The sequence below is a fragment of the Mus caroli genome, unplaced genomic scaffold (genome assembly GCF_978045245.1).
Source record: "Mus caroli unplaced genomic scaffold, Mus_caroli_1 scaffold_2, whole genome shotgun sequence".
Lineage (NCBI taxonomy): Eukaryota > Metazoa > Chordata > Mammalia > Rodentia > Muridae > Mus > Mus caroli.
In genome coordinates, this window is record NW_028227257.1 from 11,305,155 (window position 1) to 11,374,969 (window position 69,815).

Consider the following 69,815-nt stretch of genomic DNA (forward strand, 5'->3'; position numbering starts at 1 on the left):
GTCCCAAGTAGTGCTGGCCCCAGTGAATCAAGCTTTCTGCCCTCAGAGAAAAGTCTGCTGAGTGATCAATGAAACACTTGGCCCTCCTCAGTTTACCCTGTAGTGTTGAGGCTGCCTTCAACATTTCAAACAAACAAACAAACAAACAAACAAACAAACCAGGTTCTCCCTACATAGCCCTGACTGTCCTGGAACTCACTCTGTAGACCAGACTGGCCTTGATTTCAAAGATCCATCTGCCTCTGCCTTTTGCTTGCCGGGATTAAAGGTGTGCACCTCATGCCCGGGAAGACCTTCATATTTTAAAGCTTTGCCCCAAATCAAAACTTCTAAGCCACTGCTTTCTGCGGAAGGAATACATGAAAGTACAGATTTTTATTTTCTCCTGGAACAAAAATGAATGTCCAAGGCAGACTGCTGGTGGGGACTGTTAGCACACTGCACTCCATCTTTGATTAGCTGTGGCCCTTGGCTAGGGGTTTCCTATAACCACTGTCACCCAGCAAGGGCAAAAGATCAAAGGCTTGGCTCTGTCCCTACTGGACTTAGATTTTCCATGCGTCCCGTGTGCATGGATACTGGACATGGGCTGCCTGCTTCCTGGCAAAGCTGGGGACAGGACAGTGTTCTTTTCCTTCATTACCATTTTGTGTATTCTCATGTTCATGAGTATGTGTGCATCAGCTTGTGCACGTACAAGCCAGAGGACAACTCCAAGTGTCGTTCCTCAAGAGCCACCCACGTTTTATTGTTTAAGATTTATATCTTTTATGCATATGTGTACACTGTCACTCTCTTCAAACACACCAGAAGAGGACATCGCGGGTCCCATTACAGATGATTGTGAACCACCATATGGTTGCTGGGTATTGAACTCAGGACTTCTGATGCTCTTAACTGCTGAACCATCTATCTCTTCCACCCCATTTTTACTTTCTATGACACAGAGGCTTTGACTGGCCTGGGTTTTACCCAGTAGACTAGGCCAGTTGGTCCAGTCGGTCAGTGACTCTGAGGGACTCACCTCCTGACGCCTGGATTCCAAACACACACCTTCACATCTGCCTGTTTTCTTTACCTTCGTTCTGGGAACTAACTCAGGTCCTTGTACCAGAAGAGCACTTCACCAACCGAGCCATCTCCACAACTCCATGTTTTGGGGTTTTGAGACAGTTTGACAATTTATCCCAGGCTAGCCTGGGACTTGCAGTTATCCCCCTGCCTTTGTGGGTCATAGGTGTGAGCTCCATACCTGTCTTTCTGCTGTTTTCTTCACCAAGCTGACCGCAGGTCTAGGCTCTACAAAGAGCATGGTTTTGCTTGAGCTTCCACTCAAATCTGGAGGAGGCTCCCTTGGATAGTGTCATGGGGAGGGAGCTGGCACGGCCCATCCTTCTGTTTCCATCCATTCACCCTTTAGAGGCCCCAGGGGCTCTAAGATGCTGATGCTGGAGTTCAGGAGAGCCAGCCTGGGCTGCTTTGAGATTTCGTCCTCTGCCTGGCACCATGACCCCCATAGCTGGGACCAAACAGGATAATCAATTAGGGAAGATAAATCTGGAGTCTGGTTGCTTTTACCTTAGAACTCTCAGGGACAAGGGCATTTGGGCTCAGCCTTTTATCCTTTTGGACTTCAACACACACTTTCAGTCACAGGCAGCTTTTGGACATGACCTAGACCCGGGGACTATGATAAAGACTTCCTAGTGAAACCTGAATCTACTGTTGGCTTTTCCTACCCAAATTTAATCTCATCCCCAGACCTCAAACAAGTAAAAACAAAGCTCAAGTAGGCTGAGGTGGGAAACATAACAGGCAACAGTTAATTTTCAAGGCAGAAAACTGGACAGCCTTTGTCTCAATCTGATGAGCACACGCCTCTCCAGCCAGGGCTGAGGGGGCCACGGGGGTCACTTCAAGAGCTACAGCAGCAGCAGCCAGGTCAAGCCTGGTGGGCACACCTGTTAATCCTAGTGCTGCAGAGCCTGAGACAGCAGGGATTTGGCAAATTTGAGGCCAGTCTGGGTTACATTGTGAGTTCCAGACCAGCCTGAGCTACATAGTGTGACATTGTTTCAAAAAACCAAAAAACAAGTGTCTAGGAAAGTGGCTGAGTGGATAAAGTGCCTGCTGCACAAGCCAGAGGGCACCAGTTCAGATGCCCAGCTTCCTTGTAAAAAGTTGGCATTGCAGCATTTCTCTATAAATCCAGAGCTGAGAAGGCAGATACAGGCAAGTCCCTAGAGCTCACTGACCAGTCAATGCAGCTGAGCGAGGTAGGAAGAGAAATTCTGTCTCAACAAGATGGAGGGTGCTGGAGGACTCCTGGCACAGCGTCTGCATGCACACTTGAAGAAAACACGCATGCACACAATATGCACAGGCAGCCATGCACTACACGAGTAAGCCCAGAGTGATGGCACTGGCCTTTAATCCCAGCACTTGGAAAGCAAAGCCGGGGGGCGTGGGGGGCTCTCTAAGTGAGTTCGAGGCCAGCCTAGTCTATATAGTGAGACATTAACTTAAAACAAATAGCCAAAGCAAAATGATGACAGAGAGGGAACACTGGCAGATAATTGGTTTCAAGGAGCCAGGACCAGGGCTAGTCTGAGTCACTTTTACGCTCAGAGTGTCCACAGGTTTGACAGCTCTGCCTAATGGTTGCAAAGAAAAAGATTAAAACCAGAAATTCCCATCTCAGTGCGGTCAACCTGTGTAGGTCGATCACAGTAAATATTGCGGAGCAGAGTGTGGGGTGTCACCAACGGAACCCTCCCCCTCTCCCCACTCAATGCCAGTAGACACAGACACACCCCCAATTGTGATCATCTTGTCTACAGTGTGCAGTTTGCATTGTACACTTTTGTGAAGTCACGGGTACTATACACACAAGGGCCTTGGCTGGGTTGAGCACATGGCCACAACATCACGAGGTACCTCACATCTTTGGTGCAAATTTGAGGTTATTGGACCCCACACTTAACTCAGGTCGTCATGCTTAGTAACAAGGAGCTAAGGTGGACATCTTTTATGTCATTTATTAGCTGGAAGTTCTTAAGTGTTTGAGCAAGGACTTAGCAGTTGTATTGCTGGTTACTGTAGGCAGAAATTTTTGGCCACCTACTTTTTTTTTTTTTTTGGCTTTTTTCGAGACAGGGTTTCTCTGTGTAGCTTTGGCTGTCCTGGAACTCACTCTGTAGACCAGGCTGGCCTTGAACTCAGAAATCCACCTGCCTCTGCCTCCCAAGTGCTGGGATCAAAGGTGTGCGCCACCACTGTCTGGCTTGGCCACCTACTTTGAATAAGAGCTCAGCCTCTCCTCTAGCCCATCACCCAGAGGTGGTGGAAGAGAACAGTTATTAGGATCTGAGGAAAATGGATCTGTTCAGCAATCGTTCCTAGGGAGGGGCAAGCTGCTACAGGAACCCCAGGAGCAGTTCTTTGGCAAGTGTCTCTCAATGACTGCTTTACCATAAGCTGAGCTCAACAACCCAATGTACTGTGTGTCGTTAGCGAAAAATAACATAGTGGAGTAAATCAAGCAGATGCTCACTGCTCTCACCCACTGTCTGTGGGGTCACGTTTATACTCCATCATGGGTCCTTTCTGCTATATCCAAACATCTTTTCACAGCTTCAGTAAGACATCCTTTCCCCTGTGTGCCCCAGCAAAACATTATTTCACATATTTAACTTTCCAAAGAAACTAAGTTTCCACTTCAGGTTTCAGTCCTGCACCTGAGTTTCAAGGACTCTCTCTTCTGCAGTGCTTGGGGCTCTGGGAGGGCATGAAGTGTGTCCACCTTAATCGCTTCTGTGTCCTGTTACTAGGGAACAGAAGGTGGTGGAAACTTCAGAGAAGGCCTCATCAAGGCCATGAGCTATGTCTGCTGAGGAAGAATAGCCAGAGTCCAAAGACAAATGCAACTATACCCGTTGGTTCAGTGTGCCCAGGCTTTAAGAACATTCTACCAAAGCCCTCTTGCATGTGGATGACCAGGTCTGTGGGCCTCCCGTGTGGACTGCCTTATGCCATGACAACTCGATTGAGTGGCAGTCCCCAGATGTCCTGGCTGGCAGAGTGAGCTCATTTCTGTCCAGTTTGCTGCACATTAAGCCTGACCCATTGGGCTATTCATCCATCTGTAAACCCCAGGGGTGAGGTGGTAATCTCAGGGTGTCATGAGCTATGGACAGCACAGGGCACCAGAAAAAGGCCACTGACATAGGGCACGTAAAGTGGGGACCCAACAAAGTTTTAAGGGCCTGATGCACCTTGGTGAAGTGTGGCTTCATCTTGGGAAATGAGGTCCACAGAGTCTATTAGCCGCGCATGGTGACACACAGAGTCTATTAGCCGGGCATGGCGACATATTCCTTTCATACCAGTACTGGGAGGCAAAGGCCGGCAGATCTCTTTGAGCTCACAGCCAGCCTGGTCTACATAATACGTTCCATGCTAGCCAAAGCTACACAGCGAGACCCTGTCTGGACTCCCTGCCAGGCCACACCTATGCTACCTCCTTGGGGAAGGGAGAGGTTTGGGAGTGGGGACTCCTGAATGGATCTCTGGCAGTATTTTTGTCTGAGAGAGCTGGTTACAAGTGTTTGCAACTTGTGAAAAGCTTGGGCAACTCAAAATGACTTTCTGTCTTTCCGCTTTTCAAGACAAGGTTTCTCTGTGTAACCCTGGCTTTCCTGTAACTGTCTGTAGACCAGGCTGGCTTCCAACTCACAGAGATCCACCTGCCTCTGCCTCCCTAGTGCTAGGATTAAAGGTATACTCCACCACCAACTCAAAATGACACAATTTTAAAAGGGGGCTCGGTGGGAGAGTGCTTGCCTTGATGCATAAGGCCCTGGGTTCAAAACCCAGTGTCTGTGTGTGTGCCTTCACAGAGCATTTGCGACTGGTGTGCTTTTCTGTACACTCTTCAGTATGATGTTGGCTGGATTGTCTCTAGAATAGAAGCACATACTAAAGGAGCCACCTGTCACCTGTGTCCACACCAGCACTTGCCCATCCTTAAAAATATCTCTTACGGACTGTCAACATTCAGGTTCCAACTACAGTGAAAAGCCACCTTCTTCCTGTTATTTTTTAAAGTTTTTAAAAAATTTTTATTTTGTATGTATGTGTATGCATGAAAAAATATATATAATATGTCCATACAACACATTTGTGCAATGGTCATGAAAGCCAGAAGAAAGTTGTTGGGTCCTCTGGAACTGGAGTTTCAGAGAGTTGTAAGCCACCATGTGGGTGCTGGGAACTGAACCTAGGTCCTCTGCCTTCTGAGCCATCTCTCCAGACCCCGATGTCCAGCAGGCTTTAACCCTAGCCCATGTGGTGCTTCTCTCCTGCCGCTACCAGAAAATTAACTGTGAATCCAACCTGAAGTAGCACAAGTGCAAACTGCCAGACACCTTTGTGACCCTCCTGTCCCGTTCTTTCACCTTCATTCTGCTTGGTCTACCAGGTAGTTTCTGACACTGCTCTTAAAAAAAGAAATTACTTGCAATCACCAGTTCATCTAAATAGCAGGGAGGTCTGTTATGGGGGGAAATGACTGTCACTGAATTTCAAAGCCGGCCTGGACTGCACAGAAGACCCTGCCTCAAAAGTAAATATAGGTCTGGGACACAAGGCCATGCAGGTGTGGTATTCCTGGGTATAGTCACAGCACCCCTGCTCCGGAGCCCTGCTCATCAGCCCTCTGTGCTGGTCAGTGCACCTGTTCAGTGAGTTAAAGTGTCTCACAGCTGAAAGTAATGTCTGGCCTAGCTTTACTTACACACACACACCTCTCAATGCTTGCAAACTGGTGACTCTGGCCTGCAGAGGGCTTTGTCTAGCTGTTTTTATCCTTTTTCTAAAAAATTGCCAGACACTGCTACTTGAGTTGCTTCCATGGTCTCTGATTCTCTTAAGAAACAGAGACCTGTGTCCAGAGAGGTGGCTTAGCACTGGCTGTTCTTCCAGGGGAATGCATCAGCCTCTATTCCCAACACCCTTTTGGCAACGGCGAGCTTTGCTGTCTTCAGGAAGCAGGGTGGGTTGCCCACCTGCTCACCAAACTGTTTTCTGGTACTGGAGATGAATCTCAAGCCTTTCTGCTGCTAAGCAACTGCTCTACCACTGACCAACACACCCAGCTCCCTTTTAATACAGGTCTCCATTAGTTGGCCAGGCTGACCTTGGACTTACTCTGTAGTTCACACAGGCCTAAACTTGTGATCCTCCTGCCTCAGTCAAATAGCTGGGAAGACCGACCTTCACCAGTAGGGTTGGTCAAACTGTTTACTATGCAAATAAACATAAAAATACCTACATAAAAAATGCTGGCTGGGTGTGGTGGCCTTTAAACCCAGCGGAGGCAGGTGGATTTCAAGAACACCTTTAATCCCAGCAGAGGCAGGCGGATTTCTGAGTTCGAGGCCAGCCTGGTCTACAGAGTGAGTTCCAGGACAGCCAGAGCTATACAGAGAAACCCTGTCTCGAAAAACCAAAAAATAAATAAATAAATAAAATGCCGCAATAGAGTACACTGAGTCAAAGAGAAAGACAAAGGGATGAAGCAAAAGGCTGAAACTTAGGACTGGAAGATTCCAAAGCAGGCCCACAACGTAGTTAAACCAATGCCACATGTTATCAACCAGAGCACAAGCCAGTGGCTCTCAACCTTCCTAAAGCTGCAGCCCTTTAATAGTTCCTCAAGTTATGGTGACACCCCCCCCCCCCAGCCACAAGTTATTTTCATAGCTATTTCATTACTGTGATTTTACTGTTGTTATGAATCATAATTTAAATATCTGTTCTCCAATTATCTTAGGCAACCTTGTGAAGGGGCCATCTGACCCCCATGGGGTCTCGACCAAGAGGTTGAGGACCACTGGTATAGCCGAAGGCAGAGACGGCAGCTAAGTACAAGGAGAATGCTAACAACTTCTGAGGGAAGCTGACGGACACAATGTTGCTAAACTCTCAAGACTGCACTCTGAACTCACAATCGCTTCTACAACGCTCAACTTCCAGATAATGAAAACGCTACCCATGTTCAGTATTTTTAAGGGGTATATATAGCCTATCATTTGAAGTAGAATTAAGACTCAATATCTTTTTTAAAACGTTTTTTCTTAGATTTTAAAACTTTATGTTTTGACTGCATGTATGTCTGTACACCAAGACCCTGCCCGGAGCTGGAGGAGTCGAGGAGACAGCATATGATGTCTGTGGAACTGGAGTAGTAGAGCCAACTCATGAATTCTGGGAGTCAAACCAGGATGCCCCGCCCCCAGGGGGTGGGGCTGGGGGGTAGCCTGTGTTAAGCCATCTCTGCAACTTCACAAAGAAGATCTTAATTTAAAAATAGGATGAATGTAAGTGATTAATTCAGTTGTAAAAGCTGCATCTGAACTCCAAGTATAAGATGTTTGGCCCAGAGAGCGCTTTGATCTGACCCGATGGGAAACAAAAAATCCTGTCGTACCAAGTCACACGTTGAAGGTGCTGCACAAGTGCCCAAAACACAAAGTAGCTCTCTGAGGCAATGTTATCCTCTTTTCTCAAAAAAGCTCCTTGGGGAAAAAGAAAAAAAGAAAAAAAAAAAAAGTCTCCGTTTATTTATTCGGAGACCGTGAATCCAGGCTCTTCCCTACATTATTTTATAAAGCTCGAATAAATTCTTCAGTTATCACAACCGTCATCCACACGAATCACATGCTGTCCTCTCAGTACTGTGGAAATGTCCCATCAATTTTGGCAGCCCAGGCCATGAGTCCCCCCACGATGTCCTGAACAGTTAAAGAGTCTAACTCCGGCACTGCCATTAAGGACTGCAGGACCTTCACAGCTTTCTGGGAGTCGTTCCCCAATTTGCAAATCACATACACCGGGAGAGCAACCCCTTCCTGCGACTCCTGCTTCCCTTTCCGGAGGGCAGCCCCTAAGAGTTTCAGGCTGTCCGCATCCCTGCGTTCCAACTGATTCAAAGGGATGTGGAGAGAGTGCGGCAGGCGACAGATGTCCACCTCTACTTGAGGCCGGACGTCCAGCAACACGTGGGGCGTCCCGGAATCCAGAAGCCGCTTGTAGTCGGTCACAGAAATCCGCTCCTCCGGGCTCAGCAGCTTCAGGGCGCGGCACTTGTCGGTGGCCGAGGAGCCGCAGAAGGCCTCGTAGTCCTGCAGGCGGGTCACGGTGGGCTGCTGACCGCACACGACGCAGTCGGGCCGGCGGCGCCGCAGCCGGATCCGACGGAAGTGGCCCCCGAGGCCGTCGAAGAGCAGCATGCTGCCGCTGTAGGAGGCACCGAGGCCGGCGGCGATCTTGAGCACCTCGAGGGCCTGCGCGCAGCCCAGCACGCCGGGCACCGCTCCGAGCACGCCGCCATCGGCACAGTTGGTCACCGTCTCGGGCGGGGGCGGCCGCGGGAACACGCAGCGGTAGCACGGCCCGCCATCGTGGTGGTAGACGGTCATCTGGCCCTCGAAGCGCAGCGCGCTGGCCGACACCAGCGGCCGGCCGGCCAGCACGCACGCGTCGTTCACCAGGTAGCGCGTGGGCACGTTGTCGCAGCAGTCGGCCACCACGTCGTAGCCACGGACCAGGTCGAGCGCCCAGTCCTCCGCGAGCGCGCGCGGGTACACCACGCACTCCACCGCCGAGTTGAGACGGCGCAGCGCCGCGGCCGCCGAACGAGCCTTGCTCTCGCCGGTCTGCGCCTCCCCGTGCAGGACCTGGCGGGCCAGGTTGCTCGTCTCCACCACGTCGTGGTCCACCAGCCCCAGCCTGCCCACGCCGGCCGCCGCCAGGTACTGCGCCAGCGGGCAGCCCAGTCCGCCGCAGCCCACCACGAGCACCGACGCCGCCGCCAGGCGCAGCTGCCCGCGCACGCCCAGCTCCGGCAGCAGCAGCTGGCGGCTGTAGCGGAGGATCTCGTCCCGCGACAGCGCGGCCCGGGGCGACAGCGGCGGCGGCGGGTCCCGGAGCGGACGCTCGGGCTCCGGCTCGGCTGCCAGGGCCGCGGCCAGCCTCCGCTTGAGCGAAGCTAGCTCTTCCTCCCGCCGGGTGATTTCAGCCTGTAAGGCAGCTACGTCCTCCGGGGCAGCCATGACAGCCTCTTCCGGAAAGAGCCGGGGAGGGACTTCCGTTTCCGGTTGCCCGTTTCTTAGCGACTGAAAGACGAAGTCGCTTCCTGGCGCTTGAAAGTGAAACGAATGGGTTTTTATCTGGGGAAGCCGTCACGATCGGCTTGAAACGGTCACCATATCTAGATGTTTTCCGGGGACCACACTGGGACGTCGGAGCGCCGAGCCTCCCCCATGCTCCGGGATTTGGTACGGCCCGTGTCGGATGACGTAAGTCCGCTTCCGGCGCCTCTCGCAGAGCCGTCATGGCTTCCACGGGGGCGAGTCGCAGTCTTGCTGCGTCTCCGCGGCCGCCGCAGGGCCGCTCCTCGGGACAGGACAAGTACTCGGTGCTGTTGCCCACCTACAACGAACGGGAGAACCTGCCGCTCATCGTGTGGCTGCTGGTGAAGAGCTTCTCCGAGAGGTAGAAGGGGCTTCTCGCGCGGGGGCCGGGAGCCGGCCGCGGGCTGCACGTCGGCGGTTGGCTGCGCGAGGAGACCCCCGGAGGCCCGGCCTCCGCTCCCTCCCGAGCCTGCTCGCGGCTTTCCCCAGCGGGGAGAACCGAGGAGCCCAGCCCCGCGTCTTTCTCCTTCCTGCTCAGGTCTCTGGCGAGTCCGGTGTTTATCTGATGACAGATCGCGCTGGTCTGCGCCCCCGGCCTTTTCTCTCTAAAGGGCTAACTTCTTTTTGACTTCGGGGCGAGGAGGTATGACCTCATACCTCCGGGCGGTCAGGATCCGCCGCCGGAGCCGGGAGTCCCGAGCCAGCGTTCTCCCCATCGCCTTGGGGCCGAGCGCTTACGTAAGCTTGTTGTTTGCGCTGTCAGAGAACTGCTGATGAGCTGGCAGGGAGCGAGCATCTTCGCCGAGTTTGATTAGGAACCCGGGCTTGTTTGTGTGTTGTTTTGAAAAACACGGGGCCTTTCGCTTTGTTAGGCAGAGCCCTAGCTCTTAGGAACAGGAATTTTGATAGTGAAAGTGTTACGCATTTAAAAAAAAAAAAAGAGGTCTCCGAACTAAACAGTAAATAAAATGCCTTCTGATGGCAGTGGCAGGACTGAGTCAGTACTTTACGGCCAGATGAGTGTCATGCTGTGATAATCTTGGGCGATCTTTTCCTGTCAACCTACAGAACGGGATTTTGCTAGAGTAGGATGGCGTAGCAGTGCGCTGCTTTAGACCGTGCGTCAGAAGAACACAGATTGTTTCCAGAGCTTTTTGTTTGTTGGTTGGCTTTTGCTTCTCAAACGACAATGAGGACGCTGTGCCAATATTTTCTAATAGCAAGAAAAAGTACTTGAATCCCAAGCTATGTACTGCAAGGGATGCGTTTGCAGACGAGTTGTACCAAGTTCGAGGCCAGCTAGGGCTATATTAGCAGCCTCTGTCTCAGAAAAACAAAATACTTGGTACATAGTTCCTCTTTCTAGAAAGCACAACCTTACAGTACTGATTTGTAAAAGCCTTAGACTGCATGGTTTGATTGGTTGAGGCAAGGTCAAAACTATGTAGCCCTGACTGGCCTGGAATTCAGATGCTGGTCTCTGCCTTCCAGGTGCTGAGATTAAAGGCGTGCACCACCACCACCACCACCCAGTTTAGGATTGCTGTTTTGGTTGCATCTGAATAAAAATCAGTTTCTATATGGTGGCTCTGTGATGTGTGGTGCGTGCATCCTTTTTCTTTATGTTTTATTTTTATTTTTTAAGATTTATTTATTTTGTGTGAGTACACTGCAGTTCTCTTCAGACACACCAGAAGAGGACACCAGATCCCATTACAGATGGTTGTGAGCCACCATGTGGTTGCTAGGAATTGAACACAGGGCCTCTGGAAGAGTAGTCAGTGCTCTTAACCACTGAGCCATCTCTCCCGCCCAGGTTTTATCTTTAAATTGGCTCTGCCAGATTTTTCCAGATGTTTTAATGAGCTCCAGTTTTATATGCTGGTGTCTCTGCTCTGTTTAATTTATGAGTCCAAGGCCCCCATCCCTGACCTCGCCACTCTACTTCCCTGCTCACTCTCACCTTTTGTAACCAGGCTGGTCTGGAACACCCCAGCCTCCATCCTCAGCCTCTAAAGTTCTGGGCTATCTTTTTATTGAGTGATTTGGGGATACTGGAGGGTGGAACCCTGCCAGTGAGCTGCATCCTGCAGTGGATGTTCTCCAATCAAATTGGAATTACCTTTTTCAAAATCAACATAATTTGTGTTTGACCAAATTAAGTACCTATCCCATAGTTAGAGGGACAGAGGGAAGCTGGTCACTGTCCCTGCTACTCTTATGTTTTGGGGATAAGGTGCATGCAGGAACAAAGGCTGGCTGAGAACATCTGGTGCTTTGCTCGTTCACTCCCCACTTTGAATTGTTTGAAACTGCTCTCAGCCTAGAGCGTCCCCTTAGGCTGGTGGATTCTTGAGTTTCTGTGATTTTAGGGGTTTCAAACCCCCCACCCCAGTACTGAGGGAATTCCAGGAGTGCCTAGTCATGCCTATTCTATGGTTCCTGGAGATCCAAATGCACTTTCTTGCTTGCACATCAGGCGCTGTTCCACCGAACCAACTCCATAGTCCCTCTTGTAGCTATTCTTGAAGAATAGGCTGGGTTTTGTTTCCTTCCTGCCAAGTTTTCTGGGGCTAACTTATACCACTTTCAGTAGTCTAACCTTTAGCACTAGTTTCCTGGGTGATTTCCTGGGTTCCCCATTAATGTCAGGAGGACGGTGTTGCTTCTTTTTCCTTCCCCTGTGTGCCGTATAAGGAGGTGGGGCATTGTGGTGGGAGCGGGTGGGATTTTTTTCACCAGACAGTTACTTTGAATGGTGTTTAGAGTGGGAACTGGTGTGTGAATATAATGGGGAGCAAGTTTAAGAATGAAACTCCGTCAGATAAATGCCAGCTTATTTAAATTTGTTGGTGTCACTTAAAGTTTTCCTTTGCTCTCTTCATTTTGCGATAAGATCTCTAGGATGGAAGACTGTCTATGAAGTCACTATAGCTGTATAGAGGAACTTTGAACATCCTAATACTCCCGGCTTGTAACTTTAAAGTTCCTTTAAAATTTAGATACTCTTACCCACTATTAATATAAACTCAAATTTTATTTTAGTGCAATCAACTATGAAATTATAATCATAGATGATGGAAGCCCAGATGGGACAAGAGAAGTTGCTGAACAACTGGCAAAGATCTATGGGCCAGACAAAATTGTAAGTAACAGACCCTTTCCTGTTCTGTGAGGGAGGGAGGGAGTGTGGTAAGGAGCAAAGTCTGGGAAGATCCGAGGCAGCAAACCTTGAGATTGAAATCACATATCTGTGGGCCAGTGGTAATTTTACAACCAAAGAGTAGACCTTGGTTGACCTCTGGCTTTGTGATGGAGTCTACAGATAAATTCTTTTTTTATTCCCCCCTCCCCAGGCTTTTCTGTGTAGCCTTTTTTGTTGTTGTTGTTGTTAAGTTTTTATTTTTTTTTAAGATTTATTTATTTATTTATTATATGTAAGTACACTGTAGCTGTCTTCAGACATTCCAGAAGAGGACATCAGATCTCTTTATGGATGGTTGTGAGCCGCCATGTGGTTGCTGGAATTTGAACTCAAGACCTTCAGAAGACTAGTCAGTGCTCTTAACTGATGAGTCGTCTCTCCAGGCCCTAAATTTTCTTAAAATACCAAAGTGTGACACTCTGTTAGCCAGCGTATTATAGAGCTAATCAGAGAGGTTTTGGGTCTGTTTCTGCCTTGCTCCCTTCTCTGGGCCCCCATGTACTTTGTGTACCATGCTGCCTGCTGCTCTAAGCTTAGGCAGGAAAGGTCTTGCTCCCTTCTCTGGGCCCCCATGTACTTTGTGTACAATGCTGCCTGCTGCTCTAAGCTTAGGCAGGAAAGGCCTTGCTCCCTTCTCTGGGCCCCGTGTACTTTGTGTACAATGCTGCCTGCTGCTCTAAGCTTAGGCAGGAAAGGCCTTACTCCCTTCTCTGGGCCCCCGTGTACTTTGTGTACCATGCTGCCTGCTGCTCTAAGCTTAGGCAGGAAAGGCCTTGCTCCCTTCTCTGGGCCCCCGTGTACTTTGTGTACCATGATGCCTGCTGCTCTAAGCTTAGGCAGGAAAGGCCTTTCTCCCTTCTCTGGGCCTCGTGTACTCTGTGTACAGTGCTGCCTGCTGCTCTAAGCTTAGGCAGGAAAGGCCTTGCTCCCTTCTCTGGGCCCCCGTGTACTTTGTGTACCATGATGCCTGCTGCTCTAAGCTTAGGCAGGAAAGGCCTTTCTCCCTTCTCTGGGCCTCGTGTACTCTGTGTACAGTGCTGCCTGCTGCTCTAAGCTTAGGCAGGAAAGGCCTTGCTCCCTTCTCTGGGCCCCGTGTACTTTGTGTACAATGCTGCCTGCTGCTCTAAGCTTAGGCAGGAAAGGCCTTGCTCCCTTCTCTGGGCCCCGTGTACTTTGTGTACAGTGCTGCCTGCTGCTCTAAGCTTAGGCAGGAAAGGCCTTTCTCCCTTCTCTGGGCCTCGTGTACTCTGTGTACAGTGCTGCCTGCTGCTCTAAGCTTAGGCAGGAAAGGCCTTGCTCCCTTCTCTGGGCCCCGTGTACTTTGTGTACAATGCTGCCTGCTGCTCTAAGCTTAGGCAGGAAAGGCCTTGCTCCCTTCTCTGGGCCCCGTGTACTTTGTGTACAGTGCTGCCTGCTGCTCTAAGCTTAGGCAGGAAGGTTGCCTGCTGGATCCCAGACTCGGCCTTCTCCCTGCGCCAAGCAATCTATTGTCCTAGAGCGACTGGGGCAGCTACAGAAGCAATGTTATAGTGGCTTCATGAACTTGGTATTATTTTTGAAGCAGAGTTGGAGCTTATTAGAGAATATTCTCAATATAGATTTTAAGCATGAGGGCAGGAGAGAGGCACCTGGACAGGAAAGAGCTCTTGATGCTCTGTAAAGGACCCAAACTCAGATCCCAGTACCCGCATCAGGTAACTGATGGGTGCCAATAACCCCCAGCACACAAACACATGAACACATGCAAAGAAAAAGATGTTGCCAATAGCTGTGAGCTTCTATAATAGTTGCTATGAGTTGTTTTTGTTTTTTTTTTTTTATTACCAGTTTGGGTTTATAAATAAATCTTTGAAAATGTTTTGTGATTATTGCTTTGATAATTTTTTGGAACCGAAAGCACTCAGTTGGATACAGATTTAACTAGAAAACACACTGGTGCTAGCCATGCATGTCGTTTGTTTGCTGTCCGTCCATGCAGTAATTCCGGGTTTGTCGGCTTGCACACAATGCCGGATGATTAGCTGTAGGAACCTGGCCTGTTCAAGCATCTCTGTCCTCTGTCTACAAGATTCCAGTAGCAGCTTCCCTCCTTTGGCAACCTGAAATTTACCTGATATCCCCTTACCTGATAGATAACATTGTCCCTTCTTGGGCTGGAGAGATGGCTCAGAGGTTAAAGCCCTGCACACTCTAACAGAGGTCCTGAGTTCAATTCCCAGCAACCACATGGTGGCTCATAACCATTAGGTGCCCTCTTTTGGCCTCCAGGCATACATGCAGACAGAACACTGTAGATATAATAAATAAATCTTAAATAAGCAAGCAAAAAGCCATTGTCCCTTCTTTAGATAGAGAACTATTGTCAGAGAAACAGAAGTCTCTGGAGACTCTTGGGATACTTGCCTTTCAAGAAACGATAATTCACCACTATAAGAAAACAAGATATAGTATTTTTGCAGTCCCACTGTGGGAATGATTTTTCCCTGTAGAAAGGGGAGTTGAGCCAAAGACTGTGCACATGCCAGGCAGTGCTTCCCGCTGAGCCGCATCTCTAGCAGGGCCTTAACCACTGCGCTGTCCAGATGGCCTGGGTGTTCCTTTGTAGCCTAGGCAGGCCTAGACATTTCCGTCTTCACACTGTATCTGCTTCTGAGAAACTGAGATTATAAATCTGCCCTTAAGCCAGGCTTAGGACTGTTTGGTGACTGACTGGATGGTGTTTCTAAGAGTTTCAAGTAGCAGACATTGGCAAATGGGATTGGCGTAGGGAAGTTATACCACTCATATGCATGGCAGATCCACCCATATCAGAATTCTGCCTGCCTCACACAGCGAAGTCCCAAGCCTGGCAGATCTCACAGCTTCACGTTTCAGCGTAAGGCAGGTTTTGATGCTGGGTTCATTGCTTTGGCCTATCGTTTTTAAAGTTTTCTTAGAAGCCCCAGGCCTAGGCTACTGGTTCACATTGATTATTGTCTTAGAGTTTTATTGCTACGAAAAGATGCCATGACCAGGGCAACTCTTAGAAAGGCAAACATTTAATTGGGGCTGGCTTACAGTGTCAGAGGTATAGTCCATTACCACCATGGCGGGAAGCATGGCAGCATGCAGGCAGGCAGACAAGGAGCTGGAGAAGGAGCTGAGAGCTGTACATCTTGATCTGGAGGTAGCCAGAAGACTGTTCCACACAGGGCAGAACTTGAGCACTAGGAGACTTCAAAGTCCCCCTTCAGGGTGACAGACATACTTCCTGCAACAAGGCCACACCTCCTAATAGTGCCCCTTTAAAAGTTCAACATCTCTTCTGAGATTTATGCGATTACTTAACTATAGCCCCTATAAAATCAAAAAGCAAATCACATACTTCTAACCTGTGGTACAGAATATTACACTACAGTTCTAGAACATAGGGGAAAGAGCACAGTGAGGGGACACTGGATCAAAGCAGACCAAACCCAGCTGAGCCAACTCCCGACTCTGCATCTCCATGTCTGACGTCAAAGCGCCTTCAGATCTCCAACTCCTCTCAGCTCTGTTTACTGCAACAAACTTCTTTTTCTTAAGCTGCTTCCACTCCCTGTTAGCAGCTTTCCTCAGCAGATGTCCCATGGCTCTGGCATCTCAAAACATCTTGCAGTATCAACTTCAAGTTCACAGCTTCTTGTTCCAGTGTCTGGAATCCATATAGCTTCTGGGCTTGGGTCACATTTCAAGCTCTGTCTGCTAGCACTCTAGGCTCTGACTGACTCTACTCCACTGCTGCTGCTGTTCTTGGTGGTCATCCCATGGTACTGGCATCTCAAAATATGCTGGGTCTTCCACTGCAACTAGGTTCTCATAGTTTCTCTTCATGGTGCCAAGCTTCAGCCTCAGCTGCCACTGAGGTTGCCCCTTCACCAATGTCTTCCCTGGCGTCTCACAGTGCCAAGCCTCAGCTGCACTCCATGGCCCCTTTTCTGACCCATGGAGAAAAGCAGGAAGAGCCGCCCTCATGCGGCAGGCAGATGAACAAACGAGACCCTTGTAACAGGAATTGGAATGTGTTACTGAGCAATAAAGAACAGGGTTGGGCTCCAAGGCGGTGTCAACCATGTGTGGAGTTTGGGAAGGTGGAGAATGATACCCACTACTTAGAAAAGCCCTAGAATTGTTGGTTAAAGGCTCTGTTTATCATAAAAGGAAACAACAAGAACTCTTAAAACTGGAAGATGTGGCCGAGTGAGGTGGTGCATACTCTTAATCCCAGCATTTATACTAAGTTTCAGGCCAGCTAGGGATACACAGTAAGACCCTGAGTCCAAAGAACACACACAACAAAAGCTTCATACCAGAATCCTACCTGTAGGATTAGGATTAAAGAAAATTGCTTTTCCTCTTTCAGAGGCCTTGGGTTCAATTCCTAGCACCCACATGATGGCTCACAACCATCTTCTTTCCAGGGTATCCAACGTTTTTTTTGGCGTCCATAAGCATCAGGCATGCACATGGTACACAGACACATGCAGGAAAACACTCCCACACATACAAATTTTAAATCTATAAAAAATTTTTGTGTCAGGTAATGGTAGCACACTCTTTTAATCCCAGCACTCCGGAGGCAGAGATAAGCAGATCGCAGGCAACTTCAAGGCCAGCCTGGTCCACAAATGGAGTTCTGGAACAGCCACAGCTACATGGAGAAATCTGTCTTAAAAACAAAAAACAAAACAAAACAAAACAGGTTTTGTCGAGCTGGCTGCCGTCTTTGCTGTTGGTGTATGTAGGCATCTTGAGGCTTAGGCCTGGACTGGATGAGCTTGAGGTCCTAGCTCCTGGCCCTGCCTCCCAAATCCTGGCATTGCTGGCTTTGGGCCGGGGTTTGTATAGCGCTGAGCAGGAGCGCTGGGTCTTCATGCATGCTAGGCTACATTCCAACCCCAAACACCATTTTAACTTTGGACAAAAATATTGAACACACTGTGCTTCAAGGTCTAATAAATTCAACTAATGGTTTAAAATGAGTATGCACTTATAGGAGTAAAGTAAAATTTGAAGTAATTTTGTCTTTTTGTGTTGACATGTTGTTTCTTTTTCTTAAAGCTCCTAAGACCACGAGAGAGAAAGCTGGGTCTCGGTAAGTAGGGTCTCCTGTTGCCTGCCCTAGTCATATATGCCACTACTCTGTTTTTGGAAAAATGCCCAAGGACAGTCAGCTGTGATGACCTTTAATGGTCTGCATGACATCCTAATAGTTAACTTGGGTTGCATGTATATCGGTCTGAACCCACTCAGCAAAACAGAAACTGCCGTAGTTCTATCCAGATGGGAAAGTGAATACAGGGATTCCCGCTGACAGGGAAATGATTTGTTGAGAAGCCTGATGGACAGCTGAGCTACGAGGAGAGGAGCGACTGCAGAGAGCTGGAGTAGGGTCAGGAGGGAATCTGTGGTGTTGAGGGTGAGGTGGCTCCCGGGGAGCTGCTCCGTTGATGCTGCTGTGTGCCGTGCTGAGAGGGGTACCTGGATGTTGTTGGCTTCCCATGGCAGTCATCACTTGTGCTCCTAACAGCTGCCGGGACACAAGCAGCAAAAGAGCCTGAGAAATGGGCTTTCTTAGAGTATAGCCTAGAGAAAGGAAGCGCAGGGAGGGGGTCTGGAGGAGGACAGCTTGCAAAGCCTTTAAACGGAGAGTCTAAAATGTGATTGTTTCTAGGAATGAAAAATTTCCCACCTTAAACAGAACGTTCCCGAGCGAGCAGCAGTTTTCAGCTTTGTTAGTGTTGTCATTTAGACACTTCCTGGCACTGTGGAGACCCTAACTATAAAATTGTTTTCATTGCTACTTCATAACTGTCATTTTGTTAGCTATAAATCATTCTGTTAATATCTAAAATGCAGGATATCTGATAATATGGCCACTGTGAAAGGGTCGCTTGACTTCCAAAAGGATCAAGAGTCAGGCTGAGAACCTGACTGAATGTAGAGCATTTCGAATGAGTCCAGTGAGTCTAGCCATCAGCGCAGGATTCTTAACAAATGAAAGTTGCTGCCCTGAGCGGGGATGGCGCAGTAGTTAAATCTCTTGTTCTTATGCACGAGGACCAGGGTCAGATCTCCAAAACAGCCTTGTGTGTGTGGTAGCTCACCCGGGACCCCGTCCAGCCCCAGAGCAAGAGTGAGGTCGCTGTCTCAGTAAGCTCTAAGCTTGGTTCAGAGACCCTGCTGTAATAAACGAGGAGAAGATTCAGTCTCAACTGCACATGCCTCATACCCACGCAGGGAAAACACGCGTGTGTGTGTGTGTGTGTGCGCGTGTGCGCGCTTTGAACACACGGAAAAAGAAAAGGTTGCTATCTGGAAGAATGAACTTGCTAGCAGCATCAAATGCTTGAACTTGTAAAGCCATAGGATCGGTGTCCCAGAGAGGATGTGGAAAATACCACCCAGAACCCACAGTGTTTGAGTAGTCATTGAAAACATTAGAGCCACTCAGTGGAAGGTGTCAGGAAAGCGCTGTGCTCCAGATGAAGTGCTAGTGACGGTTTGTTTTTAAAACTTGGCTCTGCTTTAACTGACCCATAGTAAGTGTCCACACTGGGATGGCAGCTTCTGTGTACAATGTGCAAGGATGCAGGGACTTGCCCTGCATGGGAGACTTCATGCACACAGACACCAGAATACTTGGTTGGCCACATCATTCTAGTAGGGCCTAATGTACCAGGCATTTTGCAGTTGAGCTTCTGACAGCTTCTGGGGAACCTAACTTGACGTGCAAGGAAGAGCAGGAGAGGAAGTGATTGAGAAATGGAACTGGGGTCAGAAGGTAATGCCGGGGGCACCATGAAGGTGGAGACAGAGTAGGGGTTAAATTAAAAGATGGTTGGCATAGAAAGCTAGTGTGCCTTGTAATCACAGTGAAGACTCCCAGACAGGGGCAGGACTCAAAGCCTTCCCTGAGCTAGCCTGATAGAGAGCCAGGAACTGGAGGAGTTGGGTAAATTTGAGATGTCTGAGATAGGTAAGTGAGGATGGCAATGGCTAGGAAGCTAATGTGTAAATATGGAGCTCCTGAAAAACCTGGCCTTCTCTGTCTCAGGAAAACACTAAAGCACCAACGAGCATAAGCATAGAGTGATATTTATATAAGTTAATACCTTTTTTTAAAAGATTTATTGTATATATGTGAGTACACTGTTGCTATCTTCAGACACACCATAAGAGGGCATCAGATCTCATTACCGGTGGTTGTGAGTCACCATGTGGTTGCTGGGACTTGAACTCGGGTCCTCTGGAAGAGCAGTTAGTGCTCTTAACCACTGAGCCATCTCTCCAGCCCAATCTAATACTTTTGAAGCTTAGCATGGCCCTTAGCAGCTGGAGGCTTAGGCAGAAGGATCTTTATGGATTTGAGGTCAGCCTAGACTACAGAGTGAAACTTTGTCTTAATCCCCACTCTCCCCCCCCACACACACACACCAATTAAAAGAATACAGAGACTTTGGTATTAGACATCTCTTTGGTAATTTTGTATATAAAGGTAGATTTGTCTGCTTTTTTTTTTTTAATTGGCAAACTTTGTACTTTTGAATGTTGTGTATGTCTGTGAAATGTGTATATGAAGCCTGCAGAATCCAGAACAAGGCAACTGGAGTTACAATGGTTGTGAACTACCATGTTAGTGCTGAGAATAGAACCTGGGTCTCTGGAAGAGCAGCCAGTGCTCTTAAACGCTGAGCCATCTCTCCAGCCCCTGCTGATATGATTAATGAGTCTAAATACTTTTGGTCTTTAGGAACTGCCTACATTCATGGAATCAAACACGCCACGGGGAACTATGTGATCATCATGGATGCTGACCTCTCCCACCATGTAAGTGGCCACCCGCTCTGTTGCGTTGTGTTGTGTTGTATGTGAAGATGGTTTTACTATGTAACCTAGCTTTTTGAATGTTTTGGTTAATTGACAGGCACCGCCACACCTAGCCCTCCCTCCCTTCTTGATTAGGTGTTTATGATAAACTTGTCATACGCTTCTGACTTACTGTTTATTCTTTCCAAATTTCAGCCCAAATTTATTCCTGAATTTATCAGGTAGGTACAGTTTGTGGTATTTATAGTATTCGAAACTTTAAATTCAGATAATTAGTGTGAAATATGTATACTACTTTAACTTTTCTGTCAAAACTTAACTAATTTAGAGACTTGAGACTTATAAATATAGGTCTTCGAATAAGTGGCTTATTTTAGGAATCAGCAATAGATGGTTCTATTCTGTTTTCTTTCAGAACACGAAAAAAATGAAGCCCTTGTTGTCTAGAATTGTGCTTGTTAGCATCAAGGACCATAACAGTAGGGTTTGGTCCAGAGAGCAAGTTTAGGCATCATAAAACTCCACAGTGTAGTCCCTCACTACCTTGTCAGGCAGCAGCGGCTGCTTTTAAGAAAGAATGAGCTGGGCGGTGGTGGCACATGCCTTTAATCCCAGCACTCAGGAGGCAGAGGCAGGCGGATTTCTGAGTTTGAGGCCAGCCTGGTCTACAGAGTCAGTTCTAGTACAGCCAGGCTACACAGAAAAAACTCTTGTCTCGAAAAATAAACAATAACAAAAAATGGGCTTTTTAAGGGTGGTGGCACGCTCCTTTAAGTAGAGGCAAACTGATGTTTGAGTTCAAGGCCAGCCTAGTCTATGTAGAATGTTCCAGGATACCCAGGGCTACATAGATCCTGTCTCCAAAAAAGGGAGTGAGGACTGGCACAGGCAGCATGTGTAATCTCAACACGCTGAAGCGGAGGCAGTAAGAGTGTTAGAAGTGCAAGGCCAGCCTGGAGCATTAGTAAAACCGCGCTTTTTGTTATTATGGCTGTTGGTGTTGTTTGCCCCAGTTTAAGAATGGAGAAGGTTTCTATTGACTTAGGGGATTCTAAGTTTATAAATCCAACAAAACTCTTAGTAGGATAGTTAGTTGTTTTCTGTAAGAAACAGCAGTCTGGAGGTGCCTCGCCTTTTCTGCAGAAGGGGCCTGGACAATAGAGAAGGTTTTGGGGTTAGCATGTGGTACAGTCAGCAGATAGAATCTCTGGGTTCATGCTTCAGTTTAAGAAAAGTAAATTAAAGGACTGGAAAGATGGCTCAGTGGTTACGAACACTGGCTGTTCTTCCTGAAGACCCGTGGTCAGTTCCCAGCACCCATGTGGTGTATCTCACTACAGTTGATAGCTCCAGTTCCAGCAGACTCAGCACCTTCTACTGGCCTTTGAGGCTACTGCCTACACATGATATGCTAACATGCATGTAAGCAGAACTCACAGACACATCAAATGTTTACAATTGTAACTAAAACACAAGATCCATGTCAGACCCATTTGGACAGTCAGATCATCTGGCCTCGTGCTTTAACTCTGCTTCTCTTAGACTTGATTGTGAGGTTGATGAAGATGCCTGTTGAACGCCCAAGGACTTTTTCTAATTGAGCTTGTTTAGGTTGGTTTTCCTCTTTCTTTTTCTCTTTACAGGAAACAAAAGGAGGGTAATTTTGATATTGTCTCTGGAACTCGATACAAGGGCAATGGGGGTGTTTATGGATGGGATTTGAAAAGAAAGATAATCAGGTATGTGTGCATGTTTATATAACTCAGTTTGGGAAGAATCATTTGAAATAGACAGAGCTTGGTTAAAATTGAGCTTTTCATTATTGTGTTACCTTATATGTTTACCTGTTCAAAGCTTTACTCTGCTCCTCTTAAAGCCAGCAATCTTGATTTCTGATACTGTCCAGCACGTTGGGTAGGGTTCCATGGACTGGCTAGTACCTGGCCTTCTGCCTTCACCTGGAGCTAGCCTTGCTTCTGCAGCCAGCAGCTTTCAGCACAGGTTGGCCATGCTAGCAGGTCACACCAGGCCGTTATTTCTGGTAGTTAGCCGGGCATCTCAGTTCTGATGGCTTCTCACACAGATACAGTAGTCGGGGTGTGTGTGTGTGTGTGTGTGTGTGTGTGTGTGTTAGATAGACAGAGGCAGAAAGAATGAGTGAGTATACACCTCAGTGTTGTTTAGGTGCTAATTCTCAGGCACTGTCCACTATATTTTGAGATAGGGTTTCTCATTGGCTTGGACGTTGTTGGTTAAGCTAGTCTGGCTGGCCATCCCAGCACACCTCCAGTCTTATCTTCATGCATTCAAATAAGCACTTTACTGTCTGAGTTGTTTTCCCAACCTCTAGAACAAATAGTGAGGGAATAGTCTGGCACTTTGTGAAAGACCCTTAAGGAACTGGGACCCAGTCTACCCCATTCAGTGTCACAGTGATGGGAAGGAGGGATCAGCACCTACCAGGGATGTCTCTGTGCTCTCCTCATCCAGTCACAGATTAAGATCACCTCAATTGGGGGCTGAAGAAATGACTCAGTGGTTAAGAGCACCGACTGCTCTTCCGAAGGTGGCTCACAACCATCCGTAATGAAATCTGACGCCCTCTTTGGTGCATCTGAAGACAGCTACAGTGTACTTAGATATAATAATAAATAAATCTTTAAAAAAAAAAGATCACCTCAATTATGAAATCTTGGGATAGTCATTTAAAACATCTCATTTTCTGTGAAACAAAGAGATTGGATGAATAGTGGTTTTTAGTCTCTCCTGAGGAGAGAACACACAGCAACTCCTGCCCTTCTCATACCTGTTGCCTGCCATGAGGCTGGAGGCAGACGCAGCTGGAGCTGAAAACAAATTATTAACCTCCAAAGACATTTTGAACTTGGCCATTCACTCACCTATGAATTCTGACTCGGAAGTCCAAACAGGCGCCCATTCTACCTTTTAGTTGTGGCATTTAGTTGTGGCGTTTAGTTGTGGCGTTTAGTTGTATTTCGTTTTGACTGGTGATAGTAGTTCCTGTCTGTATTTTGTCGGCCTCAGGTCTCATTAGTGTAGCCCACAACTAGAAATCAGACTCACAGCTGGGGACTCTTAACACACTTTCATCAAAATACTCTAAAGATGTATGTATGTATGTATGTATGTATAAATAAGAGTATGCTGTAGCTATACAGATAGTTGTGAGCCTTCATGTGATTGTTGGGAATTGAATTTTTTTAGGACCTCTGGTCCCTCTGGTCAACCCCGCTCATTCAGGTTGCTCCCCCTTGCTCAGTCCCTACTTGCACCAGCCCAAAGATTTATTTATTATTATAAGTAATTATATTGTAGCTGACTTCTGACACACCAGAAGAGGGCATCAGATTTCATTACAGATGGTTGTGAGACACCATGTTGTTGCTGGAATTTGAACTCAGAACCTTTGGAAGAGCAGTCAGTGCTCTTACCTGCTGAGCTACCTCCCCAGCCCATTGAAAATTCTCCAGTTCGAGGTCAGGTTGAACCACATAAGGAGTCCACACCATCCATCCAATTAAAAATCCATCATCGGGCTGGCGAGATGGCTCAGTGGTTAAGAGCGCCGACTGCTCTTCCGAAGGTCCCAAGTTCAAGTCCCAGCAACCACATGGTGGCTCACAACCATCCCTAACAAAATCTGATGCCCTCTTCTGGAGTGTCTGAAGACAGCTACAGTGTACTAACATATAATAAATAAATTAAAAAAAAAAAAATCCATCATCACCAGGCAATCTAGTGCATGCCTATTGGCCCCCATATTCAAGAGGCTAAAGCAAGGGAATTACTTAAATATAGGCTTTAGGACCAATTTGGGCAACATAACAAGATTCCATCTTAAATAAATAAAATAATGTGAAACAAAATGTAATAGTAATGTGAGGAGAGGGATTGTTAAAGGAGCCATGAGCACCAGGCCTGCTTGAGAAACTGCTGTTGTTAAGGAAACATTGCTCCACCTTCCATGCTGCAGCTCAGACTCAGCTATCTGGTCTGGCTCCTATGTCCAAAACTTTTCTCAGGCTCCATGCTTGCATTTCTGCCTAGCATGTTGGACACCAAATGTAGAAGTATTGGGGTGGGGGTGGCCTGCTGTGCCCCTTTACTCCCAGATAACTGCAAGGCGCCTCTACACCCACTCCAGCCTGCTGTAGCTCCTAAATGAACAGCGCAGAGACCTGGTGTTTTTATTAACAAGCGCTGTGCTGGGCAAGGTTCTGAGCTACTGTAACCCTCTAAGGCTGCCCACTTCCCAACCACGTGGTCCTTTACCTTCAATCTGAGTCTTGCTCTGGCTCGCTCTGCTCCATGTATGTTCTCATGGCGACCTCATGGTCTCTCCCTCTCTGATTTCTTTGAGACTCCCTCACTGAGCTTGGATGTCCCACCTCCTCTGAGATCTCATGCTCATCCATAGGCTGATCAGCTCTTTTTTAACCAATCAGAGATGATGGAAAACAATTAGATAACAGATGCTTGACATGCCAGGGTCTGGGCTGCAAACATCATAGAGAATACACAGTGCACAGGACCATCCCCAAGAACAGAATATAAACATATTGTTGGGGGCTGGGGATGATCACCTAATATGTAGGAAGCCTGGGTTCTGTTCTTAGCACTTCCGCACCAACTAGATGTAGTAAGCAGCCCGCTGCTGTGATGCAGCGCTGTGGAAGCAGGGTCAGGGCCTGGGGTGACTAAGACCTTGTCTCAAAACAAAGCTCAAGCCAAAGATGATCTTCCGCATTTCCTACGTACTTGTGTCTTCATTACTATCCTATGGTTCTATGACACGCCATGACCACAGCAAATCATAAAAGCAGGCATTGAACTGGGGAGCAGCTGACCTCCTCAGAGGGCTAATCCCTGACTGGCAGGAAGCATAGCAGTAGGAACACAGTTAGGCATAGTGCTGAGGCACTAGCTACAGGCCTCCATCTTGATGAAGAGCAAGCCTAAGACTGGACCTGGCCTAAGCAAATGTCTGCATTAAGGAAGCCGTAGTTTTGGATTCTGGAAAGAGACTCTCCACCTTAAACCTTTGGGAACCTGTTTACACAAGTCTTTTGCTTTAGGCTTTTGACCCCCTTTGAAATGCTAATACAGCAGTCTCTTAATAGCTTGTGACTGGGAATTGTTCATCTGGAGCCATTGTTATGGGCTGAATGTTTGTGTTTCACTGAGGCGGATGTTAAAAGAGAACCTGGGTGTTGTGGAGTCTTAGGTCTTTGGGGGTAAGAGATGAACCCTTCGCCTCTTTGCTGGGATTAGCATTTGTTTAAGAGATTAGAGAGTCACCACCCCACCCCCACCCTCTCTTGTCCTGCACCTTCTTTAAGACTCCTTTGCGGTTTACACCAGTGTGCTGGTGTTTCCTTACAGTAGCTGAGCAGACTCAGGCTCCAGCCACCGGAGGCGCCCTTCTGCTTCCCTCCTGGTTTTCTTCAGCCTTCTGCTTCCCTGGCTCAGGTGTGAGCCTCCAGCTTCTGAGAGCTGCCTACCCTAGTAGGCTTGTACCAACGTGCTAGGTGTGAAGTCCATCTCTGTTTGCTGGAATCAGAAAAAGAAACTTATAGAATTCCTGATCTTTCTGCCAAAGCACATATAAGTTTTAATGACTGGTTTCTCTCCTTAGCAAAAGTTCAGTTTGAGTGTGGGAATGTGTGTGACTGTCTCATGCAGCCCAGGCAATCATAGTCAACACCCAATCCACACAGTGCTGGGGATAGAGCCCAGGCCTTTACATGCTGGGGATAGAGCCCAGGCCTTTACATGCTGGGTCAACAAATATTCTCCTAACTGTGCCCCTTTCTCTCATGTAGGACGGTTACTTTCAGGTCTCTTCTCTATTTCATTTGCAAAGGGGGAAAAAATGCCTGTCAGGCAGTGGTAGCACAAACCTTTAATCCCAGCACTTGGGAGGCAGAGGCAGGCAGATTTCTGAGTTCGAGGACAGCCAGGGCTACACAGAGAAATCCTGTCTCAAAAAAAAAAAAAAAGGCTGGAGAGGTGGCTCAGTGGTTAAGAGCACTGACTGTTCTTCTGAAGGTCCTGAGTTCAAATCCCAGCAACCACATGGTAGCTCACAACCATCTGTAATGACATCTGACGCCCTCTACTGGTGTGTCTGAAGACAGCTACAGTGTACTTACATATAAATAATAAATCTTAAAAAAATAATAATAATGCCAATTTTCTAAAAAGCATGAGATTTAATTTCATTGTCTCTTTGTTCTTAGAGAATTATTTTGTGTGTATGAATTGGTATCTATTAATGACTAATATTTTTAATATTCTGCTCTTGGGTGTTTCTCTTGTTTTTCAACATATATTTAATGAGGAAATCTGATTAATTTGGCAGCCGTGGGGCCAATTTTATAACTCAAATTCTGCTGAGACCTGGAGCATCAGACTTAACGGGAAGCTTCAGGTACAGTGCTTCTACCGCTGCAACTTTTCCTGCATGCTTGGCATTAAGAGGCTGTTGAGCTGCTTTCTCAGCAGGGCATGTTAATCCCAGCATATAGGAGGCTGAAACAAGAGGATATCAAGTGTGAGGCCAGCCTGATCTGCACAGTACACAGCAGTACAGCCAGGCCTGCACAGAGACACCCCCCCCACACACACCCCACAGAAGAGCTGCTTTGCTTTCACAGTGACTGAGTCACACTTCCACGCTAATGGTCAGCAGGCTGAAGCATCGCTAGACTCCTGCTTTCCAAGTGGAATGTAGGACTTTGGCATGCTTGTTCACCTCAGTGCTGAGCTTGGCTGCCCATTGAGACTATGGCTGCTCCCGGTGCACTCTGAAGAACAGCACATGCATATCCCAGCCACAGCACCTCAGCAGAAACATCCTAGAGCCTTACGGTTTTGGCTTTTCAGTTAACTTGTTCTCTCTATAGATGAGTCTGCTGTCAGTTTTACCCACACATAAAAGCTCAACATTACAGGAGCCTCAGGAAGATTAGAGGAGGAGCTGGGTTTCAGGTGACTCCTGTGGTGTAATAGGTTCATCCATTGGTCTTCAGAGTGTAGTTATGCCAAATTCACATTTCTAGCTTATAAAGAAATGTACATATACCTGATAAAGAAGACCAGTACACTAGGTAAAGATGCCTGTTACAAAAGCCTGGTAACCTGAGGTTTATCCCTGGAATCCATGGTAGACGAGGAACAATTCCTGACCTAAACACACACACACACACACACACACACACACACACACACACACACGAGAGGGAGAGACAGACAGACACATATACACAGACCAGTAAACTAAATTAACCTACTGCTTAAAATAAATAAAAACCTCTTCTAATGAGACCTCCTGTGGTTGGATTTTCTGAGCACAAGGATTGGATTCCCCACAAGCCTGCCCCATCTTACTTTAGTGAGTACTTGATAAGGTAGACTGCCTGCCACAAGTGCCTGTGATCTCTGTTGTCCAGAGCAGGCTGAAGGATTGTCTACATCCTGTGGTGCCTAGTCCTGCTCTAACTCAGCTCCTCTGTAGTCTTAACAGCTATTCCTGGAATAACCTGACTGTCCTCAGGACCTTAGCCCATATTGACGACCCGACTCGGGTTAACTGCTGGACTGCTTGTTACCATGGCGAGTGTCACCACTCATCTGTCACCCTGCCATTCCTCCATGTCCAGTTCAAAGTCTAATCCAAAAAAGGGCAGGTGCTTGTGTATCTATCAGGTATCTAATTAACCATATTTTCATAACTTTTGATAAGTTATATCTCAAGAATATATTAAGAACTCATTTTCAAAACTATTTCCAGATCCTACCATATACTTCATGGCCAAGAGAGGTGATCACAAGCTCTGAGGACTTGTGTGTACACCAGTGAGTTCTGAAAGGTCAGGATATGTGGAGATAGGCACATGTCCAGAGATTCATAAATACCCTGTTTTCTTATAGATTATACCGAAAAGAAGTTCTACAGAAATTAATAGAAAAATGTGTCTCCAAAGGCTATGTCTTTCAGATGGAAATGATTGTTCGAGCAAGGCAGATGAATTACACTATTGGTGAGGTGAGTGATTGTCGCGAAGTCCTTTTCCTGCTCCCCAGAAACGGAAAGCGTTTACAAAAGCATGCTTTCCTAACTGCTGACTTAACAGTGTCTTGGACTTGCAGTCATTTGGGACGGTTACACACTAAAAGGTGACCATTTAGATCACTGTATTTGACCTACTATGATTTCCACTGAGGAGTGTTTCCTTCTAAATAATGACGTTGCTGGCACGTCAGACTCCTTGCTGCTGACTAGTACTTAGCTGCTTTTCTTCTTAGTAAATGTTGAAGGATTACAAAACACAGGCTGGAGGCAGCGTTTGTCTCTCGGTCTGGATGGTGAGTTGTTAGAGATGGCCCCACATCTAAAACCAAACTCTTACTCAAAGCAAGAAGACACTCCCTCCCAGAATGCCTCCTGTCGTGTGACCGCTAGAAGGGTTGTAATTTAACTCCTCTGTGACATTAAACCTAACAATTTAAAGAGAGAGAAAACTGAAAAACCATCTTACTGGAACTAGGCCCTGATATTGAGTGCACTAGCATAGTGTTCAGGTCAGTGCACGGACTGTAGGTAATGAGTGTGTCAGGACAGTGACCTTAAGAACCGAGATTGTCAGTGCACAGAGTCCTGGTGCTGCGGGTTGAGGCTTTGCTCTGTGTTGAGAATGCCATAGCCTGAGCTCACTGCTGCTGTTGGTTGAAGACTGACTTTAATGTATTCTGTGTTTTCTAAACCAGGTTCCAATTTCATTTGTGGATCGAGTTTATGGTGAATCCAAGTTGGGAGGAAATGAAATAGTCTCGTTCCTGAAAGGGTTATTGACTCTCTTTGCTACTACATAAAAGAAATGATTCACTTATGCTTCCCGTGTTCATTTCAATTAAAAGTAGAGAAGCCCGGGTCACTGATTTTTATCAATGTTCTCTTAACACATGAGCCAAAGGTAAGATGCATTTAATGTGGATCTTTTCTCTGGAGAAACTCCATTTTATATTTCAAATTAAAATTTAAAGTTCTTGGTTTAGTGAGCAATGTTCTCAATTTTCATGTACATTATACTGTATTAACACCTATAAATAAATGTGTATAGGTTTTGCATAAAATGTTGCTGCTTTCATTTAGATAATGTGAGTGCAAGTTTCTTATGAAAAAACTGGAATACTTCATCAAACTAGATGGTTAGTTCTTTATCCCGAGATGGCAGGAGGGGGGGGGGGGAGGGCTTAATTACACTTAGGAAATACAGTGTGTGTGGGGAGTAGAAAAGAAGTAAAGGCTCTGACCTGAAGTCCATCTCCGAGGTCTGAGCGGAGATGAAGCAGTGCTCCCTGCGTGCAGGCTGAGCATAGCCTGGTCCATCAGAGCAGACCTGTGCTGAGTACAGTGTGGGGTGGGAAGCAGTGAAGCACTGGGTCACATTAACTGTGTTCTTGGCTCTGTCTTCTTGAGCAATAACTCCTATTGGAAAGAGAAGTTTTTTATCTCAAAATATTTGTACATTATTTCAATACCTCAACAAACTTGACACCACAACAGAAAAATACCTGTACTATTTTTCTTCATCCAGAAAAATGTTCTATTGTTAAAATGAAGGCTAAGTTGCTCCATGCAGTCAGGGAAGATATTTATCAGTCAGTGAACTTCTGTCTGTAGCATAGCTTTCAGATCATGTAGTATGTTTCAGGGTCTCTCTGGATGTTCTAGAACTGGCTTTGTAGACCAAACTCAGAGATCCATCTGCCTCTGTCTCCAAAGTGCATGTTTTAGGTTTTGAGTGAATACATGACATCTAGTTGCATGTCCTTTGCAAGAAAAAAAGAACAGACATCTGTCTCTAAGTTACTGCATAATCACATTTAGTGAACAGAGTCTGGGTGTCCTAGCCCAAGCTGACTTCCAGCTTACTGTAGTCAAAGCTAGTCTTGAATTACTGGTCCTGTTTCCTTCCTCTCTCAAGTGTGAGGACTGTGGTGTGCATCATCATACACCCCAACCTGTATACTTGTTTCCCACCTTACTTGGGCTGCTAAAGAAATTGAAAGTCTTAAATGTTCACTTCCATCTTTCTAGCTGATTGTAACAAGAATGAATGTGAGATACACCTTCACTTTGCTTTGAGCATGAAAGCCTTGCCAGGTAGTCACATAGCTGGGCCCACAGTGCATATTCCAATAAGAACAACTGTTGTTGTGTTCCCCTTTGCCAAAACTTGTCGCACATCCATGGGGAAGTGACTTGTTCATCCTTAATAACTAGAATATTTATTAGTGTTCAATTAAATTTTGTTTTAAGCCAAAGTCATAGGACTATATATAATGTTATCAAATTGTTTTTTGAGTGCTGAGAAATCTCTCTTGAAACAAGGCATTAAGTTTTCAGTGTCAAGTACACGGAACAGAAGTTGAGCAGCGACCTCAGCAGGAGTCACTGTAGATACAGCATCGCTGCCTCACGCCTCACTGGGGCAGAGAACTTTCGTCTTTTTCATCTTTCAGCACTTAGCCTGTGTAGAACCACTCTGTCACTACTGCCATCTCACAGGGTGCGATTGAGCAGTAAACACCAGCATTCAGAATCCATTTACAGAAGAATGGTGCCCAATTTTTTTTGTTTGTTTGTTTTGTTTTTCAAGACAGGGTTTCTCTGTATAGCCCTGGCTGTCCTGGAACTCACTTTGTAGACCAGGCTGGCCTGGAAAAGTTCTCCATCAGAATCCAGCACCTTTTATGCTACAAAGTGAAGCACTGCTGCAATGCAGATGTTCTTCATACCTGTGTTATCACTGCATGAAACCCAGTGTCTGAGGAGAACGGTAGAGATGAATTCACACAGCCTGCCTGTCTTCTGCATTGTGTACTTCCCCATCTCTACTCCTTGATGAAAGGCCTTAGCTTCAGCCCCACCTCCTTTTAAACAGTTTCTATTCCTTGTTTTACATTGTTGAGCTATTGATTAGGGGTTTAAATATATGTTCTAATAATTGCAAAAAATAAATGTTAGGTGGAAGTTTGATCAACTTCCCAACCAAACCCTTAGACACTGAGCTGTGTGTATATAGTCTGATTGTTTCAAAATTTGCAACTTTGTAGAGACCTCATGTTGTGGGAGGGTGGCCAATCCTTCACAACTGCACTTGCTACTTTGTAGAGCTTTTAGCCATCCTTATACACGCTAGGGTAACTACTATTCCTTAAAAGTGGACCGAGGGTGTTGATGTTGACATGGTATGTTGGTTGGGGCTGATCCAAAGTTACAAAGCCCACAGTGCGGGTGCTGTCACATACCAGAATTGTGGGTGAGTGCCAGACCTTTTTCATCCTTAGCCATTGACAATCCAATGGCCTCAACTCTACAAATCCCACTTCTTTTTTTCTTGAGTCAAGGATACGTGGCCATCTGATGACTTGAAGGAATGACTTGAGTCCAAGGAACAGCAGAAGTGAAAAGCTGAGTCCCTGACTATCCCATACCAGTTCACTAGAAGAGCTGACATGGCCTCAGAGCTGTGTCATCTCAAGAAATGGGAGGAACACGAGGGCATCACACCTCATTAAAGGCAGGAGGCAGCAGGCTCAACCCTTGGCTTTGCCTCCAGCTTGGGAGAGCTGGCCCTGAGCACGTGGGGCTTGGGCAGCCCCAGGCGCCCTCCTGCCAGATGTAGTTCAGGCCCAGATGGGCCCGCGCAGGGATCCCCAGTGCAGCCACCTGACTGACTGTCGAGGCGTGCTGCGGCCCGCTACTTCTGCCTCCGCCGGCGGCGCTGCGGCCAGAGGAAGGCACCCAGGAGCGCAGTGCGGCCATTATCCACGGCGCCTCCTAGTGGGGCAATGGCAAAGCCTCCACGTTCTCGCGAGAGCTCCCCTCAGTGGGGATTATATAATCTCACCCAGGAGAGGCTGGGGGGGCTGGGGCCACCCTGCCATAAGGAGAGTGGGTGTCGCCGCAGCCGAGGACCGAAGAGCTCTCCCTTGGGGGGGGTCGCCGGGTAGGGGGTCCTTGGCCCCCGCCCCCCCAGCTGGACAATGAGTCCTCTTATGCTAATGAGTCGCTTACGTCACTTCCGCTCTTTCTCGGCCGCCATTTTGGCTAGGGCAGGTTCGGGGACTTGCTCTGAGGCGCTTGTATTGTCTGCTGAGGGGAGACGCGGGACCAGCCCCCTCCCCCGCCCGCCGCCGCCGCCGCCGCCACCCGCCCGGTCTACCCGCCGCCGCCGGGACCCATGAGCTGAGCGCCCGCCCCCCGCCCGCCGCCATCTTGGCCCCCTCCCCCTCCGGCCGCGCTCGCTCGGGGGGGATTTGGCGTCGCCTCAGCCACAGCTCCCTCTCTCGGTCTCCGCCGCGGAGGAGCCGCGCGGCCATCGCCGCCCGCCCGCCCGCCCGCGACGGTGAAGCCGCGGCCCCACGCCCTCCGCCGCCCTCCGCCCCTCCTTTGTCTGCACTGCCCGCGCCGCCGCCCGCCGCTCTGCTGCGCCCGCCGCGCCCCCCGGCAGCAGCCGCGGCCGCGGCTCGAGCCGGAGCCCGAGCGCGACGAGGCCCCGGGCGCGTCCTCGCCGCCATCGCCGTGCCGCCGTCCACCCGCCGCCGGGCCCTGGAGCACGCCGGCCCCGCGCACGCCTCGAGGCCGAGCCAAGGTAAGCCCCGCGGCCCTGCCCGCCGCCGATCCCGGGCGCGGTCATTGTGCTCGGCGTGCACACACCGCCCCGAACCTGAGCCGGCCGCAGCCCTCCTGCAGCCCGATCCCCTTCTCCGCCCCGCGGGGCCCTCGGCCGGCTACCCTGAGCTTTTGCGGCTGGTGGCATCTTCCCGCACCCACCCCGCCCCCAGCCGAACCCCGCTCGCTCGCTCGTCCCCAGAACTAATCCCCTCCCGCCCTCCCCCAGTCCCCGGAACCAGCCTTCTGCCAGGTCTGCCCACCCTAGGCTTGGGGGGAAACGGGGAAAGGCCTGGGGGGGCGGGGAGCGTGCATGGCAGAGGGTGAAAGTCTTTACCTCCCCAACAACATGCCAGTTTCCCTCCCATCCTAACCACCACAGCCCCTCACCGGCCCTGCTTTCAATCTGGGCTACCTGGTCAGCACTCCCTCTTTAGAGCTTTCTGATCAACTTTGCAGTCAGAAAATGGAAATCCAGAAAGAATTTTTTTCGAATGCAATGAATGGGGAGTAGTTCTTTGAGCACCCTCTTATTCGCCTCTTCTTTCCTCTGAGCTGCCTGTCCTTCTCCTCCCCTCCCCACCCTACCCCCAACCTGGATGCCTGTCTGCTAGAAAAGGCGCGATTGCTTCTCTTCTTCTCTCCAAGAAGTCTAATACTCATTTTAGTCTCACTCCCTGCCACACACCCCAAGTGTCTTCTCAGTGTTCTTCCAGTCACCAGGTCCTCTGGACAGTTCTTGTCATAACCCCATTTCACAGACAAAGGCTTAGGAGGGAAAAAGAACCAAACTGTTTCCTGTGTTAGCCATTTTAATGCTGTCCAGCCCCAGACGCCCAGTTCCCATCCCTGATACTTCTTGTGCCTGTGTCTTGAACCTTCACAATGGGATGTGTGTGTGGGGGTTGTCTCTTGGATAGCTTTGTGCAGTTTCTTTATAAATCTGCATTGTTGCTTCTGGTTTATGGCCATGAAGAAAATACCAGCCCCCACCCAAAAGGCACTGCAGCCAAGTCGGTTAAAGGCACTGAGTGTGGGAGTCAGTAGGGGGCGCATTCCCTGCACTGGGTAAGGCTGCAGAGGGGGGAAGGGCCCCAGAACTAGAACAGGATGTGCTGAACAGCGCCTTCTACAGACCATGGGAAAATGGGTCCAGCAAGACTTGCACTGGGTGAGCTGACAGCAACATGGCGAAGGATTAAGTGAGGCTAGAGAGATTTTATTTAAGAAAGCCACTTCTCCGTTTGGAAAGTTGTCTTTTTTTACTTTTTCAAACCTGTTCACCCTCAGACTTTGATTGCTGATCAGTCACCTTGGTGCACATCCTTGGGTCATAGGTTCCCTTTCTCAAGAATTCCTTCACCTTAAGGTTTGATGTGTTGACATCTCTTTCCTAGGCCAGGTGGTAAAGGGCGTGGTTGTTTAAAACCTGAAAGTCACGGGCTTGGGGGATCAGGTCAATCCAAATCCGACTCTTTTGAGAGTGGAAAGTCATTCTTGAGAGGTTTTGTGGGTTGGTGATTTTGACAGCCATGAAAGATGGGTGTCAGGATTTGCAAGGCTTTGTTGGTAAACATCAGGTCCCAATTGAGTTCTTCATTGTCAAACTTAATAGAGTTCATTGCAAATTTGTGTTGCCTTCCAACCTTGAGCCCTTCAGCAGTACTGTCAGTAGCCAACCGCCTTTGCAAGTGTTGACACCAGTCTTGGTTCGGTGCGCACCCACCTTTTTAGGGTGTGTGGATTTCTGTAGATTTTACTCCTGTTGTTATTTCCATAGGTGTGAGATGTACAGTACGAAACCTAGGCCCCAGCTTTTACACCGTGATGCACAGGGTTGCACTTTTTGTACTGAACTGATAGGTGGCCTAGTGGTTATTCCCTGTACTGCCATTTTGAGGATCTGGACTCCGTTCCCTGCCTTGCTCTTTGGACTACATTGTCAATTCACACCGGTGGGTATATCAATTTGGAGGGTGGGGACTGCAGCATCAGGAAAGCTAGAGACTTCCTCCTGATCACCACCAGAACATGAACTTCCAAAATTTCAGCCTAGCCACATTCCTCAAGGAACTCGTTAGAGCTGGTTGCAGTAATGTGTTTTGAACGTTTAAAATATGTGTCTCTCTTAAGAGAAAATTTTTAAAGTTGATGATGTTGTTGTAATCATTTGCATCCTGCACTTTTGGACATAAAGTTTTAAGTAGTCTAACTCAAGACTTGCTCAGCTTCTGAAAGCCTTAGTTACTTGGTTAAAGGGATCTGGGGAAAGTAGTTCATTGGTAGAGATGTGACTGGCCTGGTAAGAGTCTCTGGATTTGACTTGTTCTTGTTTGGTAATATTGACAGTGATGCTAGTATCTGTGAATGCTTTATGCTACTGTTACAGACATCTTCCATCGACGTGCCAAGATAAATTAAGGGATACCAAATAAATGTATGTAAATAGCTATTTAATACTTGAAGTGGGTGGGGTTTTTTGTGTGTTTTTGGTTTTTTAGGGTTTTGTTTGTTTGTTTGTTTGTTTTAGGTTGCTGTCAGGTAGCATTTTGCTGAGTGAAAAAGAGGCACCTTGTTATCAGTATTGCTCTAAAAACTACATTGGATTCATGGTTTGTTTATGTATTTTTACTATTTACACAGTCCAATATTAAATACAAGTAAGATTGTTTGTGATCTGGAAATACTGTGGTATTAGTGTTTGTTAAACACAGAAAGTGAATGATAAGAGAACAGTTTCCTGTTAGAACGTGTGTTTGTGAGATGACGTTTGCAAATGTTCCTTTGTTCATTCTTATAAACGGCATGACAGAGTTAGCTGGTTTCTTTATGTGGTGGTCATCTTCCCTTCAGGGAAGTGAGTGTGTATGTCCTTACAGTTTCAGCAGTCAGCTGGGTTTGGCACAAAAGGGGAGGGTTGGAAGGTGCGAATTTGTTTTTATCATATGTGAATAGTGTTTTCTCTACATAGATTTTTGTGCTTTGTGTGCCTGCAGTGCCCGAGGAGACCAAGAGAGAGCAATAGATTTCCTAACATTGGAGTTGCTGATGGTTATGATGGTGAGAGTGCTGGGAACTGAACTTAGTCCTCTGCGAGAGCAGCTGAGCCATCGCTTAGACCTATGAAAGCTGAGATTTACAGTATATGAACTAGAATCCTTTGACAGCCTTAGTTAACCTGAGTAGGGAAGTGAGTGTTCTGTTTAATTCATTATCTTGATTATCTGAAAGAGTTTTTTCTTACTATTGTAATAGTCTACTAGACATTAAAAATAACCAGATCTTAAATTTTGGCTTTCAAGACATTATATAGGAAACACCAAGTATGAACTGATTTTTCTTAGATTCTTTTTCTTAAACCAGACTTCAGAAGAAAATCTAATAGCATTTTAACTTCACAATACTGATCAGGTTTTATTTCCTCAAAAGTAATTGATCAATAAGCTTAATTACTGAAAGTATAGATATCTATACAATATATCATATGAGGTTGTTCCTTGTAGCAAATTTTTAAGTGTGTGTGTGTGTGTGTGTGTGTGTGTGTGTAGTAAAAAGAATTCAGTCTTTAGAAAGCAGAAATGTTAAGCTCAGCAGTGGTGGCCCACGCTCTAACCCTAACACTAAGGAGGCAGAGGCAGGTGGATCTCTGTGAGTTCTGGGCCAGCCTGGTCTACATAGTTAGTTCTAGGACAGGCAAGACTACACAGAAACCTTATCTGGAAAAAACAGAAATGTTCAGAATTATTCTGGCTGTTTATCTTAAGGCTTATGTCTATTCTAAAAATTCAATTGTGAAAAGTTGCAATTTAAGAGATAGCTGGTTTATTATAAGGAGAAAAGTAGAAAAAGTAATATTTGGAAGATTAAAAAAATGAAAAAAACTTGGGCTGGAGAGATGGCTCAGTAGTTAAGAGCACTAGCTACTGCTCTTCTGTATCCCATTACAGATGGTTATGAGCCACCATGTCATCATTGGGAATTGAACTCAGGAGTTCATCTCTCCAGCCCCTTATTATCTGGCAAAAAAAAAAAAAAGGGACTTTTAAGTTGAGAATGATTATCACATTCGATACAAATAAGATATTTAAGTATTAGAAATATAGTTTATGATAACTTTTAACATGATACTAAAGAAAATTTGGTGTTTTAGTATTTTATTTTAAAATTAGAAGCTTGTTCAGTACTTTCCCCCTAGTGTCTATACTATTTTATGGATATAAACATAGGCTGTTTTACAATAAGCTATTTGTTCAACTTGTCAAAGAACTTTATGAGTTTCATAAAACCTCTTGTACTTTTTGGAAGGTGAAATAGTTCTCGGAAGGAGTTTAAAGATTTATTTATTTATTATATGTAAGTATACTGTAGCTGTCTTCAGACACTCCAGAAGAGGGCGCCAGATCTCGTTACGGATGGTTGTGAGCCACCATGTGGTTGCTGGGATTTGAACTCTGGACCTTCGGAAGAGCAGTCGGGTGCTCTTACCCACTGAGCCATCTCACCAGCCCCCTCAGAAGGAGTTTAATTTTCATTGACATTTGAAGGTTGCTCTCCCTGCAGCTAGTGCCATCCCTTACTGAAGTTAGTGTCTTTTTTCATGTTGTCAGTATGGAAATGTGGTTCATGAAGCTAGTATAAACTAATGCTAACTAACCAAATGGATACTTCAGCAGAGTTTTTGACATGTTGGCAAACTGGCTGTTTCCTATCTTGATGGTGAAAAACTACATAAGCCATTTGTGTCTTGCCCAGCCCTTGTGGCCATGGGCTTTTGTTTGCTTATCCTGTTGCTCAGATAGAAGGTTGGTTTTTTTTCCTCCTTTGTCTCTGGTGTCTTAGTTCTTTTCACACCTGCCCTTTTCATGACCCACCTGTCTTTGTTTTTTCCAGCTTAGTGAGATTATATTCTGTCCCATTGGAAGGAAAGATTTCCATATACTATTAGCCTGCTTCCTAAAAGGGGTAGCTACAGCAACTTGATTACAGAGGATGGATGAGCAGGGAGGAGTCACGGAATGTGAAGCACATTCTTGTCCTTGTCAGTGAAACATGCCAAGTGAGTACTGTACCACTCAGGTCCCTTCATCTCCGTGTGAATGATCACAGCCCTTTGCCTTTTGAGAGGCACTCCATCTATCCATACTGTTGCTTATCCTTCCCTTCCAAGACAGTTGCTAGAACAGTGTTTGGACTTGGGAAGAGGACCAGAAATGTGTTTGGGAGATAGGAGGACTAGGAAAAATAAAACATTGGAGATAGCTTTTGAAGAGAGGGCTGAATCTCTGTATATCTTGATCCTTCCGCTAGAATCTAGATTTGTAATTGACTTCCAGTGGTGACTTAGGTGTCACTTCTAATGTGACTTGGCTGGGAGCCTTTGGTAGGGATAAACTGTTAGTTATAGGGACTCATTACTTGGTTTCAGAGTGCTCAATGGTTAAGGATAAGTCCAGCAGAGAGCCAGAATTCCTAGCACCCATTTCGGGTGTCTCAAAACCACCTGTAACTCCAGCTCCAGCAACATCATCTTCTGGCCTCCACACAGATACAATGGAATAAACTATTAAAAAGAAGTCCAAAGAAAGAATAAAAGATTAGTGTCTCAGCCAAATGGAGAATACCTCTAATCCCAACGCTTGGGAGGTAGAGGCAAGGTAATCTCATGAGTTCAGAGTGAGTTCCAAGACAGCAGGGCTACACAGAGAAACCCTGTCTGGGTGTTGGGGGATGATGACTGATGACTGATGCCTTATCAATTTGGCTTTCTAGCCAGAAACCATTCTTCCAGCAATGTGTTGGTTTTGTTCTGGTAGTGGCGGTGGTGGTGGTGTGTCTGTGTGTGTTTTAAGTAAAGAAATCAAGGTACTACAATGTACAGCAGCAATCCAGTGAGCCACAGTTTCTGTCAGATGCCCAGGCCTGTGCTTGGGCACTTTTAAGAATGTTTATGTATTGGATTTTTTTATGTGTCTGTAAGTATGCCTGCATCATGTGTGTGCCTAATAATACTTGTGGAGATTGAAAAGAGGATGTTGGAGCCCCTAGAACTGGAGTTCAGGTGGCTGTGAGCTGTGAGTGGTAGGAACTCAACTTGGGTCCTCTGGAAGAACCAGTAGTGCTCTTTTTTTTTTTTTTTTTTTTTTTTTTTTTTTTTTTGGTTTTTCAAGACAGGCTTTCTCTGTGTGGCCCTGGCTGTCTTGGAACTCACTTTGTAGACCAGGCTGGCCTCGAACTCAGAAATCCACCTGCCTCTGCCTCTCGAGTGCTGGGATTAAAGGCGTGCGCCACCACACCCGGCGTGCTCTTACTATTAAACCATCTTTGCAGCTATTCCTTGGGACACTTTGCATGCTTCAGTGAGCTCTTCACTATTGTCTGCATACACCAGTGATCCTGCATGGATGGGTTCTGATCACAGCCCAATGAAAAATGGATATGGGTTGTGCAGTTTGCATTAGTGCATCTGTAGTTGCTTGCTCGGGTCCTGTTGCTGCCCCAGTGCTTTGGGTTGTCTGGTTCCTGCTCTCACTTGGCTAGGTAGTGACTGTTTAGCAATCCTAGCTCTTGTCTTTTCTTTCTGAACTCTGTGCGGAGCTTTGTGATTGTCTGCTCACTTTCAGAACAGTATGTGGTGAGAACTTTGCATGTGGTGCTATGGCAGCTTCAAATTTTAAATTGCAGTTGTGAATTCTAAGTTAGAATTCTTACTCCCGTGAAAGGTGAGCTGGGGCTGTTCTGATTCAAGAAGTGCCCCAACTCATGAAAAACAGCAGGTGCAAAACACAAATGAAGTGCCTGGCTTTCCTGAAATCTCAGCACCTAGAAGTAGGGATAGGAGGAAAGGTAACTTTCTCAGCTGCATGGGAAGTTGAAGGTTAACCTGTTTGGGAAACACGCCTTTTGTTAAACCTTGACCCTAGGAGAGGGTGTAGAAAAACAGCTTGGTAACATTGCTTAAATAAACTGTTCTGTTATTTTAAACTGGTGTAGAAAATAATTTCTCATTGCTGTGGAAAGTTATTCTGGGGTGGTTTTGAAAGATTAGAGTTTTTACATAAACTTAGTTACAATCATAGATAAAACCCTAAGATTGAGATACAAGGATATTTTTTTTTTAAAGATTTATTTATTTATTACATGTAAGTACACTGTAGCTGTCTTCAGACACACTAGAAGAGGGAGTCAGATCTCATTACTGATGGTTGTGAGCCACCATGTGGTTGCTGGGATTTGAACTAAGGACCTTTGGAAGAGCAGTCGGGTGCTCTTACCTGCTGAGCCATCTCACCAGCCCCCAAGGATATTTTGTTATTGTGATTATAAAGAGCACATCTGCAGTGCTTAGGCCCACTGGGTATTCGAATTGCATACACCCCACCCCCAACCCCCAGCTTACCAGGTTGTCCACTCTACTGGAGGTGCTCTAGGCCATGGAGCTCTTCAAAGCACCTTTGCAATCGTCTAGATACATGTTTCTCACTCGTCCTTGTCTCTGTTTTCTTTTTAAAGATTACATCACCGAGACATCATCTTTTCAAGTAAACTATGAGCTCTTAAATTGATGGGGGTTAACATGCCAGACCTGACATTGCGTCGCAGCTTTCTCTTTGTTCCTTGGACATGGGGGTAGCAATAGAGTCTTAAAAGTTACTTGCAAAGGTGTGATAAGTGTGCAAAAGTCCCAGTAGATAAATATTTGAAGTACCACTGAATATAAAAACTAGAATTGGGGCTGGTGAGATGGCTCAGTGGGTAAGAGCACCCGACTGCTCTTCCGAAGGTCTGAAGTTCAAATCCCAGCAACCACATGGTGGCTCACAACCATCCGTAATGAGATCTGACTCCCTCTTCTGGAGTGTCTGAAGACAGCTACAGTGTACTTATATATAATAAAAAATAAATAAATCTTTAAAAAAAAAAAAAACTAGAATGTGCTAATTTGAATTGCCCAGTTACGTGTATCCAAATTATTGCCAGAACCACTACAGTGTGTCAGTGTGAGTACAGATGCACATTATGCTGTGTACAGAAAAGATGTTACTATGGCAACCACAGCTGGTTCTCAGGAATAAGATAGCCTAAGCTTTCTACAAGGTCATTAGACTTTTCAGGGTATCTGATCTGGCTCGAGGAAATAATGAGGACTGCTTAGGCATTGATTTACTGCCTGGTTAATCCTGAGCACTTGAGCAGAGGGGTACATGGTCTCACTGGATAGTCCTGCTGGCCTTGAACTCAAAGAGATCCACTCGCTTCTTTCTCCCAACTGTTGGTATGCACTACCACACCAGAGCAAAGCTTTAGAGTTACTTACTTTTAATGTGTTTGTATCTGTGTGAGTATATGCTTATGTGTATGTGGATGCCTGTGGAGCTAGAAGAGCGCCTTGGGTTCCATAAGTGCTGGGAACCAGTCTTCTGTACTGATGGAGCCATCTCCCCATCCCTCACTTCCTATAAGGAGCTAGACTTGTAGAGGCTAGACATTGTAGGTCACAAAGCTGGTAGGTGGCAGGCAGAGCAAGGAATTCAACACATACTATTTCTTTTCTGGGTAGATTTTCAGTCACTCACTGCATTTTACCATCTTTTTTAGCAAATAGCAGCTTTATTGACAACCCTACCTCAAGAAGTTTGACATTGAAGTGTATATAGCAAACCAGGTATGTTTTGGTCTGTGAACATAACTGAAAGACAAAAGTTTTGATTCAAGACAAATATGCTTCCAATCTCGGCAGAGTTGGGTGAATCTCTGAGAGTTTGAAGCCAGTCTGGTCTACAAAGTAAGTTCCAGGCCTCCAGGGATAGTGAAACTGTATCAAGAAAAAGGGTGTTTTGGTTTTGGTTTGGCTATAAGTTGTATTCCTGAAATGGTTCTGTTCCCTTCCTTTGCTGTGTCCTTAGTATCTTCCTCATGTCTAAGGCACAGTGGCTTCACAGGCCTTTAGAGCAGAGTTGTGTCTTAGTGATGCTCTGAGTTCTCACATGGACTAATTCCTGGTATTAAAATGTCTTCAGAAGGGCTTGCTACGGGCTCAGCGGGTAAGATGCTCTTCCAAAGGTTCTGAGTTCAAATCCCAGCAACCATATGGTGACTCACAACCACCCATAGTGAGATCTGACGCCCTCTTCTGGTGTGTCTGAAGACAGCTACAGTGTACTTATGTATAATAATAAATAAACCTTTGGGCCGGAGCAAGCAGAGGTCCCAAAATTCAATTCCCAACAACCATCTGTACAGCTACAGTGTGTACTCAAATACATAAAATAAATAAATGTTCTTTTTTAAATGTCTTCAGACTTTAACCAATACTACTAAGCAGACCAGAACTCTCCTAACGTCCCTTTAAGATGCCGCTTCTCAGATCTCAGGGATATACCTTAGTCCTTGTCTTGCTTGTTAGGTTTAATCACACACAGACACACACGGTAGTTTGTCTGTGTGTACAACTTCTCTTTCTATACCTGTAAGTAGTCATAGCACAGACTGTGTTCCTACTTTATCATCAACCCATTTTTCCAACATATTTTGCCTTTGCAGGGTGGCCTTTCAGATCCTGTGCAGGACTTGCTAGAACTTGGCTTCCCTGCTTCTGACACCATGGCCCCAACAGCTACATCAGAAGTTTTTGTGACATAGCCTGGCATAGCCTTCCTTATGTGGATAGGGCTTTGTTCATTCAGTCTGTTTTTTTTGTTATCCTACTTTGTGGTGACCACTGATGTAGATGATGGGGAAGCCAAGAATGTACTTTTTAATAGACCATGTTTGTCTTAAGTAAGAAGATGGTGTCTTACATACCTTAAGGCTGCAGTTCTCAGCCAGTGGGTTGCGACCCTAGGAGGGTTTCATATCAGTTATTTACATTAAGATTCTTAACATCAAAATTACAGTTATGAAGTTGCAACAAAATACTTAGGGTTGGGGGTCATCATAACATGAAAACTGTATCAAACGGTCTCAGCATTAGGAAGGTTGAGAACCACTATCTTAAGGTCTCTGTTGACTCCAGGTGTTGGGATCCGAAAATTTAAAATCTGAAAGATAGTGTGTTGTGTGCTGGCAAGGCATCAATACATTAAGTCCATTTTCTGAAGTTTTTAGCTCCCCCATGGTGAGCATTCAGAAGGAAGGCTGCTATATCAGGGTGTCTTTGTCAGTGATGCAAGAAACAGGCTGTCGTTGACAGGTGGTCTCTTGGTAAGCTAAAGCACTGTGTGGCACTTGTTGGGTTCTGTTCCCTTTGAAAATACTCCCATTTCCCTTTTCCTAAGATGCTTCTATTGAAGATAAACTCTGAAAACTAGTAGAGAGAAACAAAAGGCAGAGTTCTTGGCTTCTACTAGTGGAGCTAAATTTGTCAAGAAAGCTGTCTAGTGAGTTTGTGGGTTGTTTTAGTTTGAGTGTTTTTGTTTGGAATTTTGTTTTGTTTTAGTAGTTAAAAGTTTTGGGACCATGGAGACGGGTTCCATTTGCTATATTACACATCTTAACTCAGTGTCTAGAATGCTCTGGAGCTATGCCAAGATCATCATTCTAGATTGCATCCAGGAACTTGCTCTAGATATTTATTCTAGTCTAGAAAACATTTAACAGGTGTCCTGCTGTGGATGGCCCTGGTCTTGTATTTTGATGCTAATTCCACTCTCCTGGGAGGGCTACAGACTAAGAGTGCATCAGTATACAGGTGCATTGTGAACCTTCACCCCACCTTAACTTTTCCAATAAAGGCTAGAGCCAGTGATTGGGCAATAGGAGGGAAGGTGAGCTGAAAAGCTGGGGGGAGAAGTGATGGGACAACAGAGGAGGTAGGAGGAAAATGGAGCAGAAGCACATGGCTTGGAGAAACCACAAGTTATATGGGAACTTATAGATAGGAACAGAGTTAGTGTAGTGGTAGATCTGCCCAGTGGCATGTAGCATGTATTCCAATTAATTGAGTTGTGATTTCTTTAACTGGGCCTTTTTGGGTTGGAGATTTACCATAACAGTGTACAGTAGTCATCATTCATACAGTAAGTGACAAAACCCATTCATGATACATTTTCCTGGTTTTGAACACCTGGTTTTTATCTGCTTTTAAAAATTATCTCTGCTCTACAGAGTGAGTTCCAAGACAGCCTGGGCTACACAGAGAAACCCTGTCTTAAACAAATTTGTGCATGCTTCTAATCCCACCACTCAGAAGGCAGAAGGTGATGGATCTCTAGTAAGAGGAGGCCAGCCAGGACGATGAATACATAAGTAGTGGAGGAGGGTTGTTTGTTTGTTTAATAGGAAAGTACAGCTGGGGTGTAGGTCTGGTATGATGCTTACTTAGCCCTAGCCTGGCTTGGGTCTGCTAGTCTCTTAACACCACAAAAAGGAGAAAAAAATTCATTGCACATAAAAATCTAAAAGATGCTGTCATGTGATTGATGTAAGAGTTTTACTTTATATTTGGGGTTTTTGTTATTTTGATAACTGCTTTCCCAGTTTTAGTGTACAGTTCGGTGGTTTAGTTGGAATTAGTGCCTATTATAATAGGCACGTGAGAGGGGGCTGCAATCAGGATGTAAGGTGAGTATTAATTAATTTAATTAAATAGGGGAACAATAGGAAGAACACCTTCATTCCCCAGGAAGAAGCCTGGCGCCCATCAGCAGGCTCCCCTGTTCTCCCACCTCCCCAGGCTGCCCTGTTCTCCACATAGAGATTAACTTCCACATTTTTAGTAGAAACAAGGTCAAGTAACAATGGCCTTTTATGACTGGCTTAATTCACCTACCATGTTTCAAAAGTTCGTCTGTGCTGTGGCGGGTATAGTACTTTTTTGGAAAAATGAGGGCAGTCTAACATCCCACTAAAAATCCACAAACACAATCTATCAAAGTCTCTGCCTTTCCCCAAGTAGCTTTCAGAAAAACACACTAAGTGCAGTGGTACTTTATTTACTAAGTACACCTGGGAGCCCAAGGCTTGAAAAGTAGAGGCAGAAGGCTCACACCTGTTCCAGTGGGTTTGAGGTCAGCCTTAGTTGGCTACACAAGAACTTACCATCTCCAGAAATGTTAACAATGGGAAGGTGATGGAAGACATTTTGTTTTTAAAAAGCTGTCATGTGCTGGGTGTGGTAGAGCTTTTGTTTGTCTCTTTTCTTGGCTGTCCTGAAACTTGCTTTCTAGACCAAGCTGACCTAGAGCTCAGATCTACCTGCTAGAATGCAAGGTGTGTGCCACCATGCCTACCTGAGAACTAACTCTTAAAAGTTCTCTGACCTACATGAGTGCCTTAAATACACAAGCTTAACTCTTTTGTTTGTCTGTCTTTCTTTCTTTTTTAAACAAAAAGGAAAGACCCTTCAGTGTTGTTAGTTAGTTGTCATTAGCATCCTAGCTGATAGGGGAGCATGCCTTTTCCTCTGCTGTATCCTTGTTTCTCTTCTGTATGTTTTAGGATCTTCTGGCTGACCTTTGATGTGTGCAGATGTTAATCTCCGTGTGTGCAACCACAGGCCTGACTGATTAAGCTGTGGCAGCAGCATTCTGGCATACCACCTCCAAGTGTGGCATTGTCTCCTTGATGTATGAAGTGGTTTCTACCAACAAATGGACATTTTAGTATTAATTTAAAAAGTGTCCAGAATTAGTACAGCTCTCTGTCTCCTACATTTCTCACATCCAGAGTAATTCAAACAGGGCCAGCCAGGGAGAAAGACAAACTGTAGCCTAACTGTTGAGGAATGACTTGAAAATCGCAGAGATGGCAAAAATAATTGATCACAGTTTTATGTCATCATTTGCTTATATACATTTGTTTATTTTCTGGGAGGTGCTTTAGTATGTGTGTGAAAGTCAGAGAATTGACTCCAGGAATCAGTTCTGTTTTTTTCCCACCATGTGGAATCCCAAGTTTTGAACTCAAGTCAACAGTTTTCTTTTTAATTTATGTTTGTGGATGTTTTGTCTGTACCATACCTAGTGCCCTCAGAAACCCAAAGAGGGCTTCAGAGCCTCTTGAACTGGAGTTACAGACTGCTGTGAACTGCCTTGTGGGTACTGAGAAACCAGTCTGGGCTGGGTCCTCTTGAAAAGCAGTCAGTGCTCTTAACCTGTCTGAGCCACCTCTCTTATATTCTTCTGACTTGTTGCAGTTTTATCTAATCCAGAACATTTTGTCTCTGGGTAGCCAGAATTAGCTGTTGTGGTGTTTGAGATAGAAAAGAAGAGACATGTTAGAGCAGCCCTTCTGTTGGGACTCATAGAGGACTCTTTCCCACACTGACAAGAAGAAAGAGTGAACCTATTTCCTGGTGGCAGCAGCCTGTAAGTGATGACTTCTAACCTGAAGGGAGCCTCTTGATATGGTGCCTTATGGAGGAAAGGCTTGTTTAAGGCTTATTTGCAAAAAATAAAAATAAAATAAACCCAAGGTGCAAATGCAGATACAGGAGGATCACCAACCACTGTGGCATAAAGAAAAACGGATGGAGAGGAGAGGGAGGGAGGGTGGCTTAGGCCTGTGATCCTCGTACTTAGGACATAGAAGCAAGTTCAAGTTCAGCTTTGGGTATATGTGGCCCTGTCTCAAGAACATAATTATTTAAAAACCACTGATTTAGACCCACTGGCTTCTGTTATATGGAGAAGTGACTGTCCTTGTTTGCTCTGCATGCAGAGTCTTGTAAACTCAGAAGCTGCGTCTCTCCTTCATTACCTGTCAACTTATGCATGTTCAAATTTTGGTTTCCAAAGTGTTCAGGAAAGTGCTAGAGATAGATGCCTGTGGTTGTCTGGCTATCATATTTACTCTTGTACTGTCCATGTGTTTAATTAGCCTAGGCACTCGTGAATGGTCTAGAAAGGTCAGGTAACAGTGTATACTGAAGCAAGATGGCTTTACCTTTAAAGATACAACTGTGTTCTCTGAGTGGCTTCAGTGTAACCAGAACAAAAAGTTTCCAGCTGGCTGTGAGAATTTACTTCCTTTCTGTCTCTTTTACTTGGTGGAAATATCTGTGTTCTATTTGTTTGAGATGCAAGGACTCAAACCCATAGCTCCCTGGACACAAGACATCTCCTCTCTTCACTGTTTCATTGATCTTTTGTAGTTCTAAAGTAGGAGTCAGTGGTGTCACCCTGACTTGGTAGCTCTGGAAGGACACTGATATAGCCTCACTGGTGCTTCATGTCCTGCAGACCTTTCCGTGAGCTGCTAAACTGTCACTGTCATTATTGTGTCCTCCTTCATCTTCCTGAGAACCTGCTCGGCCTCTGGGTAAATGCAGAACTTGAGGTGGAGTTCTACTCAGTATTGCCAGGTACCAGACAATGATTATGGCCCTTGCCTCTGTATGGCTTTGGCCTACAACTGGGCTGTAATCTGTTTACCCTCTTGGTGCTTGAAATAATTGCTTTTGGATCTGAAGGGCATAGAGGATCGGCATACTTTACTATATTACATAGTTTTAATTCATCTGTGAATCTAATTTTCATTGTAGCTATTGGACTCTTGCTTTCTAATAAAACACAAAAGTAAGAGTTTGGCCTGTGTTAAACTTCTCTTTAGTGTAAGTGAGCTTGAGAAAGGCTGTGACTCATTCATTCCAAATGAATTTTTAAGACATTCTCAAAAGGTGATTATGAGCCAGAATTGATGACACATGCCTTTAGTCTACAACTCAGGAGGCAGGAGCAGAGGAGATTGGTGACCAAAGGGTGGATTGGAGGAAAGGACACCCAGCCTGCCCCTCCCTCTACACGGCAGGCTAAAATATGGTCTGTTGACTTTCGGGGGTGGGGGTGGTTCTTAAAACTTAAGCAAAAATCCCAATGGGTAACAATAATAAATCCTGGAGCTAGTTATTGCCTTGAACTTACAGTTTGGGGTCAGGGTGTCACTGTGCAGGACTTCTGTCATTGAGAGGATAGGTGCCCTTAGCTCAGCTCATGATCCTCTCAAGCACTGGGATTCTAAATGTGTTACCACCCAGGCCCGCCTGACCCTTAAGTACTTTAACAGGTAGTGGACTGGTGTTTTATTAAAACCTTCTTGCTTGGTTTGGTGTAAGGCCCGGGGAGTATGAAGGAGAAATGGTAATGGTTGCTCTTCTGGGGAGAGAGAGCACTCCCCAGAGGTCTTAACTCAGGAGTTTATCTAGCGAATGATAAGGCTGGGAAGTGCTGAGTTTTCAGTGAATGTTTTGATGTTGGTACTTCTTAATGGGTTATTCTGAGACCTGTGACTTACGGGAACACGCCAGGATTGAGGCTTGCAGTCAGTGAGGTGAGGGTGTTGGTTACAGTGAGAGTGTGGCTTTGTCAGACCCCAGGGGCTGGTGCTTTGGAGTCCTTGGTGTTTTTTGTGGCTCACCTCAAATTGTGGCTCAATCTCACCTCAATTTTTGCTAGTCAGTTTTCTTAAATAAGCAAAGTGCTTTGAGTTTTAAGAAACTTGGAAAATTGATCTACATTTCTACATTGAATGCATTTGGGACAGTCAGGTGCCTTTTTGGTTCCCTTAGGCACAAGTGCACGCATGTTCACGGGGATTTTTTTTTTTTTTTTAAGGATCCCAGAAAGACAGGATTCACTATATGTTCTGATGCCACAAGCATGGCTTTTCCCATTTATGTGTTTATTCTGTGGCCTATGTGAGGCCTTTGCCCTGGTGTGTTTCCACCCAACGAGCCAGTCCTACCACCATTTGGGACTTTGGTTTGAGGAGAGCGAAACAGTCACTGACTGACATGTTGCTTCTGTGAGTGTCATGGCCTTGATCAGGACATTGCAGATGGCAGAATCCTCCCCTCAGCACTGAAAGCTGAGCGATGCTGTGAAGCTCAGAGTGGGTCCAGCTTTATCGAGAGGAGACACGCGCCTTGATTTGGCTTTGAGATAGCTGGGTGATATTGTTGCCCTCATTTTCCAACCTCAGGTTCATCTCTGAACAGATTTTTACAGCCTGCTGACACTTGTGTGCCTGGACTTGTGGTCTAAAATATCCTCTTTTGAAATAGGGAAGGAAGGAAGGCTGACAAGCACTCACCTATTTGCCTGCTATTCTAAGTGTTCCGTACTAGGCGAGGAATTCTCAACTGAGGGAGCCAGGGTTTGGGATCCTATCATCAGTGGAATTAGTAACTTTTACAAGTTGTACATGTTTTGACTTTGACTTAAATTTTTTTTTCCAATAGAAACTATGTTCCAACTTCCTGTCAACAATCTTGGCAGTTTAAGAAAAGCCCGGAAAACTGTGAAAAAAATACTTAGTGACATTGGGTTGGAATACTGTAAAGAACATATAGAAGTAAGTAGCATGCCATTTTTAAATTTTAATGTGACTCAGCTCCTGATCCATTACTGTGTCCATGGGCAAAGATGGTTCACTGATAGGTGTGGTAGTAAATTTTAACTAGACCTTCAGCTTCACCAAAACCTTCTCACTTAGGATAGCTTACTTCATTTTCCCTGAAAGCCTGTTCATCTTGGTAACCTGAGGCAAAATCAGTTACAGCACAGAATATACACAAGTCAGACAGTGCACAAGGTGCTTTAAAACTGTATATGAGCTTTCTCCTTGAAATAACCTTTAGGGGGCTCTAGGAATTCTTGTCTCCGGTCTATGAAAGAAGAATTGGGAAAGCAGAGATGCCAGGCTCTCAGCTAGGGAAGGGGCAGTGGGGACTGTAGAGCCTGTTTTCCTTCTGATAGGCCTGGGTGTTTCTGTTGACCTGTTGAGGCACAGTCGTCTGAGTGTTTGTCATCTCTTTCCTTAGGATTTGAGCACTTGTCAGCCTTCTGAACTATCAAAGACTTATCTTGCCCTTGTGTAACAGTTTGGCCTTTCAGACTGTTTCCTATCCTTTTTATTCTGAGCCTTTCAAGCCCCATAAGCTAGATAGAAACGTCTCCTCCTTTTCCAGATCTCCTTGTTCCCAATCTTACAGTTAGTTAGACACAACCTCCCATTGAAGTGCTTACAGCTACTTCCCTGACACACTTTAAGTTCCTGCTGACCAGGCCACAGTTGGCCTTGGTTGGCCATTTATCTATCCCACTATCTACCTGGCACAGTGCTTGGCACAAAACAGATGCTGAGAACACAGGTCAGGGGTGGCATTGATATTGTATATTTTATTCATGGAGCAAGTTCTCTTCTGAGTCCCACTCAAAGTAGTCAGGGATGTACCCTGGAAACCAAAGTTTCTCAGAAGTGGGCTTCTGGTGGTTTGTTCACAGGGCGGAGGTAACTCTTCTACCCTCAGATTCATACGGATCTGTGCTTGGTGCTGTGGGAGGCAGGTGATCCTTACCAAGTAAATACACAAATAGTCAAGTGTCTTTCTAGCCTGTGCTGGGTTTGGGCCCCCCCCCCCCCCCCAGACCCATTACATACTCTGAAGTGTCGCACATTTAGCTTTCCACCTACAGCTGTAAACCATTCAGCCTATTTTCTTCTCAGTCGGGAAGGGGAGCGTTACAGTTTCACATCATAGAATAGAAACTGGACGGCATGTTGCTTACTTTCTTTATGGGTTTAAAAGTCTGAGTTTTATTCCAGATCCACCCCTCCTTCCGTCTGTTTGTTTGTTTGTTTGTATGTTTGTTTGTTTATGCACCCAAACTAGACTCTTCCTCCTACAAGGCTACTAGCACACATCTCTTCTCCAGCCAGTGTTGTGACTGGTGAGCTATGTGGTTAATAGAGCTGCTGTGGACCTGGAGCCTTTCCCATCTGCACTTGCAGCACTTACTTTGGAAAGCTGGCCGTGTGCCTTTTATATTTGCTGATAGCCTCAGCACGAGTGCATTAGTTCGGGGGGGGGGGGGTGTTGATTCTCTTGGAGCCTTTCATACTGGCTAAGGAGGTAGAATTTGTGTGCCGGGGCTTCTGGGGTTGGTGTCACTGTGTTTTTGTAAATTTCTCTCACTGTTTTCTAGGATTTTAAACAGTTTGAACCTAATGACTTTTATTTGAAAAACACTACATGGGAGGATGTAGGACTGTGGGACCCTTCTCTTACGAAAAATCAGGTAAGTCTCACAGAAATGCCCAGCACACCTGCAAGCCTTGCATAGTGACAACTCTTGTCTGGGCAGTGGCCTAATGTGGAAAGTATATAACTACATGTCTCATTTTCCTCAGTGGTAGGAAAACCAAGTTGTTCCTGGACTGAAACTTCCAAGTTAACAGAGCAAACAGAAATTTTGTTTCTTAAAATTTCTGAAGTTGGAACTAAGACTGCAGCTCAGTAGTTGGAATACTCCTCGTCTTGCACAAAGCTCTGGGTTTGATCTCCAGTACCACATACACCAGACATGCTTGCACATACATCTGCAGTTCCAAAGTTTGGGAGGTGGAGGCAAGATCAAAAGGCCAGGAGTGTCCTTTATAAGTTTGAGGCCAGCCTGGGTAAATGAGATCCTGTCTCTGGAAAACTGAAATAGCAAAGTTGGCTGTGGTATATAATTCTCCCTCCATGGTGCCTTCCTGCTTCCTTTTGGGGTTTTTTTTGTTTTGTTTTGTTTTTTTATGAGTGCACTGTAACTATCTTCAGACACACACCAGAAGAGAGCATCAGATTCTGTTATACATGGTTGTGAGCCACCATGTGGTTGCTGGGACTTAAACTCAAGATCTGAAAGAGCAGTCAGTGCTCTTAACCGCGAAGCCCTTGCTTCCATTTCTAAGGAGTGCTCTCCAGAATTGTGTGTGTGGCCACCTGCCTACTGTCCTATCTTTGTTACTGCTCTTGTTTTCTAGAGAAAAGCCACACTGTTGTCATCGTTGTTTGAGACAGGGTTTCTCTGTGTAGTCCTGGATGTCCTAGAACTCACTTAGTAGACCAGACTAGCCTTGAACTCAGAGAGATCTACGTGCCTCTGCCTCCCAAGTACTGGGATTAAAAGGTGTGCCCCACCCCACTACCTTCCATCACATGTGATGTTTGTGGGAGGGTGTGGTTGATGAGTTGTAGAAGGGCAATGGCTGACCATGTCTTGCACCTCTGCGTTCAGAAGGATGGGCATTGATGCCGATGAGTCTCCCTGATTAAGATGTGAAGATTACACTGTAAGTGGTACCTCTTCCCGTAGGGAGAAGTGATTGTCAGCTCCCATTCTAATGCTGTATTTGTACTTTTGAACTCTACTTAATGTCCTAGGGAGAGGTGCTAAGCAGCATTCTTACATCAGAAGGCTTTCCTAGAAAGGTTTGGTTCTGAAGATAAGATAAGGCCTCTAACCCTGGCTATACTAGAACTTAGAGATCCACTTGTCTCTGCCTCCCTTGCACTGAGATGAAAGGTGTACACCACTACACCATCTGAGGAGCTTGAAGGGAACTGTTCCAAACAGTTCATGAAAAACTAGAGAAAAGATGATTGTTTATCATGTATATATTTCCCTGTTCTGAGTCAGTTCTGAAAGCTGATCTCTATTGTCATTGTGCAGTAGTGCACAGTGGCTTCTAAACACTTTGCCCTCTGTCTATAAGGCAGCCATAGTTAACTTCTTAGCTGGAGTAAAACAGCTGCAATTTCATTGGCCATTTACTGCTTGGTTGGTTGGTTGGTTTTTTTGTTTTTTTTTTGTTTGTTTGTTTGTTTGTTTTTGGAGATACTTTCTCTGTGTAGTCCTGGCTACACAGAGAAAAGATGTGCACCACCATACCCCACCATACCTGGCTTTTAATTGGCAGTTTGAATGGGAAAAAAAATGTATAATGAATGTTTTACTTGAGTGGGTGTTTGTGCTATGTGCATGCTTGGTGCCCTCTGAGGTCAGAAGAAAGCACAGGACCCCCTGGAACTGCACTGTGGACAGTCATAAGCTGCCTTGCAGTTGCTGGGAATCAAACCCAGGTCCTCTTTGAATACAACCAGTGCTCAACTACTGAGCCATCTCTCCAGCCTTCATTGACCTTTTGTGAAACTGTTCTGCCAGAGAAGAAACAGAAAGAGACCAATGTTCCCCCCCTGGAACCTTTTGATCCACAGCGAAGTCTAAATAAATACTGCTTTTAGAGTGGAGAAGAGACTTCTTTTGAGATTTTCTTTTTTCTATGCAAATTGTTGGGTGATGAGAAAGAGAGCTGTTTGCCTTCCATGTTGGTTATCAAGGTCTGCGTGCATTACAACAGTGTCACCTGTGAGTTCCTGTGTCTGAAGCCAAGAAGATCCACAAAATGAGGCTTTTCCATAGTTGGTTTGTGTTTTTAACAAGAAAATGGAGGGGCTTTTTGTTTGTTTTTGGTTTTGGTTTTTTTTGCCTCTGACTTCTCTCTGAAACCAGCCAGCAAGTACAACTAGCAATTTTTACAGATTTAGCAAGAACTTGCACTGAGTTTTAATTTACAGGGGCACAAATAAAAGTATTTGATTCAAAAATGCATCTGAGTTCTTTAATTTTTCCTGCAGGAGAAACCTCCAAAAGTCATTGCCTTGCAGAGTTTCTGGGAATGCCTGGGGGAGGAGCCTGGAACTTGTAACTGCTTGCCTTGAGTGGCCTTCTCACTCTGGTTTCTGTTCTGTTTTGTTTCGTTTGTTTTTTAGGACTATCGGACAAAACCTTTTTGCTGCAGTGCTTGTCCGTTTTCCTCAAAATTCTTCTCTGCCTACAAAAGTCATTTCCGGAATGTCCATAGTGAAGACTTTGAAAATAGGATTCTTCTTAACTGCCCTTACTGTACCTTCAATGCAGATAAAAAGACTTTGGAAACACACATTAAAATATTTCATGCTCCAAACTCCAGCGCACCAAGTAGCAGCCTCAGCACTTTCAAAGATAAAAACAAAAACGATGGCCTTAAACCTAAGCAGGCTGACAATGTAGAGCAAGCCGTGTATTACTGCAAGAAGTGCACTTACCGAGACCCTCTCTATGAGATCGTCAGGAAGCACATCTACAGGGAACATTTTCAACACGTGGCAGCACCCTACATAGCAAAGGCAGGAGAAAAATCACTCAATGGTGCAGTCTCCCTGGGCACAAATGCCCGAGAAGAGTGTAACATCCACTGCAAGCGATGCCTTTTCATGCCCAAGTCCTATGAAGCTTTGGTACAGCATGTCATTGAGGACCATGAACGGATAGGCTATCAGGTCACTGCCATGATCGGACACACAAATGTTGTAGTTCCCCGAGCCAAGCCCTTGATGCTGATAGCTCCCAAACCTCAAGACAAAAAGGGCATGGGACTCCCACCACGGATCAGCTCCCTTGCTTCTGGAAATGTCCGGTCGTTGCCATCACAGCAGATGGTGAACCGATTGTCAATACCAAAGCCCAACTTAAATTCAACGGGAGTCAACATGATGTCCAATGTTCACCTGCAGCAAAACAACTATGGAGTCAAATCTGTGGGCCAGAGCTATGGTGTTGGCCAGTCGGTGAGGCTGGGACTAGGTGGCAATGCTCCAGTCTCCATCCCTCAACAGTCTCAGTCCGTGAAACAGTTACTTCCAAGTGGGAATGGGAGGTCTTTTGGGCTAGGTGCTGAGCAGAGGCCCCCAGCAGCAGCCAGGTACTCCCTGCAGACTGCCAACACCTCTCTACCCCCAGGCCAAGTGAAGTCTCCCTCTGTGTCTCAGTCACAGGCATCTAGAGTATTAGGTCAGTCCAGTTCTAAACCTCCACCAGCCGCCACAGGCCCTCCTCCAAGCAACCACTGTGCCACTCAGAAGTGGAAAATCTGTACAATCTGTAACGAGCTTTTCCCTGAGAACGTCTACAGCGTTCACTTCGAAAAGGAGCATAAAGCTGAGAAAGTCCCAGCCGTAGCTAACTACATTATGAAAATACACAATTTTACTAGCAAATGCCTCTACTGTAATCGCTATTTGCCTACAGATACCCTACTCAACCATATGTTAATTCATGGTCTGTCTTGTCCATATTGCCGTTCCACCTTCAACGATGTAGAGAAAATGGCAGCACACATGCGAATGGTTCATATTGATGAAGAGATGGGGCCTAAAACGGATTCTACTTTGAGCTTTGATTTGACATTGCAACAGGGCAGTCACACCAACATTCATCTCCTGGTGACCACATACAACCTGAGGGATGCCCCTGCTGAATCAGTTGCTTACCATGCCCAAAATAATGCCCCAGTTCCTCCAAAGCCACAACCAAAAGTTCAGGAAAAAGCGGATGTCCCCGTTAAAAGTTCACCTCAAGCTGCAGTGCCCTATAAAAAGGATGTTGGGAAGACCCTTTGCCCTCTTTGCTTTTCAATACTAAAAGGACCCATATCTGATGCACTTGCACATCATTTACGAGAAAGACACCAAGTTATTCAGACAGTTCATCCAGTTGAGAAAAAGCTAACTTACAAATGTATCCATTGCCTTGGTGTGTATACTAGCAACATGACCGCCTCAACCATCACTCTGCATCTAGTCCACTGCAGGGGTGTCGGGAAAACCCAGAATGGCCAGGACAAGACAAACGCACCTTCTCGCCTCAATCAGTCTCCAGGCCTGGCCCCTGTGAAGCGCACGTATGAGCAAATGGAGTTTCCACTGCTAAAAAAGCGGAAGCTGGAGGATGATACTGATTCCCCTAGCTGCTTTGAAGAGAAGCCAGAAGAGCCTGTTGTTTTAGCTTTAGACCCCAAGGGTCATGAAGATGATTCTTATGAGGCTAGGAAAAGCTTTCTCACAAAGTACTTCAACAAACAGCCCTATCCCACCAGGAGAGAAATTGAGAAGTTAGCTGCCAGTCTATGGCTATGGAAGAGTGACATTGCCTCCCATTTCAGTAACAAGAGGAAGAAGTGTGTCCGCGACTGTGAAAAGTACAAGCCTGGTGTACTGCTAGGTTTTAACATGAAAGAATTAAATAAAGTCAAACATGAGATGGATTTTGATGCTGAGTGGCTATTTGAAAATCACGATGAGAAAGACTCAAGAGTCAATGCTAGCAAGACTGTTGACAAAAAGCTTAACCTTGGGAAAGAAGATGACAGCTTCTCAGATAGTTTTGAACATTTGGAAGAAGAATCCAATGGAAGCGGGAGTCCTTTTGACCCTGTCTTTGAAGTTGAGCCTAAAATTCCCAGTGATAATTTAGAGGAGCCTGTACCGAAGGTCATTCCTGAAGGTGCTTTGGAATCTGAGAAGCTAGACCAAAAAGAGGAGGAGGAGGAGGAGGATGGTTCAAAATATGAAACTATCCATTTGACTGAGGAACCAGCCAAACTAATGCATGATGCCTCTGATAGTGAGGTAGACCAAGATGATGTAGTTGAGTGGAAAGATGGTGCTTCACCATCTGAGAGTGGGCCTGGTTCCCAACAAATCTCAGACTTTGAGGATAATACATGTGAAATGAAACCAGGAACCTGGTCTGATGAGTCTTCCCAGAGTGAAGATGCAAGGAGCAGTAAGCCAGCTGCCAAAAAAAAGGCTACAGTGCAAGATGACACAGAGCAGTTAAAATGGAAGAATAGTTCCTATGGAAAAGTTGAAGGGTTTTGGTCCAAGGACCAGTCACAGTGGGAAAATGCATCTGAGAATGCAGAGCGCTTACCAAACCCACAGATTGAGTGGCAGAATAGCACAATTGACAGTGAGGACGGGGAGCAGTTTGACAGCATGACTGACGGAGTTGCTGATCCCATGCATGGCAGCTTAACTGGAGTGAAGCTGAGCAGCCAGCAAGCCTGAGGCCCTGGCGTGCCATAGCATATGCATATGGGCCGTGTTGCATCCTGGACTTCTGCTCTCCTTCCAGTCTGACTGCAAAGCTGTCTTCTAACTGGCACTACCTTGCAAGGACTGGTCAGTCAGCAGGCTGTGGGGATGTGTGACCACTGTAGTCCTAGTGGTTATTTCCAAGTCTATGATAGATGACTGGTTGATCTTTGTTCAGACTCTTCTCTGGTAGACTCGGTGATGAAGTGTGAAAAACCAGTAAGCTGGTAGCTCATGAATGCACACAGGGAGAAGTAGTAGTTCGTTACCTACCTGCCTTCCCAGCATTTCTTCCCTTCAGATGTTTGGTTGGATGTCCTGGGAAAGCCTTATCCTGATTCACATAGTAGTGCAGGGCGGGCATACAAACTACCAGTCAAATGTGTCTAGTAGACTTGGGAACATGGACCGTTTTTTCATGTATCTTCTGAATAGTTGAAATGTATATTTGTACAGTCTTTTAGACCTCAAGTGATGCTTATGACACTGTTACTGTGTGCCCGTCATAGATTGGTTTTTAGTGTTGCCCTTGCTGTGTGATAAATGCTATATCTAGTTTACCTAGCAGAAGCTTGACCCTGCGATAGTATGGACCTTTGGACAGACTTAGTTTTTGCACATAACCTTGTACAATCTTGCAACAGAGGCCAGCAACATAAGATATATATCTGGACTCTCCTGTATTATAGAATTTTTTTCTTGTTCTGAGTATCCTTGACATTACAATTGTCAAAAATGGTATTTCAGATCTCTTTCTGAGACCTTTTAAGCTAAAATAACATGCAAGAATTGATTTTACAGCTACTAATTTTGACACCTTTTAGATCTGTAAGAGTGTTGTATCAGAGCAGCAAGCACAGTTGAGTGCTGCGTTTGGGATATTTAGTTTCCTCTTTAGTTGAGCACCACTGGGTGTATTCATTTATACCATCTAATATATGACACACTGTTGTAGTCTGTATGATTTTGTGGTCTTTATTTCTCTTTGTATTCATTTTAAGCATCTAAATAAATTGCTGTATTGTGCTTAATGTAAATATTTGCTTTTATTACACACGACAGTCCTGTGTCTATTACATCTTTTGCTGTTTGATGCCACAGCACCCTGAGAAGAGGTGGAAGCCACACTCACAAAGAATACTGTGGGAAATCACAATCTATCATTTGCTTAAAGCATGCTTTCTTTCCAGGCACCTGCTACAAATTGTGTTCTTTTGTGTATGTGTTTCCTTTTTGCTGCAAGTATGTAGGTGCCATAGTGAAGGATGGAACTATGTTGGCCCCTGGTGGTCTTTCTTCCCTGTGTACTGTTCTTTCCCTCCTATGGCAACACTTGTACCAAATAGGCATTGACTATTTTGCCCTGAAGAGAAAGACTGAAGAGCGCACATTTGGGGCACAAGAACAGGCTAAATGCCGACTACAGTAAGGGGGCAAAAGCAGCAGAACAAGGGTGGGGCTTCTCCGTGCTGGGGGAGGTCAGCCACCTCTCAGCTACATTGCCTTAGAGAAGTCAGAAGTGGCTGCCTTCTGGAGGATTCCTGAGCCTCTTTCAAGAAAGACCTGATTCCTGACGTAACAGTAAAGGAGAATGTACAATACATGAGCTGCTATTATTATGGCTGGCTTGGAGCTTTTCTAATCAGTTGCCAGGATACATTATAAATGTGTGCAGCACCTCTGGTCCCAGGGAGGGTTTTCTCCATGTCCAGGTGCTAAAGTCACCCTATCAGAAACACCTGATTTTCATTTTTTTTTAAGCCACCTCCCATTTATGGGAATTTAGATCTACAAGGACCACTAATGAGACTGGTCCTCCCTGGACATCTGTGCAGAGTCTAGGTGCTCCCCTGCCAAGCGATGGGTGTGAAACCTCAGCCCTAAAGGGGGTTTAGCCACTGTAGAAATTGAGTTCCCACCTGGAAGTCATGCTGAAGCTCTCAATAAAAACCATTTTGAAAGAAGCTCCTGTTTGCTTTTGGCTGAATCTAACAGACATTCAATTAAGAGCCATGCACACTGCCACCTTGCACTTCAGAAACTACCTACCTGGAGCTCTAAGCTTAAAGGTTCTATAGTTTTCAAAGAAAATCTTAATCCCAAAGGTTCTTGTCTTCTTGCACTTGAGATTTTGTGTGGCTGAAAATTCTTCTTGATGATTGATTGCCTCTCCTCTGCACATCTCCCATTGCCGTTGAGCATAGAAGAGTAGTCCAAATGTTTCTCAAATCCAGGTAGGGTCGAGCTTGTTTGCTCAACCTAAGTGTCCATTTGATCTCAGTGCTTGTTGGCAGAGTGAGTGTCCAAGTACTTAAAGATGGGAACGCACCAGCTGAAGCATTCCAAGAAGTAGTATGGTTACTTGTAAAGTGATTCCTGCCACCCACAAGAGAGCCCTGCCTGTGCCTCTTCCTCACTGCTGTATGCTGACCTCTTAAAATGGGGCCCAGTATATGCCCTCACCCTGAGATCATGAGAAATTTCCTAATGTTCACTGAACTTACATAGGACTATGGCAAGCAATGGTTTGTTGTACTTGCTGATGGTCTTACCTCACTGTTCAAAGCTGGTCCTTGAGGATGACTGGTGTCCTTTTCCTGGGTGCCAGAGAGCAGCCTCGGGTTACTAGGCTTACTCCGGAAGTGCCTTTATCCACTGAGTCATCTTCCTAACCCCTGGATCTCTTAGGGATATCCAGGAGCCTCCTGGTCAAGGAAATATCAGTTGGCTGTACCAGAGGGGCTGATGGGTGATGCTGTCAGCAGCAGCTCAGGGTCTGAAGTCACCCCATTCTAGACAGACACCTGTTTGTAAGGTGCCTCTCATTCACTAGCCTGAGAAGGGTACTGAGAAAAATACCTAGATTGGCTCATTCTCTGGGTTGGTAGGATGAGTTCATCTAAAGCCAAGAGCCAGTAGCAGACCCTCCTGAGTGCTTGTATCTCTTGGGTAGCTTCAAGGGAGAATGTATTGACACAAATCAGAAACAAGTTTGAGCCAGCTCCTTGTGAGTCCCAAGAAAATAAGTGAAAAGACAGAGACATTATAGTTCATCCCTTGCCTGCTGGAAGTAGGTCTCCTGGGCAGCCTAATGACCGCTATGGGACCCTTCCAGAGAGCCTATGGAGTTGGGTGGGGTACAGCAAGGACCAGAATAGACAGGTACCAGCCAGACTGCCAGCAGCTGGAATTGCAGAGAGCACGTGTTCAGATCCCACTCCAGAGACTGCCCAAGTAAGGTGCCAGGGCCGAGGGTACTCAATCCAGCACCCACAGAGGCCAGGCAGGAGGAGGAAGGCTGAAGAGAGATCTCCACAGTTGTCCTTCTAAATGTAGATTGCTGGGGTTATGGAGATGGCAGTTAAGAGTGCTTGCTATGGGTCCTGAAGGGAATAGGAACTCTACAGGAAAACCAACAGCTAACAGCTATTGCCTATACATAGGATGTTCTTCTAGTTGGGATGCCTTTTCTGGCCTCAATAAAGAGAGGAAGCACCACCTAGCCTCCCAGTGACTTTAAGTTCAGGGGTTGGGGGGGGGGATACACACAGTGGCCCACCACTCAGAGGAGAAGGATTATGGGAGGGAGGGAGCAGGATATAAAGTAAGTTAAAAGTAAATTTAAACTAATAGATATATGCATGGAAATAAAAACTTTAAGAAAAAAACTGCCTCATGACCGATGTGTACATACTCATATGTGTGTATATATATGTATATATATATACATACATACATACATGAATGTGTGTACCACACATGCAGCTTCCCACGGAGAGGAGGAAGTCAGAAGAAAGCCTCACATCCCCTAGAGCTGCAGGTAGAGGCAGTTGTGAGCTGCCTAGTGAGGCTGCTGGGAAGGGCTCTGCTCCTCTGGAAGAACAACAGTCACTTTTTTTTTTGGTTTTGGTTTTATTTTTGGTTTGTTTGTTTTGTTTTTAAGGCATAGTTTACCTGTGTAGCCCCAGCTGTCTTGAAACTGTAGACCAGGCTTGCCTCAAACTCAGAAATCTGCCGGCCTCTGCCTCCCGAGTGCTGAGGTTAAGTGTGCACCACCACCACCCAGGGGCAAGAAACACTCCGAGCCATCCCTCCGAGCCCATAGGTACCTGGTTTTATATGGAATATTCTGGGGGGGGGGGGCGGAGAACTGGTTTTGAGTGAAGTTTTTGAATAGTAAAACACACCAAAATATCAAAAAGAAAGGAAAGGAGGGAGGTAGCCATGAAAAAGACTCCTCATGGAACAGAACTACTATGCGAAGTTTTATCCTAAAAGTCTCTCTCTCTCTCTCTCTCTCTCTCTCTCTCTCTCTCTCTCTCTCTCTCTCTCTCTCTCTCTCTCTCTCTCCTCTCTCTCTCTTTCTCTCCCCCCCCCCCACACACACATGGTCGGTGTCTCCCTGTGCTTGATTTTTATATCGTGGGGCTCCTGGTCCATCATCTCCACGTTATAGCACAGTATCCTGTGGGCCAGCTAGGACAAAAGCATTCCCCTGCAAAGAACACTAGGGCTGGCTGTCAGGGTGCTTGTCTAGCGTGCAGGAAGCCCCAGGTTCCAGCCACAGCACCAAGTGAACTGGGTATGCTGATTCAAACCTGTCATCCTTGTAGTTAAGAGGAGGTGGGGAGACCAAGTCAAGGCCATCTTTTGCTATATATTAAATCTGAGGCCAGCCTGGGCTACATGAGGGTGTCTCAAAATAATAATATAATAATAATAATAAACACTTGGGCCCTCTCTTGCCTATTGCTATTCAACACATGGTGGATAAGCTTTCATTATATTAAGTTCCACAGATGTACAGCTGAACCGAGGGCATTGAACAGACTAGGCAAGTGCCCTTGGTTTTTCTGAGATGGTTGCACTGTGTAGCCCAGGCTATGCTTGGTTCTTCCTGTTTTATTTAAGGTCTTACCATGTAGTCAAAATTGGCCTGGAATTTAATATGTAGCTGGCTTTGAAATCACCCTGTAGTTGAGGCTGGCTTTGAACTCACAATACCCCTACCTCAACCTCTCAAGTAGCTGGGGTCAGGTGTTGAGCCACCATGCACAGCTGGTGTTTGTCCCTTTTTTGTCATATGGGTGGGCTGGATTTCTAGAGGTGAAATTCCACACAGTCCACATTCTGGCAGATACTGCCAGTTGTCCACAGAATGGTATCCATCATCAGGGAACAGGGGCATGGTTCCTGTGATTCCTAAATGTCATCAATGGTTAATCTTTCCAGCCTGAAATGCCAGACATCTAAACTATCTACAGAAATTATAGGCAAGCACCCAACCATTGAGCCACATTCTAGGCTCATCACATACTAGCCAAGTGCAGGCCTGAAATCCCAGGTAGGAGAACTGCAGATCCCTGGCCAGCCTGAGCTACACTGGAGACTGTCTTTTTAAAAAAACAAAAACAAAAAACCCAGCACAAGTAGTAGTATGCACCCATAATCCAGTCAGGCAGAACTTTGAGTTCCAGGCCAGCCAGAGCTACATAGGAGACCCAGCTTAAAAGAGAACCGGTCAGGTTGCTCAATGGGTAGAGAGCTTGTCCTTTGGATGCGAGGACTCCGAAGTCCCACGTGGCCCCAGGGCTCCTGTGGTGAGGTGGAACTGGGAGCAGAAGAATACAGTTCATGGCCAGCATACACAGTAGCAAATGAGAGTCCCAAAATCTCAGACAAAATGCAAGGTAAGGACTGATGCTGGAACCTGACCGCTGACCTCTGACCTCTGCACACGCTCCATGGCATACCCACGCTCGCATGGAGAAACAAAGAAAGGATGGAACGGCTGAGGCTTCTCAGAGTCCCTATGGCTAAGTCCCATCATTAGCATGGTGGCCCAAGTCTTTAAGCAGCAGGTGGATCTCTGTGAGTTCCAGGCCAGCCAAGCTACATAGTAAGAACCTATCACCAAAACAGCAATAGTAACGGCAACAAAACAGTACAATTAAAAGGCAAATTATAGCCCCAGAGCTCAGAGAACGTCTTGGAAGCTGGGGCAGAGAACTATAAACTTGTGTCCTCTGGACATGGCAGTTCTTCTACATACAGGACTTCCCTGCACTGAACTTAAGATGCTCGATACAGGCAAACCTGTAGATCTCCTTCGTGATTGATGGGGGAGGGCCCAGCCCATTGTGGGTTGTACTACCTCCTGGCTGGTGGTCCTGGGTCCTATAAGAAAGCAGGCTGAGCACCTTCATGGGGAGGAAGCCAGTAAGCAGCGCCCCTCTGTGGCCTCTGCATCAGCTCCTGCCTCCAGGTTCCTGCCCTGCTTGAGTTCCTGTCCTGACTTCCTCCAATGATGAACAATGGTATGGATGTGTAAGCATTAAATAAACCCTCTCCTCCCCAAGTTGCTTTCTGTCCGCGTGTTTCATTGTATCAACCCTTAACTAAGACACCTTCCTACTGCCGCCCCAACAGGTTCATTATTTTGGAGTTTTAATTTCATCCTTCAGTGTGGGGAGCTGAAGGGATACCGAGCAGATGAGAGCGTTAGCTGCTCTTCAGAGGAACTAGTTTCAGTTTTGATTTCCAGCACCCACAGAGCTGCTGGCAACTCCAGTTCTGATGGCCTCTTCTGACCTCCTCTGGTACCAGACACACACACAGTGCACAGACATAGACATACATACAAACAAGAGCCCTGTATGCACAAGAGAAAGGAAGAATTCGCATGCAGGCTGGAGGGGTGGCTGAGCAGGTGAGAGCACTGGCTACTACTCCAGAGAAGCTGCGGTCAGCTCCCCATACCCACATGGAGGCTCATAACTGCCTGTAACCCTAGTCCTGGGGCATCTGGCAGCACCTTTTGTCTTCCATGAACTCAAAGCACATGTGTGACACTCAGAACTATATGCAGACAAAACACTCGTGCTCACAAAAATAAACTTAAAAAAGAAGCAGCCAGTGTGGTGGAGTACACCACTATGGATGTAGAGACAGGCAGGGCTCTGTGAGTTTGAGGCCAGCCTGGTCTACATAGTGAGCTCCAGGACAGCCAGGGCTACCCAGTAAGACCCTGTATGAAAGTAATACTGTATATGTGTGAGCATCCTTGCCTCTAAAAGGAATTCCAGATGCCTAGCCCAGGTGGAAGCTTTGTAAGGGGACCTGGAAGGCAGGGATAAGAACAAGAAGGCCATCTGCAGAAGAGATGGCCTAGCACCTAGGGACAGGGACCTGTGAAGGCCCAGCCTGCCTTGGCCAGGAAGAGTGGCCTGCAAGAAACACTAACACGGGAGAAAAGGGACACTTAGTCTGCACGAGTCCCAGCTGGGCCACTTGAGAGCTCTTGACACCTTTATTGGGGTGACTAACATGGCAGGGTCAAGCTGAGATCTGCCTGCAGCACCCCTCCCTGCAGGCCTTAGTGACTGGCAGACGGTGCTTTGCAGGCTGATTCTGGTGCTGCTCCTTCGTGAGACCCCATGGCTGCTTTACACAGCTCAAGGAAGCAAGAGAACCCAGCGGCTGCTGTGCAGGCCCTCTGCATCCTAGCATGCCAACCGTCAAGGGGCTCCCAGGCTTTGCCCCTCCAAGCACCCATGGGAAGAGAGCCCTTCGTCCTGTACAGCTTGGGCAGCCCGTCCGTCAGGGGTGCTGGCACTGCTGGCTCCTGGAATGAGAAAAGCCAAGATGTCATGTCACAACAGGGATCCACTGGCTCTGGTGCCAGGAGTTACCCACCACCAATGGAGAGTCTCTACATGACCAGGCCAATCGCCAACATGTCCAGAGCTGAAGCTACCTAGGTGGGGGACCAGACCATACCACAGCAGCAGAAGATTCCGAGGGTATGGGGCCAGAACCAGAATCCCAAGGACTGATGGAGAAGGGGCTGGAGAGAGAGCAGAAGCCTCATGCTCGTGTTTGCAGTCTTTGGTGTGTGTGTGAGTGTGTGTGTGTGTGTGTGTGTGAGAGAGAGAGAGAGAGAGAGAGAGAGAGAGAGAGAGAGAATGTGTATGAGAGTATTGTGTGTGTGTTCATGTGTGCATGCATGTATGTGTGTGCGTACACTAGCATCCATGTACATAATAGGCACCTTTGCTGTGCTGAGACAGGCATTGTGCTGTCTTTGGCATCTCTTCACTGGAACACCCCCACCCCACCCCCCACTCCCCGTGCTCAAGGCTGTGGCCTACTCACTCACATATTCCTTTTCAAAACATGAAACCCTTAGGAAACCCCCACACACCCAGTTTCTAGCTTGGGCTGAGTGTAACTTTGGGAGGGAGATTTCCCATCAGGCACCTCTACTTAGCTGGTTGGTGGATGCTAACAGAATATGAGTGCCAAGACCAGGCCAATGTCAGTATCCCAGCTCCATATGAGGTCCACAGAGACCCTCCCGAAACTTTTAGGGGAGGTTTGGGGCAGGGCTGAAACAGGGTCACATGTACCCAGGGTTGGTCTTGAACTCCCTAACAGAAACTGGCTTTGAACTCTGATCCTCCAGCCTCCACCTTCTGAGTGCTGCCAAAGGCCAGTACTACCACACCCCACCCACATCCTCTGTTCCCTTGTGAATGGTTCTACCAACACCAAGACAGATTCCCAAAAGAAGAGAGAGTTGAACCCAATTCTGCTGGAATCCAGAAGCAATGAGAGGCCCTGGCAGCTTCTGCCAGGATCCAACTCCAAGTCTACTGAGCTAATTCAGCAGCAGGCTGGCACCAGGCCTTTCTCTTGGTGATGGGAAGAAATCCTACTGCTGGCTTCAGGTAGCCAGGAAAAGAGGGATTGGGGGTGTGGGGGAAGTTTTACCACCAAGGAATATTACATGCTGGAGCTTGTAAGTTTAGAAAGGGGGACCTAACTATGAATTCCAAAGGCTCCCCAGAAACAAGCCCCTTCAACCAGGCTGGCTTTTCTTTCCTAAAAGTGTCCCCACCCTGGACCCTAAGGAAGTCTGGCCAGGCATGGTGGTGCACACTTTTAATCCCAGCACTTGGGAGGCAGAGGCAGGTGGATTTCTGAGTTCGAGGCCAGTCTGATCTACAGAGTGAGTTCCAGGACAGCCAGGGCTACACAGAAAAACCCTGTCTTGAAAAACCGAAAGAAAGAAAGAAAGAAAGAAAGAAAGAAAGAAAGAAAGAAAGAAAGAAAGAAAGAAAGAAAGAAAGAAAGAAAGAAAGAAAGAAAGAAAGGAAGGAAGAAAGGAAGAAAGAAAAGAAAGAGAGAAAGAAAGAAAAGAAAGAGAAAAGAAAAAGAAAGAAAGAAAAAGAAAAAAAAGAAAGAAAAAAGAAAGAAAGAAGGGAGGGAGGGAGGGAGGGAGGGAGGGAGGGAGGGAGGGAGGGAGGGAGGGAGGGAAGTCTGTAGCAAGGCCCTGGGCATCATCTTGGGCACGTGCATGCATGAGTGTGGGTGTGTGTATGTGTGTTTTATAACTGGAGTTATCTCCATGTTACATGACTAGAGAACCCACCACCCACCGTGGAACAGCCAGAGGGCTTTGCCCTATCATCTTCAGCCCCTAACACTCTCCTGACAGCCCTCTTGCAGAAGATGCGGCCTAGGGCTGTCCTGGTCTGTATGCACTTCGCTTCTGGGATAGTATCCGGTTTCTTTTGGTCAGGCTGGTCTTGCCCAACTCTCTAACAGCAGGGCCTGCCCTTGCCCACAGCTACTGGGCTAGCTGAGCACATGACCCAATCAGGCCCAATGAGAAACCACCTTGGGTCCCTCTCTCTGTCACTGGGTTACTCTCCCTGAGGTTGCAGGAGTGCCACCACCAAGGGCCCGCCCACGAATGCCGCCGTACCCAAGGGACACAGAGTGGGGCCATGAGTAAGAAAGAGCCCGGGTACCACTTTTTGGATCTCAGAATTCGATTCGGGCCCCATATTGGAAGTTTCCTGTTGGGGAGTGACAGAATTTCTTTGCTTAAGCCAAATTGCCCCGAGTTAGCAGTTACTTTCAGCTCAGACACCTGCCTGAGTCCGTAGGAAATCCACCCAGATGGGAACCGCTTTAACAAAAGGCTCAAAAGCCAGGTCGACAGGAGCCGGCATGTCCAGGATGCTGCAAAGTGGGCCAGCCACAGTAGGGGTGCAGACACCCTTTAAAAGGCTGGCCAGCTCGACCTCACCCAGGAAGCCCTATGCTGTTCAGCCCTGCCTGCCACCCACCTCTCAGGCTCCTGGATGACAAAGTAACAAACACACGCCTTACAGTCTCACTCACTCACTCTGTGTTCCTCAGAGGGGACTACAGGTAGAGTACCCAAGGCTATGAGCTCTGGCACCCCATTCCCAAATCCAGACTCCTAGGCAGGAATTCTCCACAGCTCAGGGGTGGCTAGGTCAAGCTAGAAACCTGACACCATCCTGCCCAGCCAGGGGGCCACAGCCAGGCTGCTGGAGCTGCAGGAGGGGCTCAGCTGGGCCCACCCTCCAACCATTCTCCACCTACCCACCCCCAAGTTTCCTACTTTGAAGCCTGCAGGCCAGGCATTCCTGTGCCTGTTCGCTATGTGACTTCATAAAAATGCAATTAACTGGATAAAAACCAGATTTCCCAGGAAACCCAACTGCAAGTTGGCTTCTCTTGGAAAATCATATGGCCCGGTCCTCTAGGGCCACAAGTCCAAGGGGCTTGTCTGAGCCTGTTGCTCTGAATGCTGTCTCTGGCAGAGGCAGAAGCGCCCGGAGTCTGCTCCCTGTATCTGTACCAGTCTGTAGCTTCTTTTCTCACAAAAGCCCCCAAATGGCTGTCCTGGCCTTTGACAAGCCAGCCTCTGGCACTGCTGGGAGAGAGGGGGTTTTTGAATCTGTACTAAACCAAACCCAGACCTCAGAGTCTTCACCATCTCCCAAACCTCCCCAGGGCTCCTAGGCCATCCTTAGGTCTCACTCTTGGAAAGCCCCGCCCACCAATCCTGATGCCAGCTGCTTTCTGTTCAAGCCCAGGCCAGCAGCTCAGTCTGCAAAGGGCCAGACAGTCGATATGCTAAGCCTTGTGGGCCATGTGGTTGCTGTCCCAACTGTTGAACTCTGCCCTTGTGATCCTAAAGCCGCCTCAGTTAATCCATAAACACAGGCACAGCTGGAGCCGGGCATGACAGCACAGGCTTGCAACGCAATACCCAAGACCCCAAGGATTATGAATTTGAGGCCAACCTGGGCTACATAGCCTTGTCTTCAAAAAGCATGGCTGTATTCCTCTAAAACTTTATGTACAAGAACAGTGGTGGGCCAGACTGGGCCCCAGAGCTTTGTCCTAAAGAGATGGCCCCACCCTCACCCCCCACTTCCAGACTAGAGAGCACTGCATTGTGGGTCCCAGCCATGGCTGCCAGATGGGGGTGGGGGTGGGGGAGACTGCCTTGCCAACTAGGCTTAGGCCTGAATGTCCTCTGCCCAGAGGCCCCTGGGTAACCACTGCAATTCCATATTCTGACGAGAAGCAAGAAGCCCAGGTCAACGCCTTGCTGACCCCAGCATCGTCCACCCTGCAGCCCTCTCATAGGCTGAGGTCTCCAGGGTCCGTGCCAACTGCTGGCAATCCACTCACAGCCCTGGATCAATTCCCAGGAGTTGAATCCCCAGTTTGACCACCAACAGAGGCCGTAGTGTCAAATACCAGGACCCCATGCTTAATGCCCCCCAACCCCAACCCAGGTCACCAGGCACCCTGAACCATGGACCTTGGAAGATGCCCATCCCACTATCCAGGAATAACTAAACTGACTCCTGGCTGGATATGCTACGTTTCATCCCCAGAGCCCTTCGTCAGAGTACAGGCTCAGAGGCCCCACGCCTCAGTTTCCCCCTGTGCAAATGAGGGTAATTCCATCAAACTTCTCAAGCCTGCCTGGAATAGTGTAGTGATCGTGGAGGGGCTGCAGCTACCTTGAGCCCAGGAGGACAAACACCACATCACATGCTGGCTGCTAAGATATCAGAACAGCGGCCAGAAATATATAGCTCTGTCTAGTTCCGTAAGAAGCCCAAACAACTCAAAATGCCACTTCAGGGCTTTGGGTCACAGAAGGAAAAAAAACGAAACATGGCTGGTTAAACCCCACGGAGTGGGGTTGCTGCCCTGCCTGGCCGTGCAGAGCCTGACTACAATGCTGCCTTGTCATGATGAGTCACCAGGACCACAGAGACCGGCAAGGCACAGACACAGCACTTGGTCTGGGCTGTGGGGTCCCTCCATGGAGGGTCTCCAGCACAGACAATCCTTTGGGCCGGAAAAACAGCTCAACAGATAAAGCCTTGGCCATGTAGTCCTGGTGGCCTGAGCTTGACCCCTAGAATCCATATAAAAGGTAGAAAGGCCGACTCCATCCAGTTGTCCTCTGACTTCCACACAAGTACTGTGTGACACATAGACCCGCGAGTGCGCACACATGAGCACACACACACACACACACACACACACACACACACACACATCATATGCATGGATAATAATAAATAAATATCAAATCCCCAAAGACACAATAACAAATCGCAGCTCTCAGGGGGTGGAGGCAGGAGTTTATCATGAGTTTAAAGGCAGCCTGAGTTACACAGAGATCCTGTCCCACAAAGGACTGGGGGTGTGGCTCAGTGGTAGAGAGTTATGCGTCTGCAAGAACTGGCTTTCACCTCCCAAAGAAAGCGTACACTCAAGAGGCCAGCAGGACCAGAAGCCTGAGTGGCCTGCTCCCTCAGCACTCCGGGACCGGCTTCCAGGGAGTCAGTGAAAGGTGGGGGTAGAGAGGCTAACCCAGCTAACAGCCCTTGGACACACACCACCCACGTGACCAAGTCCCGCCCCGTCTGAGCCCTTGCTGTGATGGGGGCAGGGGCACCTTTCTCTGGAGTCTTCCTAAGGAGACTTCCAGGAGGAAAGGCCCGAGATGTTCTGAAGGAGCACACGCTACAAAACGAGCAAACTGTACTCCCTCGCACAGTGCAGATGTCCCGTGAAGTTCCGAGACAACATCAGAGGCCGGGGAAGGCCGAGACGTGTTTCGCTTCTAATACAATTAAGACACTAATGTGGTGCCCTGGAAGAGAAGCAGCCCACGGGAAGGCAACAATATTCACCCACTTGCGTCCATTGTGGCGGGGCTGCTCCGGCCAAGGCAGGGTTCTCAACCTATGGGTCGCGACCCCCACCAACCCCCTCTCTCTCAAAAATATTTATAGAATGATTTATAACAGCATCAAATAGAGTCATAAAATAGCA

At 46.6% G+C, this 69,815-nt stretch overlaps 3 protein-coding genes and 1 long non-coding RNA gene across 11 annotated transcripts; 2 read left to right on the forward strand and 2 right to left on the reverse strand.

Annotated features, from left to right (window-relative positions):
• Positions 1-6,835: 6,835 nt before the first annotated feature.
• Positions 6,836-9,117, reverse strand: Mocs3 (molybdenum cofactor synthesis 3). Its single transcript, XM_021154473.3, has one exon. The coding sequence runs from the start codon at positions 9,111-9,113 to the stop codon at positions 7,731-7,733; it is 1,383 nt and encodes a 460-aa protein (XP_021010132.1). The 5' UTR covers positions 9,114-9,117; the 3' UTR covers positions 6,836-7,730.
• A 101-nt stretch (positions 9,118-9,218) lies between these two features.
• Dpm1 (dolichyl-phosphate mannosyltransferase subunit 1, catalytic) lies at positions 9,219-29,328 on the forward strand. 2 transcript variants are annotated; one of them, XM_021154492.3, is made up of 9 exons: positions 9,219-9,359; positions 12,240-12,339; positions 17,479-17,512; positions 20,171-20,247; positions 20,443-20,468; positions 21,891-21,986; positions 26,630-26,698; positions 28,201-28,315; positions 29,038-29,328. In XM_021154492.3, exons 1-9 carry the CDS (start codon positions 9,355-9,357, stop codon positions 29,140-29,142), a joined length of 627 nt encoding a protein of 208 aa, XP_021010151.1. In that variant the 5' UTR covers positions 9,219-9,354; the 3' UTR covers positions 29,143-29,328. The 2 variants fall into 2 exon arrangements, with proteins under 2 accessions (XP_021010151.1, XP_021010140.1); XM_021154481.3 differs by lacking the exon at positions 9,219-9,359 and adding an exon at positions 9,366-9,555.
• Positions 29,329-29,695: 367 nt separating this feature from the next.
• LOC147005725 (uncharacterized) lies at positions 29,696-31,634 on the reverse strand. The gene is made up of 3 exons (XR_015045700.1): positions 31,585-31,634; positions 29,845-30,102; positions 29,696-29,758 (listed from the first exon to the last, which is right to left on the reverse strand). It is a non-coding gene; the product is annotated as an uncharacterized LOC147005725 (long non-coding RNA).
• A 943-nt stretch (positions 31,635-32,577) lies between these two features.
• On the forward strand, positions 32,578-57,664 carry Adnp (activity dependent neuroprotector homeobox). 7 transcript variants are annotated; one of them, XM_085832175.1, is made up of 5 exons: positions 34,928-36,010; positions 41,546-41,612; positions 49,125-49,237; positions 50,872-50,964; positions 53,484-57,664. In XM_085832175.1, the coding sequence occupies exons 3-5, from the start codon at positions 49,130-49,132 to the stop codon at positions 56,598-56,600; spliced, it is 3,318 nt and encodes a 1,105-aa protein (XP_085688301.1). In that variant the 5' UTR covers positions 34,928-36,010; positions 41,546-41,612; positions 49,125-49,129; the 3' UTR covers positions 56,601-57,664. The 7 variants fall into 7 exon arrangements, with proteins under 7 accessions (XP_021010118.1, XP_085688302.1, XP_085688301.1 ...); XM_085832174.1 differs by lacking the exon at positions 34,928-36,010 and adding an exon at positions 37,549-38,006; XM_021154459.3 differs by lacking the exons at positions 34,928-36,010; positions 41,546-41,612 and adding an exon at positions 32,578-32,930.
• The last annotated feature ends 12,151 nt before the right edge of the window (positions 57,665-69,815 follow it).

Excerpts from the sequence above, each read along its gene's own strand:
- Mocs3 (XM_021154473.3), bottom strand. The coding sequence starts at position 9,113 with ATGGCTGCCCCGGAGGACGTAGCTGCCTTACAGGCTGAAATCACCCGG.
- Dpm1 (XM_021154481.3), top strand. The coding sequence starts at position 9,395 with ATGGCTTCCACGGGGGCGAGTCGCAGTCTTGCTGCGTCTCCGCGGCCG. Across the intron at positions 17,513-20,170 it reads AGAGAGAAAGCTGGGTCTCG|GAACTGCCTACATTCATGGA; the intron begins GTAAGTAGGGTC and ends TTTGGTCTTTAG. Across the intron at positions 28,316-29,037 it reads TGAATTACACTATTGGTGAG|GTTCCAATTTCATTTGTGGA; the intron begins GTGAGTGATTGT and ends TTTCTAAACCAG.
- Adnp (XM_029474678.2), top strand. The coding sequence starts at position 47,117 with ATGTCCTGCAGACCTTTCCGTGAGCTGCTAAACTGTCACTGTCATTAT. Across the intron at positions 47,250-49,124 it reads GTTCTACTCAGTATTGCCAG|AAACTATGTTCCAACTTCCT; the intron begins GTACCAGACAAT and ends TTTTTCCAATAG. Across the intron at positions 50,965-53,483 it reads CTTCTCTTACGAAAAATCAG|GACTATCGGACAAAACCTTT; the intron begins GTAAGTCTCACA and ends TTTGTTTTTTAG.